This window comes from Dryobates pubescens, chromosome 11 (genome assembly GCF_014839835.1).
Source record: "Dryobates pubescens isolate bDryPub1 chromosome 11, bDryPub1.pri, whole genome shotgun sequence".
Lineage (NCBI taxonomy): Eukaryota > Metazoa > Chordata > Aves > Piciformes > Picidae > Dryobates > Dryobates pubescens.
In genome coordinates this window covers 37,338,893-37,408,680 of record NC_071622.1, presented here as the reverse complement: position 1 = coordinate 37,408,680, position 69,788 = coordinate 37,338,893, and the positions used below count along the sequence as shown (strand labels likewise).

At 49.1% G+C, this 69,788-nt stretch overlaps 2 protein-coding genes across 2 annotated transcripts in view; both read left to right on the top strand.

Annotated features, from left to right (window-relative positions):
• Positions 1–14,123: 14,123 nt before the first annotated feature.
• ARHGAP29 (Rho GTPase activating protein 29) lies at positions 14,124–42,499 on the top strand. The gene is made up of 21 exons (XM_054164989.1): positions 14,124–14,164; positions 14,525–14,597; positions 21,498–21,558; positions 21,991–22,128; positions 22,389–22,453; positions 22,927–23,037; positions 23,167–23,247; positions 23,526–23,714; positions 23,952–24,089; positions 25,358–25,548; positions 28,504–28,670; positions 29,209–29,337; positions 29,505–29,603; positions 31,521–31,684; positions 32,677–32,865; positions 35,092–35,229; positions 38,624–38,856; positions 39,987–40,284; positions 40,507–40,615; positions 40,988–41,107; positions 41,617–42,499. The coding sequence occupies exons 2-21, from the start codon at positions 14,541–14,543 to the stop codon at positions 42,477–42,479; spliced, it is 3,540 nt and encodes a 1,179-aa protein (XP_054020964.1). The 5' UTR covers positions 14,124–14,164; positions 14,525–14,540; the 3' UTR covers positions 42,480–42,499.
• A 25,080-nt stretch (positions 42,500–67,579) lies between these two features.
• LOC104300449 (retinal-specific phospholipid-transporting ATPase ABCA4) overlaps positions 67,580–69,788 on the top strand; it is a 101,826-nt gene continuing 99,617 nt past the window's right edge. The window contains exon 1 of the mRNA XM_054164988.1: positions 67,580–67,673. Coding sequence (XP_054020963.1) covers positions 67,608–67,673 — 66 coding nt within the window. The 5' untranslated portion in view covers positions 67,580–67,607. The remainder of the gene's footprint in view (positions 67,674–69,788) is intronic.

Below are 69,788 nucleotides of genomic sequence, written 5' to 3'. Positions count from 1 at the left end.
TGCATGTGGAACTTGAACTCTGTGCAGCAAGCCGCACCTCTGCTGTGACAGGAGGGAAGGGCTTGTGCTGTAACCTGGGCTTTGTAAGTAAGGTGATGGGATGGGATTTAGAGGTGCCTAGGAGGAGACATATGCCCTAAAAATCATCACTCTACAACTAACTGAAGGGAGGTTGTAGACAGATGGAGGCTGGTCTCTTCTCTCAGGCAACGAGCACCAGAACAAGAGGACACAGCCTCAAGCTGCACCAGGGGAGGTTTAGGCTGGATGTTAGGAAGAAATTCTTCATAGAGTGATTGCCCATTGGAATGGGCTGCCCAGGGAGGTGGTGGAGGTGTTTAGGAGGAGACTGGATGGGGTGCTTGGTGTCATGGTTTAGTTGATTAGATGGTGTCAGATGATGGGTTGGATGTGGTGATCTTGAAGGTCTCTTCCAACCTGGTCTGGTCTATTCTATTCTAGTCTGGTCTGGTCTATTCTAGTCTGGTGTGGTCTGGTCTATTCTCTGAGAATTTTTCTAATTAGGCCTAGTTCCACCAAAAAAAGAGAGGTGTTCAACTTCTTTGTCAGGACTGATGTGCTGACAGACAGACCTTTGCAGGTGTAGGCTTGCATGCTGAAGATGCTCAAGCCTAGAGTGGCACTTGAATTGAAAGCTAGGCAATGTTTGTCAAAATCTTTGTTTAACTCTATGGGTAGACAGAGGTGGGGCTGAATTTGTACTGGCTGAAGTAGTATTTAATGAATGGCCCAAATCTGCTTTTGAGGGGGTTTTGGGTGACGTGCAGCTGTCAAAATGGTAGCTGATGAATTTACAGGACAAAAAGGTGGCTTCAGTCAGAAACCTTGGGGCACTGGTGTAGAGTTGGTGGTTTGTTGTTCAGGTCTTTTAAGTGTACTTGCTTCATTTCATGAGATTGAACACATCCAAGTGCCAGGTTCTGCACATTGGCCACAGCAACCCCATGCAGTGCTACAGGCTGGGGGCAGAGTGGCTGGAGAGCGGCCAGGTAGAGAGGGACCTGGGGGTGCTGGTCGATGGTAGGCTGAACATGAGCCTGCAGTGTGCCCAGGCAGCCAAGAGGGCCAATGGCATCCTGGCCTGCATCAGGAACAGTGTGGCCAGCAGGAGCAGGGAGGTCATTGTGCCCCTGTACACTGCACTGGTTAGGCCACACCTTGAGTCCTGTGTCCAGTTCTGGGCCCCTCAGTTTAGGAAGGAGGTTGACTTGCTGGAACGAGTCCAGAGAAGAGCAACAAAGTTGATGAGGGGTTTGGAACACAGCCCTGTGAGGAGAGGCTGAGGGAGCTGGGGTTGCTTAGCCTGGAGGAGACTCAGGGGTGACCTTATTGCTCTCTACAACTCCCTGAAGGGACGTTGTAGCCAGGTGGGGGTTGGTCTCTTCTCCCAGGCAGCCAGCACCAGAACAAGAGGACACAGTCTCAGGCTGCACCAGGGGAGGTTGAGGTTGGATGTTATGAAGAAGAACTATACAGAGTGAGTGATTGCCCATTGGAATGGGCTGCCTGGGGAGGTGGTGGAGTCACCATCACTGGAGGTGTTCAGGAGGAGACTTGATGGGGTGCTTGGTGCCGTGAGTTAGTTGTTGAGGTGGTGTTGGATTGGTTGATGGGTTGGACACAATGATCTTGAAGGTCTCTTCCAACCTGGTCTATTCTATTCCATTTTGGGGAGACATGAGTTTGGGTGTGAACAGCAAACAGCACTGGGAGTAAACTGCTGGCAAATCAGAGGAATGGTTTTGGGGGTAAGAATTTCTTTGTTCTAAGCAGGCTTAGCTTCTATATGGCCTAGACCTCAGTGGAGCTGAATAATATCTAAGTGGTTTGTCACGTGGTTGGGCATTAATTCAGTGTTTTAATGTAGTTTTTTTGTCTCTTTTTCTTTTTCCCTTTTTTTTTTTTTTCTTTTTTCTTTTTTTTTTCTTTATTTCTTCTTTCTTCTTGGTTTTTTTTTTTTTCCTCTTCTTTCTTCATTATTTTTTTTCCCTTTCCCTCCCCAGAAGACCAGGATGGCCTGCCTCAGGTCGTGCATGAACGTCTGGGGAAGTTGCTCCGTGTTTTGAAAGCAGTGATAAACAAACACCCAGCTTTAAACTCAGTTGATATCCTCAGTGCTGCAGGAACAGTTATTGCCAAAGTAAAAGGTAAGGAATTAATGACTTTCATCATCCTGGGAAATGGGAATTGCTCACCAGGCTGACTCAGGCTTGGAGTTATAGGTAGCACGATGGCAGGCTGAACATGAGCCTGCAGTGTGCCCAGGCAGCCAAGAGGGCCAATGGCATCCTGGCCAGCAGGAGCAGGGAGGTCATTCTGCCCCTGTACACTGCACTGATTAGGCCACAGCTTGAGTCCTGTGTCCAGTTCTGTGCCCCTCAGTTTAGGAAGGAGGTTGACTTGCTGGAGCGTGTCCAGAGAAGGGCAACAAAGTTGGTGAGGGGCTTGGAGCACAGCCCTGTGAGGAGAGGCTGAGGGAGCTGGGGTTGCTTAGCCTGGAGAGGAGGAGGCTCAGGGGAGACCTTCTTGCTCTCTACAACTCCCTGAAGGGAGGTTGTAGACAGGCAGAGGTTGATCTCTTCTCCCAGGCAAACAAACCAGAACAAGAGGACACAGTGTCAGGCTGCACCAGGGGAGGTTTAGGCTGGAGGTTAGGAGGAAGTTTTGCACAGAGAGAGTGATTGCCTATTGGAATGGGCTGCTCAGGGAGGTGGTGGAGTCACCATCACTGGAGGTGTTCAGGAGGAGACTTGATGGGGTGCTTGGTTGCATGGTTTAGTTGGGTGGTGTTGGATGATAGGTTGGCCACGATGATCTTGAAGGTCTCTTCCAACCTGGTCTATTCTATACAGACAAAAAGGGCTTTTAAGAGCAATATCTTAACGCTTGTCTGAAAACACCTTTCCTGAGTGGAAAGTAATATTGAATAGCTTGTTCTCCTGCAGTAAAATTCTGCTTATGTGAAGCTAGCCACAGACTCACACCAAATGAAAAAAACCCAAACCCACCAAGCACAACAAGCCTTTGATCTTGATCTTTTCTTTGTGTGCATCACAGAATAATAAACCTTCCATGTGCCCACTTGGAGCTGTGCCAAAAGCCTTTGCTCAGTTACATGAGTTTCTGGGGGATGTTGTGTTTGTAGCAAGTGGAGCAACAGCTGAATGAGCAGTCCGAATCATCTGAATGGCCTCCCAGCTGTAAGCTCCACAAAGAGCTCGTAAGCAGGGGAAAGGTGTCAAGAGCAACAAAGAAAGTCTTGCAGACATATGTGTTGCTGCATTCTGTTTCTGGTCTTTACTGCTGCAGTTCTCTGCTATGTCAGACAAATGCAAATGGTGAAGCACACACGATTGCTGTAGCCCCACGAACCATAGCTGCTTTGTTCTCTCCATCAGCTGCAGCACTCCCTACTTGGGAATAAATCTAGTGTATTGCTGTGGAACTAGTACAGTTTCTTCCATGTGACATGGAGAATGCTTTGAGCAGGGTTAAATCTCCCCCTCATGCCTGAGTTAGCTTCTGTGGAACATCTTCATTCAGAGATGCATAATGTAATTTTTCTCCTTGTCTCCTAATTGATAGAGTCCTGGAGTTGTTTCCATTAGAAAAGCCCTTTAATATCAAGTCCAAACATTCTCTGACTCTACCAAGTCTGGTGCTTAACCATGCCCCTTAGCACCACATTTACACATCCTTTAAACATCTCCAGGGATGATGATTAAACCACCTCCCTGGGCAGCCTGTTCCAGTGTTTGATAACCCTTTCAGTGAAGTGAAGTATCTTATAATATCCTGTCTAGACCTCCCTCAGTGCCACTTGAGGATATTCCCATGATTACCTTATTGCTGATTCAGTAAGGTAGAAGTGTCAGTTAAAATACTAATGTATTTAGCTGCATGACTCTCTTACCTTGTACTCTTCAGAACTTCCCATGGATTTTTCCTATTGATAGATGGGTTTGCCAGTTTGTTTGATTTTTAGAGGTGTTAGCAGCCCACTTGGAATTTTCTTCCTGCTATGTGTAGGTGTGACAGATATCCCACAGATCTGTCCCTGGTGTTTGAAAAGATCACAGGATCATAACTCCACAACTTCTGAACTTGCTGTAGAGAGCTGTACATAACAGTAGAAGTGCAGAGGGTATCCCTGAGGGGTTGCTGCTTGTCTTGTTGATCTCGGGAAGGGTTAACTATGCCTGCACAGCGGTAATGGCACAGTTGCCCATGAGAACAGGTTACATGTTAGTGAACATAATTTCACATCCACATTAGATAAGCTGTTTCCCTGCTTAAGTGCTGTGGTAAGATTGCTGTGTACCTTCCACCCCCTGTTGCTTTCCTTGGATGTAGGACAACGTGCGACTGCTCTGTCTTGAAATGAAAGAAATGTTGAGGAGAACTGGCTCTGTGATATGCAAGTGAATTGAATTCTATCAAGCTTGGTGAGATCATGTTCCCAAACACTCCTGCAGTAATTGTGGTGGTGAATGGTGCCACATCCAGCTGGCGACCAGTCACCAGTGGTGTCCCCCAGGGATCAGTGCTGGGCCCCATCCTCTTTAACATCTTCATTGATGATCTGGATGAGGGGGTTGAGTCAGTCATCAGCAAGTTTGCAGATGACACCAAGTTGGGAACGGATGTTGGTCAGTTAGAGGGTAGAAGGGCTCTGCAGAGGGACCTCGACCGACTGGACAGATGGGCAGAGTCCAACAGGATGGCATTCAACAAGTCCAAGTGCCAGGTGCTGCACTTTGGCCACGGCAACCCCATGCAGAGCTACAGGATGGGGTCAGAGTGGCTGGAGAGCTCCCAAACAGAGAGGGACCTGGGGGTGCTGATTCACAGCTGCCTAAACATGAGCCAGCAGTGTGCCCAGGTGGCCGTGAAGGCCAATGGCATCCTGGCCTGCATTAGGAATAGTGTGGCCAGCAGGAGCAGGGAGGTCATTGTGCCCCTGGACTCTGCATTGGTTAGGCCACACCTTGAGTCCTGTGTCCAGTTCTGGGCCCCTCAATTTAAGAAGGACATCGAGACACTTGAAGGTGTCCAGAGAAGGGCAACAAGGCTGGGGAGAGGCCTTGAGCACAGCCCTGTGAGGAGAGGCTGAGGGAGCTGGGGTTGCTCAGCCTGGAGAAGAGAAGAATCAGGGATGACCTCATTGCCCTCTACAGCTACCTGAAAGGTGGTTGTAGATAGGAGGGGGTTGGTCTCTTCTCCCAGGCAACCAGCACCAGAACAAGGGGACACAGTCTCAAGCTGTGCCAGGGGAGGTTTAGACTCGAGGTGAGGAAAAAGTTCTTCACTGAGAGAGTCGTTCATCATTGGAATGTGCTGCCCAGGGAGGTGGTGGAGTCGCTGTCCCTGGAGGTGTTCAAGGGGAGATTGGATGTGGCACTTGGTGCCATGGTCTAGTTGTGAGTTCTGTTGGGAGAGGTTGGACTTGATGATCCTTGGGGTCTCTTCCAACCTTGGTGATACTGTGATACTGTGAATATCTGTCCTTCCTGGATTTCACACATTATGAAGTTCTCTTGTGATAGGCAGTGCCCCAAACTGATCGCTGTCCAAGTTACCATTACAGAGTAAAGCAGTGGAATCACTTTCCTTCTCTCCCCACGTTGATCATTCATAGACTTCATCATTCTTGTCCTTTTTGTACATTTTTGTTTGAGCTGAAGTCTGTAATAAACTCCAGGTCACTTTCTGGAGTTCTAGTGCTGAACCATCTCCAGCTCTAGACTTATGTGTTCTCCCTCCTACTCTTCTGCTCCTGAAGCTGAGAATTGGGCACTGTCGAACTGTACAACCCAGTCCTTCAGACTACTTGCAGCCTTCTCGGTCCACACAGTTCCATCACCCGGTGTCAGTTGCACTGAACCCTGGGCAGATGAAGTGGTTCATAGATTTTCATACATGCACCTGTTTCTGCCTGGTTCTTTGAATGGCTGGTTTAGGGTTTGTTCATTTCTCTTGGAAGTGAGAAGAAATTGCTTTACATAGAATATACATAGAATAAACCAGGTTGGAAGAGACCTTCAAGATCATTGTGTCCAACCCATCAACCAATCCAACACCACCTAAACAACTAACCCATGGCACCAAGCACCCCATCAAGTCTTCTCCTGAAAACCTCCAATGATGGTGACTCCACCACCTCCCCAGGCAGCCCATTCCAATGGGCAATCACTCTCTCTGTATAGAACTTTTTCCTAACGTCCAGCCTGAACCTCCCCTGGTGCAGCCTGAGACTGTGTCCTCTTGTTCTGGTACTGGCTGCCTGGGAGAAGAGACCAACCTCTGCCTGTCTACAACCTCCCTTCAGGTAGTTGTAGACAGCAATAAGGTCACCCCTGAGTCTCCTCTTCTCCAGGCTAAGCAACCCCAGCTCCCTCAGCCTCTCCTCACAGGGCTGTGTTCCAAACCCCTCACCAACTTCGTTGCCCTTCTCTGGACTCGTTCCAGCAAGTCAACCTCCTTCCTAAACTGAGGGGCCCAGAACTGGACACAGGACTCAAGGTGTGGCCTAACCAGTGCAGTGTACAGGGGCAGAATGACCTCCCTGCTCCTGCTGGCCACACTGTTCCTCATGCAGGCCAGGATGCCATTGGCCCTCTTGGCTGCCTGGGCACACTGCAGGCTCGTGTTCAATCTACTGTCGACCAGCACCCCCAGGTCCCTCTCTACCTGGCTGCTATCCAGCCACTCTGACCCCAGCCTGTAGCTCTGCATGGGGTTGCTGTGGCCAATGTGCAGAACCTGGCACTTGGATGTGTTAAATCTCATGCCCTTGGCCTCTGCCCATCTGCCCAGCCTGTCGAGGTCCCTCTGCAGAGCCTCTCTACCCTCCAGCAGATCAACTCCTGCCCCCAGCTTGGTGTCATCAGCAAATTTACTGATGATGGACTCAATCCCCTCATCCAGATCATCAATAAAGATGTTAAAGAGCACAGGACCCAGCACTGATCCCTGGGGCACCTCACTTGTGCCTGGCTGCCAGCTGGCTGTGGCACCATTCACCACCACTCTCTGGGCTCAGCCTCCAGCCAGTTCCTAACCCATCGCAGTGTGCTCCCATCCAAGCCAGGGGCTGACAGCTTGGCCAGGAGTTTGCTGTGGGGAACGGTGTCAAAGGCCTTGCTGAGGTCCAGGTAGACTACATCCACAGGCCTCCCCACATCTACCAGGCAGTCACCTGAGCATAGAAGGAGATCAGGTTGGTCAGGCAGGACCTGCCCTTCCTAAACCCATGCTGGCTGGGCCTGATCCCTTGGCCATCCTCTAAGTGCTGTGTGATTGCACTCAGGATGCCCTGTTCCATAATCTTGCCTGGCACTGAGGTCAGGCTGACAGGTCTGTAATTCCCTGGCTCATCCAACCGGCCCTTCTTGTGGATGGGCACCACCTTGGCCAGCTTCCAGTCCTCTGGGATCTCTCCAGTGAGCCAGGACTGATGAAAAATGATGGAGAGTGGCTTGGCCAGCACATCTGCCAGCTCTCTCAGCACCCTAGGATGGATTCCATCTGGTCCCATGGACTTGTGGGGGTCCAAGCTGCTGAGGAGAGCTCCAATCACTTACTTTAGTACTATGCCTTTTTTTTTTGGCCATTCTGTTACTCACAAATTCTTAGCTCCCCTCTCACCCCAGGCTTCAGTTCATACAATTAGTGTTTGCCCTTGAGATTAGCTACTAAAATTTGCTTTGTAGAGTACAGCCCTGGGGGGGGGGGTGGATTGCAGTATTTTCTGTATGGAAAGAAGAAAGGAAAAGGAAGTGATGAGATTTGTTAGGAGAGCCCTGTGCATGTTGTGTGACTGCAGGATTTTGACAGTAGCTCCACTTGTTACTGTAGGGATACCACTTGAAACAAAAGCTGTGCAGTCATGTCTTCCAGTTCTGTGTCACACATGTTCAAGTGGGCCAAGCTGTACCCCTGTACTTTAGGTGTGTCCCAAAAGTCTGTTCAGCCATCGCTGGCTTGACCTGTCTGAGCAATGATCTTGTATGATGAGAAACTTCTCAAAGGAAAAAGGTGATTTTGTTGTAGAGACTCTCTTTATCCTTGAGCTGGAACTAATCCCAAGTCTGACTTTTTTTCCCTCCCTCTTTTCCCCCATTACTCTGTGAATAATTTTCTCCTTGGCTGTAGTTTGACAGTACTGAAAAAAATCTGAACTTTAGGACTCCTGCTCTGGGACCCAGGGTACAGTGATGGTAAGGTGCACAGTGCTGATCTGATGCAGAGCTGTTCTTCCAGCTTGGAGCAATGTGATTTCTGATGGAATAAAATACTTTGGCATACGATTGCTGTTGATAGCATTCTCACTGATTTCTCACTGAGTCACTAATCTGTCTCCTAAAGCAGCGTATGTTCTGTACCTAGAAGGGAGAGGCTGACTGCCTGGTGCTTCCTTGGCTAGTGCAAAGACAAGCTCACTCTGGTGAACTGGCCTTGTAGAGCTCCCAAGTTAACTGCAAGGAGAGGGAGCTCTGGATCTCACTGAAGGAGGTGATCTCAGTCAGGCCTGCCTTATTTGTTCTGAACAAGTGCTTCCCTATGAAAATTTAAGTAGTGCCTATCAGTGTTTGCTCAGCCATGTGGTGTTCCTCATGTGCCTGGAGGTGCAAGTGAGGAGCTACAGCGTTTCAGCTCTTTACAACCAGTACTTGAATCCTGCTTCTCAAAGGTTTCACTGCTATTTCCCCGCAGACAGCCTGCCTCTCCCCAGCATCACCTGTGGTAAAGGTGAAGGCAGTTTGTCTTTAGCACCCATTTGGGTTTTGTGTCACACTGCCTCATGTTTGCATTCAAAATCAAGGGTGCCACTGCTGGAACAGAGGTAGCTGAAGTGAAAACACAGCCTGTTGTGATGAGTTACAGCCCCGTGGGGCACGTCAGGCCTCGGGTTCTGCTCAGGGTGGCCTGTTGGTGATGCATGCACTCCAGGCTTTCAGCTGTGGTCATTTCACTACAAGGAATGAAACCTTTGAATAAGCAGGAAGCTGCAAGAATGTGAGGAGCCGGTCGGACAGAACCGGTGTCCTTTTTCCTCTGCCTTCCCAGGCTGTGTTAATGTGACACCCTGAAAAAAGTTCATCTGACTCATCTGTTTCTTGTCATTGGAGGGCAGAGCTATAAAAAGATGTGGAAGCACTCTGTATCTCTGCCCAGATTTATGGCTAGGAAGAAGATTAACGTGGCAGGGGAAATTTCTGGTGTTTATTTGGGAGGGGATTAAATAGAAAGGGGCTGGGATTTACACAGGATTTTTTTATTTCCTCTTTAAAAGGATTTTTTTTTTTTTCTCCTTCAGAAACAGAAGCATAACTGAGTTAAGTTTGAGGAGGAGCTTTTTGCTGGGGTTTCAAATGTAGTTTTTGTCTGGAACTTCATATGGGGCAAGCTAGTTATTTTGAGAAGTAAGTGCCTTTGCTCCACGGTTATTGTAACTAGTGACTGCCGCTCTGGCTCGTGACTGGCTCCGAGTTGTGCTGGGATTTCAGTGCAGTGCAGACAGTGGAGAAGATTTTGACTATTGGCAAAAATGAGTGATTGTTTGTGCCCTTTCTTCAAGCCCCTCAGCCACTTCTTGGGCCCTTCAGTGGTAACAATTTGAATCTGCTTGTAGTTCTGCTGTGGATGTCTAATCCTTTTGTTTTGGACAGATCGAAGGAAAAGGTAGCTATGGCAAGTTCTCTTAATCTTGCTAGAGGGAATGGTGTTTGGCAGAACACATAATGCCATAGACACCATTTTAGACTGAGGTTGCAGGAAAACTTTGGGGGGAAGAAAGCCCTTCATTTCTGTGGTTGTATCTGGGGCATGACGCGATTCACTGGGTCTCTTCGCGTGGACTCCGCTACTTATAAACGCTTACTGGAGTGTCTCGTGGAGAGTGTCTCAAATGACACTTCAGTTGGTCTGGAAGAGCTGAAACATGCTGAAGCATCTTGCCTCAAACCTGTTTAGACTTCTGTTTCTGGCAGTCATTTCCCAGTCTGGCACGCCATCATACTGAGAGTTACTATTTTCCCACCGAGTGTCTTTGGGATTGCTGATGAAGCTGGAGCACATGGTTCTCCTGATCCCACGCTGTGCTGTTCTTCTGCTGTAAATTGCACCTTTTGACTTACCTGTGTTCATTCTACTGATTCAGTTCCCTGGTAAAGCTGAAAGCTGCACTTGTCTTGTAGATATGGTTGTGGGTTTTTTCCCGAAGAGTTCTGCATCCAAGTTAAATTCCTCTGCCAAGGTGAAATACCTTCAGCCTCGTTGCTGCATCCGTGATACAAATTCAGAGTACAACTGAGGGAGGGAGTAGGGAACAGCTCTTCAGAGTTGTCTTGCTTGCATACAGCTGAAGTTGGAGAGGTTGCCAAACTTGACAGTAAATACAGGCTGGTGAAATTATATAGCAGAGAGAACTAAAAGTAGAACAGTGGGACCTGGACTGCCTGCTGATCCTGTTTATCTATGAAAGCCTGCAAATACTCTGCTGCCTCTTTCCAATCTGCTCTGTACTCAGGTTCCTCCTCCTCCTCCCCCCCCCCCCCCCCCCCCCCCCCCCCCCCCCCCCCCCCTATGATTTGAAAAATGGAAGGTAATGAATATTGGAAGCCTTCATTTTGGGGAAAGGGAGTTGGGTTTTTGGTCCTGGTTGGGTTGTATGTTTGCTTGGATGGTGGTTTTTGGGTTTGAAATTTTTCTGACAGGTTCTTGAAAGCAATGTTGGGAGTTCAGGGACTGAACATTGGTTGTGAAGGTGTTTCAGTATCAGTAAGTCAGCCATTTGCTTACTGCTTAATAGCATGAACTGAAGGCATGTCTAATGAGACAGATGGTAGCATTACTGTATCTGTCTATTAGGTATAAGAAAATTGGCCTGCACAGAGTACATTCTGCAGGCTGGTGTAAGTTAGCCTTGTCCAGGCTCTACAGACAACTGGCAAGGTAGCTTTGCTGTGGCCAGTCCTGCATGTGTCTGTGGGGGAGGGCAAAGGAAGAAGCAAACAAACTCTTGCAGACTCCAGCATGGCTGTTTCCTCTGGGTTTCCTGTGCTGTCTTGATTTGCTTGGAAGGGGACAAGAGCACTGCTTGTGTGCCATGGTTGAGCTAAGCATCATCTCTTAAAGGCCCAGGCTGCATTTTGGTCTTGACAGCTGGCAGCTGCCTCTTCCTAGTTTCAGAAGTGCTGAAGTGTCCTCAGGTGCCGCTTCAGCTTATGGTCTTCTGCCTTTCAAACCCTCCGTGGCTGTTGTTGGTTCCCCAGCTTATTCTGTACCAGATTTGGAAAGCTTTTGATGGCATGACACGAGAGTTGAAACTCCGCGGTGTTTTGTGGCGTTTTTGAGGCTGCCAAACCCACCTCAGTTCGAAGACAAGTTTGTTAGCTTTGGAAGTCTAGATGCACGTTCTGGCAAACCAGGCTTGTGTCCCAGGCATGAGGTTCTGGGGGTTTAAAGCTCATGTGTTGTTCGAAGTCTTCCTTAAAAGTGTTGCGAAGTTGTATACTCGCTTTGAAATCTGTGGAACTATAGATAGCTAGCTGTCATTTCCAGACATGGAAAGATTACTGTAGTTCATTGTTGTCAGTAGCTATTGTGTGCAGTCAGGATGTCCTGGGGAAAGAGCGTGCATGCTTCAAAGTTGATGTTAAGTACATCAGCATTCCAGCGGTGGTAAGCTAGAAGAAAGCCGCTTGTATGCCGCTGGAGTGCCGAGGCTGTGGACAGCCCTTTTTTTTGGGGGGGGAGAAGTGGTCGTTCTGCAAAAAGTGAGACTGGATATTGCCTTGGTGATGGATCCTGAGAGTAAAGGATTTCTGCTAGGTGAAGTGTAAAGCTTAATGAAACTCCTCCCGGAAGAGGAAGGCAAAGTGAAGCGGCGACTCTGTAGGGAGAGCTTATCCGTATTAATACCTTGTTAGCAAAGTGAAAGAAGGGCTCTTTCTCTGAAGACACTGCAGCTAATGAAGCTGTGAAAGTTTCAGTGGTAAGTGCTTTGGATGTACAGTGTTTATTGGTTCCTTTCTGGAACACTTTGTGGTTCATTCCAGCATTCAAATGATTTTTCCAGTCGCTGGGGGCTGGCGATCAGTCGATCCCGCAGTACCTGTTGGTGCCTAACGATGTGGAATGCAGTGCTTAGGCTTAGCAGCAGCATGCTGTCTGGAGAGCTGAGCCTTTCATCTAACAGCAATTTAAACCAGTTAAAAAAATTCCACTGCTGTTTGCAAAGCTGTTAACAAATGAATGCCGTCTGTGGAGCTTTACCAAGTCTCCATTCAGGTATCAGAAGCATTTTTTTGAGGGGGGCTGTAATTAGGAAGTGTAGAAGAATGAAGAAGCCTTAGTTTAGCAGTGAGCTGTGGCAACAGAAACTGCTGGCAGTTGCATCACGTGCAACTTTTTGTTGTTCTCTACAGGTTTACGACCACACATTTCTCTAGGTCTGCAGGCTGTTGGGGAGGCAGCCCTGTGGTATATAGACACAGATGTGAGAGAAGTGTTGCTCAGGCCTGTTGGCATGCTCAGTAAAAAGCAACGGGTTCATCTGTGTTAATTTACTGGGTAAAAACTTTTCCTTTCACAAAGGAAGTCTGAGGGAGCAGATGACCGACTGTACTTTCTTTGTTACCCAGCAGTGTTTAGGCACCTGGCAGGAAGTTTTGGAATACTTTTAAAGCCTATTTCTTTAATTTGCTAAGCAAAGGGGTGTAAAATGGGCAACATTTGAGTGTGATTTTGCTTTGGCTACTTCTGAAGCAGTCCATTATATCTATGTTTGTACTTGAGGTGTAAGGAGAATCCTGAACGTGACACTGTCGCAGGTCTTGCCAAAGCGAAGCAGGGGGTGGTTAGCTCTGTGTGTGTGTCCTTCTAGTGTCTGAAACAGATGCCTGTCAGTCTAACCTAGAATGTGCTGCATTGCTTAAAAACCCCTAAACTGTTAGAAAACAAATTCTGATGTGAAAGTCCACTCTCATGGTGTGGAAAGCTTCCATCCAGAGAGCTCAGCTGTAGCTCCGAGGAGTGCCTGTGACTTCTTTCACGAAAGGTTTCCTGGTCGCACATGCTTCAAGAGTTCAGTTGGTAACAACAAAATGGTTGTGCTTTTTATCTTCTTCCTCCTCCCTTTCTCTTGTCCAGTAGTTGTTACTAGAAGCTCTGGATGGATCCTCCTTGTTGTCTCATTATTTCAGTTGGTCATGGAAATGTGTTTAAGGCTCTGTCTTGACACACTAAGTATTCATCTTGACCATCAGTTTTAACCATCTAGCTTCTCAAGGAATGGTCCTCTTCCTATTTTGAAACAGCAGCAGTTATGCCAAGTTTATTCCCCAGGTTTACAAGCAAAGCCAAGGGGCTTTTGCTAGACTGTGGAGCTAATAATTAAAGGGTTTTGCAATGGCTGCTACCTTTGATAGCTTTGTTTGTCTAACCTCACGACAGCGATCCCGTGTTCTGGACAGAGACATGGGATTGCACACCATGGTGCAGTTTGATGGCAGGGGGAAGCACTTCCATAAACTACTGCTTCTGCTCTGGCAGGGGGTTTGGACTCCAAGATCTCCAGAGGTCCCTTCCTCACATCCTGTGATCTGTTCTGAATTCTAAAGCTTCTGCCCAGAGGAGAAACAGTTGTGAGCTGCTTTGCGCTGTTGCTGCTGTGTAATTTTGATTCTCACTGATTCAATGACTGTTTTCCTCTTGCCATACCATCATGTTCCCACATACAGCTGCTTCTTCAGTAGGCAGACAGGGGAAGTGAAAAAGTTTCTTTGTGGGAAGCATTCCTGGTGCTCTTTTCTTTGCTTTAGTGTCTGCCACCTTAGCAATGTTCTTTAAAACCGTTCTGTGGGGTATTTTTCTCAATGGTTTGGAGAAGTGCAATGTTTCTGTAGGAAATGATCTCAAAGGTCTCTTCCAACCTGGTCAATTCAATTCAATTCAAATGTGGTGTATTCAAATTTGTCTTTAGGCCTAGTAAGCTTGCTGGATCTCACCTTCCACCCTTTCTGTTTGTTTTTTCCTCTGGAGCGCTGAACTTCAAAGAAGTTAACGAAGAGAACAAGAGAGAACTCTTCAGCGAAGTCTTTTCTTCTATTGAGACTTTGGCATTCACCTTCGGAAACATGTAAGTGGGAATCCAGGAGGAGCGTTCAGAGAGCTGGTTGGAAGGAACATTAGGGCTAAACAATAACAAGAAGAGCTTTGGTTTTCTTTTGGACTGATGTTAGCTGATAAACTAATCTAAACGAACCGCATCCAGGACGAGTCGCGCTGCTTGGTTGGGGCGCTCGCCTCGTTTGTTTATCTTGACAAAGGAAATGCTGGGGGTGGAGGGACGGCAGGGCATCCAGGACTACCTCTAAAAATGGTTTGCAGAGTTTCTAAAGCCTCTTAGAAGCACTCCCTGAATTTCTGTTCTCAAAGTTCTGAAGCTGCTTGGTGAGGTAAAGGAATGAAATAACACACTTCTTTGTTTTTCTGGCAGTGTTTCAGACTTCCTTATGGGAGATGTAGACAATGGCTCGTCACTGGGGCTTCCTGTATCTCGGAGGAGTCGGGTAGGCTAAACATGTTCTCTTGCAGCCTGGAATGTTATCTTTTAAAGGTCTTCATTTCCACTGAAACTGTGCATCACAGAGCTGGGCCACTTGCAGTCTTCTGAGCGTTAAAAAGACTTAACCCCACGCCAAAAAGGCTTGCCAAGTTTCAGATACTTGAGAGTATCCTCAGTTCTAAATGGCAGTGATGATTCAGCAGGACTAGCACTCAGATATGTACTTCCTAACCTGCTGCAGTTGTACTTGAGAGGCTTTTTTAATTGGTTAGATGAAAAAGAATAAATACTTATCTGTGTCCAGTTCTGGGCCCCTCAGTTTAAGAAGGACATGGAGACACTTGAAGGTGTCCAGAGAAGGGCAACAAGGCTGGGGAGAGGCCTTGAGCACAGCCCTGTGAGGAGAGGCTGAGGGAGCTGGGATTGTTTAGCCTGGAGAAGAGAAGGATCAGGGGTGACCTCATTGCTCTCCTCAAGTACCTGAAAGGTGGTTGTAGCCAGGAAGGGGTTGGTCTCTTCCCCCAGGCACCCAGCACCAGAACAAGAGGCCACAGTCTCAAGCTGTGCCAGGGGAAGTTTAGGTTTGAGGTAAGGAGAAAGTTCTTCCCAGAAAGAGTAATTGGCCATGGGAATGTGCTGCCCAGGGAGGTGGTGGAGTCCCTGTCCCTGGAGGCGTTCAGGAAAGGATTGGACGTGGCATTTGGTGCAATGGTTTAGTAGTCATGAGGTGTTGGGTGACAGGTTGGACTCAATGATCTTTGAGGTCTCTTCCAACCTTAGTGATACTGTGATACTTAAAATACTTGAATGATTTGTGAGCTGGAGTACTTTGATCAGACCTGTTAGACCTAGTAGCTAAAGGTTTAATGACTTCTTTTTGGCCTTTAAAGACTAATGTTCATCACAAAACTAACTTTTTCTTCTTCCAGGGCCCAGGTTGTGCTGTAGCATAGAAAGAGTGATTGGCCATTGGAATGGGCTGCCTAGGGTGGTGGTGGAGTCACCATCACTGGACGTGTTTAGGAAGAGACTGGATGGGGTGCTTGGTTGCATGGTTTAGTTGATTAGATGGTGTTGGATGATAGGTTGGACTTGATGATCTCAAAGGTCTCTTCCAACCTGGTCTGCTCTACTCTACTCCTACTCTACTCCTACTCTACTCCTACTCTACTCCTACTCTACTCCTACTCTACTCCTACTCTACTCCTACTCTACTCCTACTCTACTCCTACTCTACTGTCAACATGTAGGCAAAGAAAAATATTAGTGTTTTAAACTCCTCTTAAAACTCTGTGAAGGTGAGATGGAGAATGCTCACTACCAAATTCCCAGTAAAATCAAATAAGAAGCTGCTCCTTGGAAGGAAAGTGCAGCTGGTAACTGGTGTGCATGATATGCTGAGCTGCAACAAGGCTAAAGCTTTTCCCTTGTGGGGGTTTAAAATCTTTAACAGTGTGCCCAGAAGGCCAATGGCATCCTGGCCTGCATCAGAATAGTGTGGCCAGCAGGAGCAGGGAGGTCATTCTGCCCCTGTACACCACACTAGTTAGGCCACACCTGGAGTTCTGTGCCCAGTTCTGGGCCCCTCAGTTTAGGAAGGACATTGAGACACTTGAATGTGTCCAGAGAAGGGCAACAAGGCTGGGGAGAGGCCTTGAGCACAGCCCTGTGATGAGAGACTGAGGGAGCTGGGGTTGCTTAGCCTGGAGAAGAGGAGGCTCAGGGGAGACCTTCTTGCTATCTACAACTCCCTGAAGGGAGGTTGCATCCAGGAAGGGGTTGGTCACTTCTACCAGGCAAGCAGCACCAGAACAAGAGGACACAGGCTCAAGCTGTGCCAGGGGAAGTTAGTATCACAGTATAACCAAGGTTGGAAGAGACCCCAAGGATCATCAAGTCCAACCTGTCCCAACAGACCCCACAACTAGACCATGGCACCAAGTGCCACGTCCAATCTCCCCTTGAACACCTCCAGGGACGGTGACTCCACCACCTCCCTGGGCAGCACATCCCAATGACGAACGACTCGCTCAGTGAAGAACTTTTTCCTCACCTCGAGTCTAAACCTCCCCTGGCACAGCTTGAGACTGTGTCCCCTTGTTCTGGTGCTGGTTGCCTGGGAGAAGAGACCAACCCCTTCCTGTCTACAACCACCTTTCAGGTAGTTGTAGAGGGCAATGAGGTCACCCCTGATCCTTCTCCTCTCCAGGCTAAGCAACCCCAGCTCCCTCAGCCTCTCCTCACAGGGCTGTGCTCAAGGCCTCTCCCCAGCCTTGTTGCCCTTCTCTGGACATGTTCAAGTGTCTCGATGTCCTTCTTAGGCTGGAGGTGAGGAGAAATTCTTTACAGAGAGAGTTGTTAGCCATTGGAATGTGCTGCCCAGGGAAGTGGTGGAGTCACTGTCCCTGGAGGTGTTCAAAAGGGGATTGGATGTGGCACTTGGTGCCATGGTCTTGTAGTCATGAGGTGTTGGATGACAGGTTGGACTTGGTGATCTCTGAGGTCTTTTCCAACTTTATTGATTCTGTGTGCTTAAAGCTTAGCATTGCTTCACACAGGCCTGACCACAGCAGTGCTGTGCAGCTACAGCTGAGAAGTAGCCTTTTTAACCTTCCAGTGTTTGACAGACAGTTACAGAGGCTCCACTTAGGTAGCTGCTATAACCCTCATCTCTGCAAACAATGTGGAGAGGAGGGAAAACCGGTACCAGCAGACTTAGAATTAGGTGGCCGATAAAAAGTGTGAAATAAAACAGAAGGCAGCATCTTGTGTAACTCAAAACGTGATGATTTGAACAAGCACCCTCTCGCTGAGTTAGCTCAGCAGCAGAAGTAACGTGCTGAATTTACCAGCCTTTGGATTTTATAATGGCTTTGCAATGCAAAAACGTGTTCCTGTGGAGCAAGGTGGTCCCATATGTTGTATCATGAAGTGTATGGGCACTCAGCTAAAACAATCCTTTCTCTGAACATGGGGGTAGGGGAAGACCAAGGGGAAAGTACAATTCAGCACCAGTCTGTCCTATATGCTTCAGCTTATATTCAAAAGATCATTTTTGGACTTCATTCCTCATGGGCAGGGGGGAACTATAAATTTTGGAGTATTAAGGATAAACTGATTCAAGTTCTCTCTTGAACAGCAAACTGCTGTCTAAGCTGTCAGCTTGTGGCTTGGACTGCAACACTGTGCTGGGTTAGGAACTGGCTGGAGGGCTGAGCCCAGAGAGTGGTGGTGAATGGTGCCACAGCCAGCTGGCGGCCGGTCACCAGTGGTGTGCCCCAGGGATCAGTGCTGGGCCCCATCCTCTTTAATACCTTCTTTGATGATCTGGATGAGGGGGTTGAGTCAGTCATCAGCAAATTTGCAGATGACACCAAGTTAGGAACAGATGTTAGTCAGTTAGAGGGTGGAAGGGCTCTGCAGAGGGACCTTGACTGACTTGACAGATGGGCAGAGTCCAATGGGATGGCATTTAACAAGTCCAAGTGCCAGAGGCTGCACTTTGGCCACAACACCACCATGCAGAGCTACAGGCTGGGGTCAGAGTGGCTGAGAGCTGCCAAACAGAGAGGGACCTGGGGGTGCTGATTGACAGCCACCTAAACATGAGCCAGCAGTGTGCCCAGGTGGCCAAGAAGGCCAATGGCATCCTGGCCTGCATTAGGAATAGTGTGGCCAGCAGGAGCAGGGAGGTCATTGTGCCCTTGTACTGTGCATTGGTTAGGCCACACCTTGAGTACTGTGTCCAGTTCTGGGCCCCTCAGTTTAAGAAGGACATTGAGACACTTGAAGGTGTCCAGAGAAGGGCAACAAGGCTGGGGAGAGGCCTTGAGCACAGCCCTGTGAGGAGAGGCTGAGGGAGCTGGGGTTGCTTAGCCTGGAGAAGAGGAGGCTCAGGGGAGACCTCATTGCCCTCTACAACTACCTGAAAGGTGGCTGTAGCCAGGAAGGGGTTGGTCTCTTCTCCCAGGCACCCAGCACCAGAACAAGAGGACACAGTCTCAATCTGTGCCAGGGGAAGTTTAGGCTGGAGGTGAGGAGAAAGTTCTTCACCGAGCGAGTCGTTCGTCATTGGAATGTGCTGCCCAGGGAGGTGGTGGAGTCACCGTCCCTGGAGGTGTTCAAGAGGGGACTGGATGTGGCACTTGGTGCCATGGTCTAGTCATGAGGTCTGTGGTGACAGGTTGGACTCGATGATCTTTGAGGTCTCTTCCAACCTTAGTGATACTGTGAAATATCACTGCATTTTCTTTCAGGCAAGTAAATACACATCTAACATGAAGCATTTCACTTCAATTTGCAGAGAGCAGTTTGGAGGCCAACCAGGCCAGCAGGTGCTAGGTGGAGTCTAAGTAATACAAAATATTTAAGTAGCTGTATTGGCTTTTCATTTCCATTAGATGTGTAGGTTCAGTGGTTGAACATAGCAGCTAGCTGGATCTGAAAAAGATTAGAGCATAACATTGTGGTAGAGTTTAACATGTAAATGCTTTGAGAGTTAATCAAGGAAATACATTTTAATTGGTTGTTAAATTAGGGACCTGCCTAACTAAGATGTTAAGGATTGCTTTAAGGTGATAGGGTGGAGAGCTGATCATGCTTCTCTTGGCTGCAGGGGAGTCTACGTTCTTCAGTTCAGACATGCCACTTGGAAGCTTAAGTTAAATGATGTCTACTGATGTGTCTACTCCCTCTTAGCAAATGTAATGGCTCTTATTTCAGTCTTTGCAGCAAAACCAGAAGCACAAGGTGGAAGCAAAGCTATTTCTTAATTAAAACCAGAACAGCTTCAGAATACCTTGGAAAAGCCGAGACAGATGTGGCTTGCCTTTCATTACTCAAACCCTTTGAATACTATTCAGTGCTGTGGGCATCTGAGAGCATAATGAATGAGAAAGATGAAATACTCAAAATGTGCTCAGGGATTTGCCTCTGTCAGGATGAGAGTTCTTGGGTAATTGGGGTAAGAAGGCAGAAGAGACTGGTGGAAGCTGAGAAATGAAACCTGTCTCAAATTCAGGCTCACTAAGGTTTCCAGGCTCACTATGGTGAGTAACTGGATGCTGGAGGGGGCAATCTCTAGAGGTGAAGTTCTGAAAATCAGTTGTAGGACATAAGTGAAAGTAGTTGTAGGACATAAGTGAAAGTGATTGTCCCTGTGTTTGCCTGCAAAATACACTATTACATGTTTGCAGTGGGGCAGGGGTGGATGAATGAGCATTGATCAGCTGCCCTAGCTAGACACTATGCCTGAATTAGTGGAAAGGAGCAATCAGTTCTCAGGACTCCAATTATTTGGTTCTTAGACAATGGGAAATAATTTTTAGGACCAGAACTTATAAGTGCCTTCTGAATTAATAGAAGTATGGAGGGCTTTTTTTCTCCTCATGTTTGCTCTTCCTAAAAACCTCTGTATGCCACTTGAAAATCATCTTGAAGTCAGTGATAGTTTACACCCAAATCAGAACTAAATGTAAGGATGTTATCTGAATGCAGCTGAATATTGATCTAGCTCTAAATCAGATTATTATGTTTACTGTTTGGTTGGTGGGTAGCTTTGGAACTAAGATGTTCTTCAGATTGCAGCTTGGGTCTGTTCAATTTAATTGATCATTAATACCTTGCTCGTTTCTGTGTATGGGCAAGCTGGGTTTGCTGTGAAGCAAACGATGACTGAGAGGTTTGGAGGATGTATAATCAGTGTCCATTTACATCTGTAAGACAGGGGCAAAACCCAAGCAAAACAAAAAATAACTTCACAAGCAAACAACGAGAGAAAAACCTCAGCACGACCACCCCTCCTGCACACACACACACGTCCCACCAACCAGACAAAACAAGAACTATTTGCATCATTGTTACTGTGCTCCATTTTAGCATTAAGTCTGCAAACAAACCAGCCCCCGAGTCTGAAATGGAAACACGCTGCCCTTGTAAAGCTGCAGGCTGCTCTGCAAGTATTTCTCAGTCTGTCTTTTCCCTGCTTGCTGCCTCAGAGTTTTCAAGAGTAGTTAGTTCATGTGCAATTAGGTGGGGTTGTGTTGCCTTTTTGTTTTACAAGGCAAAATTCTTAGTCCTTTAAATTCATTCAGCAGCCTGGCTTGCAGCAGGGTCCTGCAAATAGTTTGGTTTGTACAATTAGAAGGGTGGCAAAATGCAGCATGGGGTAGAAGTAGGGATCAAATCTAGTGGTAGATTCTTTTTGTCATTGGATTAAATGTATTCAGGTGATACTGATGGGCATGGCTTCTTTAGCAAGTGTTACATAGAATGCATAGAATAGAATACAGAGAATAAACCAGGTTGGAAGAGACCTTCAAGATCATCGCGTCCAACCCATCAACCAATCCGACACCACCTAATCAACTAAGCCATGGCACCAAGCACCCCATCAAGTCTCCTCCTGAACACCTCCACTGATGGTGACTCCACCACCTCCCCAGGCAGCCCATTCCAATGGGCAATCACTCTCTCTGTGTAGAACTTCTTCCTAACATCCAGCCCAAACCTCCCCTGGTGCAGCCTGAGACTGTGTCCTCTTGTTCTGGTGCTGGCTGCCTGGGAGAAGAGACCAACCTCTGCCTGTCTGCAACCTCCCTTCAGGTAGTTGTAGAGAGCAATAAGGTCACCCCTGAATCTCCTCTTCTCTTCTTACTAGACAGCTCTTGTGCCTACAGCTCTCACCTGTGAGTAATTTAGGAGAAATCATAACTTTATTCCCTGGAGGGAGCAATACAGGGTTCTAATGGCTTGCAGAAGGGTGTTTTACGTGGCACAAGGTCTGTGTGAATGCTTTTTAAAAGACAGGTAGGGCTCTAAGAAAAACTGTTCAGCAAATCTGGTCCCTGTTTAACTCTTTCGTCACAGCATTTGCTAACTTAATGCTTTGTTTTTCTCATGCCAGTCTTTTGAAAATCTCTCTGTGGAGTCTGGGGGTTCACTGCATGAAAGGGATTACATTCAAGGTAGGCAATTGGTTTGCTGTTAATGAACACTGTTCTGTATCTTTGTTTGTGGTTATAAGTAAGTTCTTGGTCACTTTGACACCTCTACTGCCATTTAAAGCGTCGCTGTGGAAAAGGAAAAAGCATTGGTATTACCAGGTTGGAGGATAGGGGAAGAACCAAGGCCTGAAGCACATCATCATATGATTGGTGCTTTGTTGGGTCACTTTCTTTCAGAAAGTTACACTGACCATGTGACTGCACCAGATAAAATACAGTGACCCTTTAATTTGTTCTGAGCACGCTGTCGGCCCTCTTTAGATTCAACTGGCATTAAAGACCAGCTCAAGATCAGAGCTGCTTAAGCGTAGGCGGTTGGCTAATCCTGGCTTTGCTCTCGGTGTGTGGTCACTTCTGCAGCTCACTTTGTTGTCTTCCATGCTTTATTTCCAGGACATCTTCGAGCAGAGGAGGTCGATAGCATGCTCCTAAGAAATGACAGTGGAATCGAAACGGCTCTGTCCTATGCTAAAGCATGGTCAAAGTATACCAAGGATGTGGTCGCATGGGTAGATAAAAAGCTTAGCTTGGGTGAGTGGCTCTTTCTGGCATTTAATCAGCTTTGTCATAAGGAAATCAAATCTGTTGTCAAGCCTCTGTGCTGCAGACTGTCAATAATGTGACTTCTAAATTAGTAGCTGTTAGTTGCGGTGAGCAGAACTACGGTTAAAGGGCTGTAACAAAGTGGAGGTGGTGCTCTGGAGCCTGTCTGTCAGAGGCAGAATGTGAAGAGCATAGAGCACGTGGTACAATTATCAGTGTGAACAGTAACTGAGTTTTATTTTTTACAGAAGTGGAGTGTGCTAAAAACTTAGCAAAAATGGCTGAAACTGCTAAAGCTGTTGTTGGACACCAGGTTAGTACACCCTAGGGACTTTATACTCAAGTCTTAAATGCTTCTGGGCAAGGCTTCCAGCGCACGACGCCGTGGCCATGCTTGAGGAATGGATTTTCAAGCTGAGACAGAATTGATTTGTGCTGTAAATCCCTGCTGAAATGACCTGCTGCACTTTGTCTTCCCATCTCCTAGGGAAATGTAGATAAATGGTTTTTGTTTATTTGTTGAATAGCTTTCTAGTTCACACAGTGCACTTTTCTGTAGTGCTTTCTGGTTTGAACTTGCAGGCTCCTCTGTCAGAGTGGGTTCCCCTGGTGAAGAGAAACACAGCTGAGAAATCAGGAATTTTCCACCTTCGGACCGAACTCTGACTTCCACACACCTTTAAACACCTTACTGAGTTTAATCTCTTTCAATTCTGCAGGCATGTAGAGTGTCAGTATCCCTCTACCTTGCCTAGAATCTGAATGTTTTGTTCTGTGTGACTTCAGGATTACATGCCATTCCAATCCATATTCGTGACTGCTTTTCAAAACGATATTGAGAACAGCCATCTCTGGCAGCAAACAGCCTCTGCTCTCCAGTCTAACAAGTTTGTGCAGGTAAGCTGAAAGAAAAAGAGCAAGGTAGTTTAGGATTATTATTTTTTTTTCTTAAGAGTTTTGTAGCACCACAGATTATTGAGAAGAATTTGCAGTCTCTAAAGCCTCCGTTATTGTTTCCCATCCTAGCCCCTTCTCGGAAGGAAAAACGAGTTGGATAGACAGAGGAAAGATATCAAGGAGCTCTGGCAGCGAGAACAGAAGAAGATGGTTGGTATTTTTTCACACCTACAGGGGTTCAATCTAAAATCTTTCAAACTAGACTGTTAGTCCCTGAAATCCCCATGTAGAATCTGTAGAGCTATTGGATGCGGTGTGTCACTGTGTATTGCGTGATGTAATTGTAGCTGCAAGACGTTTTCTGTGACTGCGTACTTTGGACTGAAGTCTACAGACCTGTGCATAACAGGTCTTTAAACACCACACTAAATGCCTGGAAGCTTAAAACAGTCAGTTCTTCTGCTTCTTTCTTTCATGGCATTCTGCAGCAAGAGCTGGAAGCTGCTCTGAGGAAAGCCAAGTTGCTATATACACAGCGTCAAGATGAGTATGAAAAGGCAAAATCCTGCACTGCTCGTGCTGAGGAGGAGCATCTTAGCTCAAGTGGGAGCTTTGTGAAAGATTTCAGCAAGCAGCTGGAAAAAAAAAGAAGGCTAGAAGAGGAAGCTCTTCAGAAAGTAAGAGTTTTTCACCTGTGCTTTTAAAGTTAAACCTGCCCTGGTTTTACTCAGGCTTTCCCAACAGGGGCATTTGAGCAAGCGTTCTGCTCGTAATTCTTGAGTTTGAGCGTGCTGTCCTCTCTCAGGCTTGTCTTCTAAACTAGACTCTTCAGTTACAAGCATCTTGTGTGGTTTCTTTCCTGTACCTTATAAGGCTTGTAGTCTGTCAATGGTTTATACTTGTGTTTTCTCTAGGCTGAAGAGGCCAATGAACACTATAAAGCAAGCATGGCAGAGGTTGAAGAAAAAAGGAATTACTTGGAAAGCTTTAAAAGCGATGTCTTAACACAGCTTCGGAAGCTTATTTACCAGTGTGATGATACTCTCAAAGCTGTAAGCATGCTTTTGTGAAGACATTTGGCACAGATCTGTAAATGTTGTTAAGGCTAAGAGCAAGTCCCATCTGTAGTGGTAACTGCTTAAAACAGAGAGTTTTCAAAGGGCAGAAGTAGAAAACAGAAGGAAAACTTGTCATGTTTGTGGCGGTGTTCTCCTGTTTGGAGTTTTCTTATGAAGGGGGGAGGATGTTGTCCATCTTGAGGGGGGTTTGGTATTTTCAATGGGCTGTTGCCTTGCAGAACACCCTGACTACACCATTCTTGTAAAGCCTCTCTAAGAATATTGGTGCAAGTCCTATCACTGAGGAGCACAGCTCTCGTTCTTGTCACTTTCTGTAGCGCATTAGCACAAAGGTTTGGCTCCGGCACGGAGCGGACGTTAACGTGCTGCGGCACGGAGCCTGCTGATCTGGGTGGCAGTCTCTGTTCCTGCAGGGTCCGTTGCAGCTGATGCATTAATGCACCTGAATGAGCTGAAGGTTGTCAGAACTCTCTTTACACAAGCTTCTGGAAAAAGCTTTGAGTGCATCGTGCCCGTGGATGTGTGTTTTCCTTTGAGGCAGACAATTTCATGCTGGGGTGGGAGGTGGGGAAGGAAAACTAAACAATCCTCCAAACACATAGCCCCTCCTCATGCAACCCAAAAGCCAACCCGTAAGACCAAGAGTGGTAGAGAGCTTAGACAAACTAGTCCAGTTCAAGTATCATCTGAACTGCAAACTGCTTTGCAGCCCCAAAGCTGAAGCAGCAGCCAGGCTGCATCCCCTTCCCCTGTGCATGTCTTGTGATAAAAATATTTCAGGATTTTTTGGGTAACTTAACAAAGAAAACATTCCACTGGGACAAGGAGTTTTGTCTCAAGATCATGTGGAGCTCATGTGAGTTTTAACTCCAATTACTTCATTGCTGTAGTGGCCACTAAAATTTCCTCCCAGGCATGATAAATGCCTTTGTGGTGGCGTGATTGCTAATTAGCTTGGTCAACCCAACTGCCTTTGCTACCTGGAGGATTCAATAATACAGAGAGGAGAAGACTGTCAGTATCTTCCTTACAGGTGGAGTTCTGCCAGTTGACTTTCAGGAATCTTGCCCAGAGTCTATCCCTGCAAATGTCACTCCTGTTTTCTAGGACTGTTGATTGTTTGGTTGATGTGTTGTTCTCCAAGTAGTTTTCTGTTGGGGATACTGATTTGGGTTGAGCAAAGTACAAGTGAAACAGCTAGTAAATTATCTACAAGTAATTGTTGTTTTTCCTTCCACCAGGCAACAGTTAACCTGTTTCAGCTGCAGCACGCTCAGGTTGTCTCTCTTCCTGTCAACTGCCAGTCCCTCTGTGAGAGTGCCAAACTCTATGACCCTGGCCAGCAGTATTCAGAATTTGTGAAAAGTTTGCCCAAGGAAGGTGTTGCTATTGAATCAGGCTCTTTTGACACCCACACTTCCCGTGCTGATGGGTGAGTCCCAACCTGTGCTTTTGTTTGCTTGTTTTAGAATGTAATCACAGTATCACTAAGGTTGGAAGAGACCTCGAGGATCATCGAGTCCAACCTGTGTCCCCAGACCTCATGCCTAGACCATGGCACCAAGTGCCACGTCCAGTCCCCTCTTTGACACCTCCAGGGATGGTGACTCCACCACCTCCCTGGGCAGCACATTCCAATGACGAATGACTCTCTCGGTGAAGAACTTTCTCCTCACCTTGAGTCTAAACCTCCCCTGGCACAGCTTGAGACTGTGTCCCCTTTTTCTGGTGCTGGGTGCCTGGGAGAAAAGACCAACCCCTTCCTGGCTACAGCCACCTTTCAGGTAGTTGTAGAGAGCAATGAGGTCTCCCCTGGGCCTTCTCTTTTCCAGGCTAAACAACCCCAGCTCCCTCAGCCTCTCCTCACAGGGCTGTGCTCAAGGCCTCTCCCCAGCCTTGTTGCCCTTCTCTGGGCACCCTCAAGTGTCTTGATATCCTTCTTAAACTGAGGGGCCCAGAGCTGGACACAGTAAGTAATAGAATAGAATAGAATAAACCAGGTTGGAAGAGACCTTCAAGATCATCGCATCCAACCCATCAACCAATCCAACACCACCTAAACAACTAACCCATGGCACCAAGCACCCCATCAAGTCTCCTCCTGAACACCTCCAATGATGGTGACTCCACCACCTCCCCAGGCAGCCCATTCCAATGGCCAATCACTCTCTCTGTATAGAACTTCTTCCTAACATCCAACCTAAACCTCCCCTGACACAGCCTGAGACTGTGTCCTCTTGTTCTGGTACTGGCTGCCTGGGAGAAGAGACCAACCTCTGTCTGTCTACAGCCTCCCTTCAGGTAGTTGTAGAGAGCAAGGAGGTCACCCCTGAGTCTCCTCTTCTCCAGGCTAAGCAACCCCAGCTCCCTCAGCCTCTCCTCATAGGGCTTATGTTCCAAACCCCTCACCAACTTTGTTGCCCTTCTCTGGACTCGTTCCAGCAAGTCAACCTCCTTCCTAAACTGAGGGGCCCAGAACTGGACACAGGACTCGAGATGACTCGCAGAAGGTCCTGTGGTGGGTTGACGTTTCCCCCCAGCATTAACTTTTGCCAGACCAACTCAGTTAGAAGCAAATGAAGCTGTATTTACAAGCAAAATCTACACTCTACCATGGAGTGCAATGGATATGTACAAAACATACAGTATGTACAATATTTACAGATATTCACAAGTAATAAACAGCACAAGGATGCCCCTGGCCAGGGACCAGGGGAAGCTACCAGCTTCTCCCTCCACTGCCTTCCCCTTCCCCGTCCTGTACAAAAGGGGCAAGAGAAAGGAGCAGAGAAGTTAGACTTAGCCAAGGCCAGCTCTGTTATAATGGCTTCTTGCTTTGTTTTTCCCAGCCTGTGTTGAAATGACAGGTTTCACTGTTTCCCTCTGAAAGATCCAGCTACTGTGGAAGTAAAGTCAAAGGCAGGTCCTTGAGTCAGTGTGCTGAATGCTTTTCCACCTTGAACTTGTTGTGAAATGTTCATCTTGGCACTCGAGCCCCAGAGTATCCATTCCAGTCCCTGTGTTTCGTGGTTCTACAGGAAAGCGTTGTCGTCATTCCTTGTCATCTTTCAAAAGGAAACTCAATACAAAAACCCAGGGCTTGAGTCAGACTCCCACCAACAAAAGCCAGGAAATCCAAAGCTAAAGCTGAGATTCTGAGTTCTTGTCTGTGAATTTCCTGCCTTTTAAGACTGACTTTTAGGCCTTACTCACACGTTCTCATTTAGAGGGGTTTAACTGTGCGGCTCCCTGAGGAACTGAGGAGTGAAGCGTCAGACGTTGTGCTCTCTCCCAGCTGTACTGCTCCAGATTTACAGGAGTCTGCTTTTGAACTCCTCACCACCCTTCGTTTTCTTTGACATGGCCCTGTGGTGGTTCAGGTGCTTGAAGCAATCACATCTGTTGTTTCTGTCTGCATTTATTTAAGGCACAGTAGCCTGGACAAAGGCAAGCTTGAACATTTTGAAGTCCTTGTGTCCTTAGCTGGAAAGGATACCTTCAGGAAAAGCCTTCTGACCGCTGAACTTGGCTAGCAGGCCACTTTGTCCATAGGGTGCTTCAGCACTCCACATCAATTACTATGAACAGTTTTGGGTCTTTGAGAGCATGTTTTCACAATAGAGAGGCTGTAAGCTCTTTGGCAGCTCTGACATCTTCTGTGCTTTTCAAAAAGCACAGCACTTTATTGCCTTTATGTGAATGGCCTTGATGGCTGGGCAGGGAATTGTTTTAGGGAAAGCATGGGAGTAGAATACGGTGTCACTTGAATTATCCTGATCTTTAGATAACAACAGCTTTGGGGAGGCTGGAGTGAAGAGGGGACAGCTGCTTCTCCTTGGTGGCAAGAGCCAGGAGCAGAGGCAATGGTTCCAAGCTGCAGCAGGGGAGGTTCAGGCTGGATGCTAGGAAATGTTTCTTCCCACAGCAGGTTCTCAGACATTGGAATGGGCTGCCCAGGGCAGTGCTGGAGGCGTTTAAGCAGCCTGTGGAGCTGGCACTTAGGGACATGTTTTAGTGTTGACCCTGCAGTGTTGGGTTGAGGGTTGGACTGGATGAGTTTGGAGGACTCTTCCAAACAGATGTTTTTTTGTGATACCTTGCAGGGATGTCAAAAAGCTGATTTACAGGGAGGGTGGGGGCAGGGAAACACTGGGAAATTGCACATATTTAATTGCAAGTAAAGGGCTATCTTTGTTTTCATTATTAGTATTGGTTTATAATTTAGCTTTAATAATGACATGTCAACTGGGTATGTTCATGAACAGCAACTACGTGAAGTATCTTTAGTGCCCAGGGATTAATAAGGGGAAGGGGGGTGGGGGGAAGAACATGGCTCTTCATTTAATTCTATCTTGTTCATTCTCAATTTACTTTATTCATTCTGAAGGGTTTTTAATAAGCAATCAGCCAACAGTGTCCATGCATCCCATGGGAACTTATCTCAGTATTCAGGAGATTTTCCTGCTCAGATGTTAGATGATGTGGGAAGCCCAATTTACCATCGTTCACAAAACATTGGAGAGAAGAGTTCCTCCAGCAGCACAGATATCCAAGGTAATGCTTCTGTATTTCACCTGGAGTTTGGTTGCTGAATAAAACTAGTGGGGGGAAAAGAAAGAAAGAGGCTTGATGTCTCTGTCAGAAGTGTAGCACTGGAGGTATTAAAACACATCTTTTACAGTCAAAGCCTGTAAAAGCAGTTAAGCGCTCGATGGCAAGGAGGAATGGAAAGCTGCCTCTTTGCATTCCCCGATTCTGTGACACAGAGGAGCAGATGCAGTTCCAACAGCAAGCCCTGTCAAGTTCAGTGTACCAAACCATTTCACTGTAGCAGCTGAAAATCTGTTTCTTTAAATGCTGCTCTGGTTTCAGGTGTTTCAGAGGCATGACTGTCCAGCTTCTGAAAGCCATTTTCTTACACCTTGAAGCTTTTACATGTGTGATGTGATGATTGACTGCTTTTCTTTTCCTACTATGCTGTATGTTGGTGTAACTTTTGCAGTGTTCTCCTGTTATGAATACAGTCTTAGTCTTTAAGTAGAATGTAATTTTGTCCTTGACCCTTGGAACTTGTGGCTTTTCCTTTCAAAAGTAACACGAGGGCCACCACCCTTCAGATCGTGGTCGGTTGGCAACCAGAGCGGAGGGATGTGCAGCGACTCTGAAAGCGCAGGAGGAAGCAGTGAGTCAAGGTCCATGGATTCTCCATCTGCTAGCCCAGGTACAGCTGCTCCCACTGATACACTAATTTGAAGTCTTCTTTCAACTGTGACTTTAAGAAGACACCATTGTTAGTTCAGCAAGTGCTGGGCAGAGCCTGTGATGAGAGCACCCAGTTGGGTGGAACTGATGCTTACAGCTTCCTGAAAATCCTTTCTCATCCGCTAGGGGATTTTAAAAGGCGACTTCCCCGAACACCTTCCACTGGTACAATGTCATCTGCAGATGATCTTGATGAAAGAGAGCCACCATCTCCTTCAGACTGTGGTAATGTTTCCATACCTGATGTCCCCAAAAGACTCTTTGCTGTGGAGTGAGGCTTTTCTTTCCAATGTGCTATAGAAAAGTGCGCCAAGGAGCCTGTGCTTGTCAGCAGTATTGTTTGTTGCTGTGGTGTGCATCCACTTGAGGCTGAGAGATGTTCAGGTTGTTTTGATGAAGCTGGGCAGAATTGTTCTTGCACAGCCTTTGAACATTTTCTGTCATCTTCACCCTCCTGAGTTAAGCAAAGGATCCCATTACCCTTTCCCTTCAGGCATTTACGTTTAAAATTAGCCCCATGGCACTGAGGAGCAAGATCACTTCTAAACTTTGAAGTGAAATGCATAGTTACAGAGACTTGGTAACTGGCAAATGGGAAGAAAAACAGTGGATCCCAATGTTTAGGGTTATGACTGAGATTTTACTGTTCTCAGCTTGGATAAGCAAGTTTGGTCATGTCTGTCTCAGATGTGAGCACCCCATTTCTCATTCTCAAATCTGGGCTGTGTGAAGCCAGTGTTGCCACAGGTACTGAAACCCGAGTAGCTGGGTTGTCAGGCATAGCTCCATAGAGTGTCTGCAGAGCTTAACAAACTAGTTCTGAAATACCTGTAGCATTTGCTCACTAAGGCATCTAGGAAATTCTGCAGGTAGTCCTTACTGCCTAAATGTGTGCTTTGCCTTCTAGAAACCAGCTTGTACTTAACCCTGCTGCAGACCCATATTTAAATCACAGCAACGTCTTAATGCAAACTTTCACTCGGAGTGCTGTTGTTCAATCAATACTTGAGCTCTTAAGAAGCTTTCTGGGCAGTTAACTATATGTGCTAACTTCAGGTTTACCTGTAAAACAAAGGATAGCATTTTAATATATAGAACAGAATAGAATAGAATAGACCAGACCAGGTTTGAAGAGACCTTCAAGATCATCGCGTCCAACCCATCAACCAATCCAACACCACCTACACAACTAACCCATGGCACCAAGCACCCCATCAAGTCTCCTCCTGAACACCTCCACTGATGGTGACTTCACCACCTCCCCAGGCAGCCCATTCCAATGGGCAATCACTCCCTCTGTGTAGAACTCCTCCTCTCCAGGCTAAACAACCCCAGCTCCCTCAGCCTCTCCTCACAGGGCTGTGTTCCAAACCCCTCCCCAACTTTGTTGCCCTTCTCTGGACACGTTTCAGCAAGTCAACCTCCTTCCTAAACTGAGGGGCCCAGAACTGGACACAGGACTCAAGGTGTGGCCTAACCAGTGCAGTGTCCAGGGGCAGAATGACCTCCCTGCTCCTGCTGGCCACACTGTTCCTGATGCAGGCCAGGATGCCATTGGCCCTCTTAGCTGCCTGGGCAGTAAGTTGCTTGGGGGAAAAAGTGGCCACAACAAGCAGCAGCTGCTATTCTGTCTTGGAATACTCTGGAAAATACTTTAGTGTTTTCTTAGGAGACAGAATCAGTGATTCTTTATTCTCCTATGGGTTCTGCTGTGAGTGCATGTGAATTCTTCCCTGCTGCCAAGTGTTTCAGAAACACTGCAGGCTGAACCATAATGTCATCTTCCGTCCTCCAGCGCAGGATTTTGACAGGCGTAGAAAGAAGCTTTTGTGCGTAGCTGCCTGCCTGCAGGGCGGCTGGAATCAGATGCCCTCATATTTTCATGTGCTTATTAATGCAGGACAGGACAGAAATGCTGAAAAATGCCAAAGTGGTGGGTTTGTCCCACTTGTATGTGAGATTACTTGACGGCTTGTCGGGTCTGTTAATGTAAAGCGTTGCGTTGTTTTGCCCCGGTGTGACCGGAATGCTTTTGATTGCTTTGATAGTTGCTGCTGCCTACAGAATTCTGGGTTCTGCAGCATGCTGCTAAACAAATCAGAATGTAGATACAAGAATGACTGTAACAGAAATTCTCTTCAGGTTTAAATGATCTGACATCTGAAACTGCAAATTCTCCAGGACCTTTTAGAAATGCTAATATGTCCAAAGCAGCACAAACACACAAGCTACGGAAGCTGAGGGCTCCATCCAAATGCAGAGAATGTGACAGCTTAGTGGTGTTCCATGGAGCTGAGTGTGAGGAGGTAAGTGGAAAAAACAGTTTAAATGACTGCCTGGGATTCTGTAAAGCCAGGAGTTTGGAAACCTGGGCAGTTCTTCTGTATGAAAATACAGACTTTGTGGCTTGTGGAGTTGTAAACTCAGAGCAAAAGTGCGATGGACAAATCTTTGCGCTTACTCGGGGGGGGGGGGGGGGGACAAACAGCATAGAATCATAGAGTCAATAAGGTTGGAAAAGACCCCAAAGGTCATCAAGTCCAACCTGTCAACCAGCACCTCATGACTACCATGGCACCAAGTGCCACATCCAATCCCCTCTTGAACACCTTCAGGGATGGGGACTCCACCACCTCCCTGGGCAGCACATTCCAATGGCTAACAACTCTCTCAGTGAAGAACTTTCTCCTCACCTCCAGCCTAACCTTCCCCTGGCACAGCTTGAGACTGTGTCCTCTTGTTCTGGTGCTGCTTGCCTGGGAGAAGAGACCATCCCCCCTCCTGGCTACAACCACCCTTCAGGTAGTTGTAGACAGCAGTAAGATCTCCTCTGAGCCTTCTCCTCTTCAGGCTAAACACCCGCAGCTCCCTCAGCCTCTCCTCACAGGGCTGTGCTCAAGGCCTCTCCCCAGCCTTGTTGCCCTTCTCTGGACACCTGCAAGAGTCTCAATGTCCTTCTTAAATTGAGGGGCCCAGAACTGGACACAGGGCTCGAGGTGTGGCCTAACCAGTGCTGAGTCCAGGGGCACAATGACTTCCCTCCTCCTGCTGGCCACACTATTCCTAATGCAGGCCAGGATGCCATTGTCCTTCCTGGCCACATGGGCACACTGCTGGCTCATGTTCAGCCAGCTGTCTATCAGTACCCCCAGGTCCCTTTCTGTCTGGCTGCTCTCCAGCCACTCTGACCCCAGCCTGTAGTGCTGCATGGGGTTGTTGTGACCAAGCAGTACTTGCACTGTCAGGTTGTATCAAAACATGCTGTTGTGTGTTTTTGGTTTTTTCCCTTCCCCTGTAGTGTTCACTTGCCTGCCATAAAAAATGTCTGGAGACTTTAGCTATTCAATGTGGGCACAAAAAACTTCATGGAAGGCTTCACTTGTTTGGAGTGGAATTTGCCCAAGCTGCTAAAAATATTCCCGATGGCATTCCTTTCATCATCAAAAAGTGTACATCAGAGATCGAAAGCAGAGCGCTGAATGTCAAGGTACAGTCAAGTTTGTTTGTCAGTCCTGAGTATGAACTGCCTCTGTCAAAACAAAGCCTCTGCAGATGTCAGTGCTGCACAGTTGGTAGCAGCTCTTCAAGGTATGGTCAAGTTTGTCAGTCCTGAGTATGAACTGTCTCTGTCAAAACAAAGCCTCTGCAGCTGTCAGTGCTGCACAGTTGGTAGCAGCTCTTCAAGGTACAGTCAAGTTTGTTTGTCAGTCCTGAGTATGAACTGTCTCTGTCAAAACCTCTGCAGCTGTCAGTGCTGCACAGTTGGTTGCAGCTCTTCAAGGTATGGTCAAGTTTGTTTGTCAGTCCTGAGTATGAACTGTCTCTGTCAAAGCCTCTGGAGATGTCAGTGCTGCACAGATGGTAGCAGCTCTTCAAGGTACAGTCAAGTTTGTTTGTCAGTCCTGAGTATGAACTGTCTCTGTCAAAACAAAGCCTCTGCAGATGTCAGTGCTGTGCAGTTGGTAGCAGCTCTTCAAGGTATGGTCAAGTTTGTTTGTCAGTCCTGAGTATGAACTGTCTCTGTCAAAGCCTCTGGAGATGTCAGTGCTGCACAGATGGTAGCAGCTCTTCAAGGTATGGTCAAGTTTGTTTGTCAGTCCTGAGTATGAACTGTCTCTGTCAAAGCCTCTGGAGATGTCAGTGCTGCACAGATGGTAGCAGCTCTTCAAGGTACAGTCAAGTTTGTTTGTCAGTCCTAAGTATGAACTGTCTCTGTCAAAACAAAGCCTCTGCAGCTGTCAGTGCTGCACAGTTGATAGCAGCTCTTCAAGGTACAGTCAAGTTTGTTTGTCAGTCCTGAGTATGAACTGTCTCTGTCAAAACAAAGCCTCTGCAGCTGTCAGTGCTGCACAGTTGGTAGCAGCTCTTCAAGGTATGGTCAAGTTTGTTTGTCAGTCCTGAGTATGAACTGCCTCTGTCAAAACAAAGCCTCTGCAGCTGTCAGTGCTGCACAGTTGGTAGCAGCTCTTCAAGGTATGGTCAAGTTTGTTTGTCAGTCCTGAGTATGAACTGCCTCTGTCATAACAAAGCCTCTGCAGATGTCAGTGCTGTGCAGTTGGTAGCAGCTCTTCAAGGTATGGTCAAGTTTGTTTGTCAGTCCTGAGTATGAACTGTCTCTGTCAAAACAAAGCCTCTGCAGCTGTCAGTGCTGCACAGTTGGTAGCAGCTCTTCAAGGTATGGTCAAGTTTGTTTGTCAGTCCTGAGTATGAACTGCCTCTGTCAAAACAAAGCCTCTGCAGATGTCAGTGCTGTGCAGTTGGTAGCAGCTCTTCAAGGTACAGTCAAGTTTGTTTGTCAGTCCTGAGTATGAACTGCCTCTGTCAAAACCTCTGCAGCTGTCAGTGCTGCACAGTTGGTAGCAGCTCTTCAAGGTATGGTCAAGTTTGTTTGTCAGTCCTGAGTATGAACTGTCTCTGTCAAAACAAAGCCTCTGCAGATGTCAGTGCTGCACAGTTGGTCGCAGCTCTTCAAGGTATGGTCAAGTTTGTTTGTCAGTCCTGAGTATGAACTGCCTCTGTCAAAACCTCTGCAGCTGTCAGTGCTGCACAGTTGGTAGCAGCTCTTCAAGGTATGGTCAAGTTTGTTTGTCAGTCCTGAGTATGAACTGTCTCTGTCAAAACAAAGCCTCTGCAGATGTCAGTGCTGTGCAGTTGGTAGCAGCTCTTCAAGGTATGGTCAAGTTTGTTTGTCAGTCCTGAGTATGAACTGTCTCTGTCAAAACCTCTGCAGCTGTCAGTGCTGCACAGTTGGTAGCAGCTCTTCAAGGTATGGTCAAGTTTGTTTGTCAGTCCTAAGTATGAACTGTCTCTGTCATAACAAAACCTCTGCAGCTGTCAGTGTTGCACAGTTGGTAGCAGCTCTTCAAGGTATGGTCAAGTTTGTTTGTCAGTCCTAAGTATGAACTGTCTCTGTCATAACAAAGCCTCTGCAGCTGTCAGTGCTGCACAGTTGGTAGCAGCTCTTCAAGGTATGGTCAAGTTTGTTTGTCAGTCCTGAGTATGAACTGTCTCTGTCAAAACAAAGCCTCTGCAGCTGTCAGTGCTGCACAGTTGGTAGCAGCTCTTCAAGGTATGGTCAAGTTTGTTTGTCAGTCCTGAGTATGAACTGTCTCTGTCATAACAAAGCCTCTGCAGATGTCAGTGCTGTGCAGCTGGTAGCAGCTCTTCTACGCTCATCTTCCAAATCAGGGTTGTGCTGGTCTCTTCATTTCAGGGCATCTATCGTGTGAATGGAGCCAAATCAAGAGTTGAAAAGCTGTGCCAAGCTTTTGAAAATGGGAAGGATTTGGTTGAGCTCTCTGAACTCTATGCACATGACATCAGCAATGTTCTCAAGCTGTATCTCCGTCAGGTATGTACTCAACGGGTCAAATGGAAAGCCAGAGTCATGCAGTATGTTTCTTCAGTGCATAAGGAGGGGGAGGAAAAGTCCTTTTCTACAGCAGGAGATAAAAGGAATGCCTTGTGTCCTAGCAATTAGGCTTCTTTTCCATTGTATGATGAGCTGTGTTTCCCAGGGGCCCGATGCCTCTTTAAATGTTAGTGCTAGACACTAGAACAAGCTTAAGTTGTAGTGGAGATTTCATTTGTAAAACCTTTTTGGCTGCTGACTGCTTGTTGAAAATATTTCCCCATCCCTGCCATCCCCCACAGCTGCCAACATGTGGCTGTTCATACCTGCTGATGAGTATTCCATGAAACACTTGCAGTGGTCCTGGTATTATGTTTGTTGTCGTAGAATGGTTTAGGTTGGAAGGGACCTTAAAGATCACCTAGTTTCCACCTCTCTGCCATGGACAGAGACACCACCTGCTAGGTGGAGTTGCTCAAGGCCCCATCCAACCTGGTCTTGAGCAGTTCCTATGGATGGAGTATCCACAGCCTGTCTGGGCAACTTGTTCCAGTGCCTCACTCAACCTCATGGGGAAGAATTTGCTCGTGTCCAATCAAATTGTAGCTTCTTCCAGTTTGAAGAACTCCTTACCCCTCTCATCTTGTCAATACATGCCTTTGTAAAAAGTCCCTCTCCAGCTGTCCTGTAGGCCCCTTTCAAACACCAGCAGGCTGCTATATGGTCTCTTCAGAGCCTTCTCTTCTCTAGGCTGAACAACCCCAGCTCTCTCAGCCTGTCATCTGAGATGTGCTCCATCCCTCTGATCATCTTAGTGACCCTCCTCTGGACCCACTGAAAGAGTTCAATGTCTTGCACTTAGATCTTCAGAGCTGAACACATTATTCCAGATGTGGTCTCATGAGAGTGAAGTGGAGGGAGAGAATCACCTTCCTCAGCCTGCAGACCATGTTTCTTTTGATGCAGCCCAGTTGGTTTTCTGGGCTGAAAGCCTGCATGGCTGCCTCATACTAGGCTTCTTATCAACCCACACTCCCAACTCCTCCTCCTCAGGTCTGCTCTCTATCCATTCCATCCCCAGGCTGTATTTGTGCTTGGGATTGCCCTGACCCAGGTACAGGACCTTGTGTTTGGCTTTGTTGACCTGTGCATGGGGTTGAGAGGTTGGGGTTCATGGGGAAGGAGATATTACTGTGGGGGTCTCCTACAGGCCACCTGAGCAGCAGAACCAAGCAGATGAGGCCCTCCACAGGCAAATAGAAGCAGCTTCCAGGTCACAGGCCCTGGTCCTCATGGGTGATTTCAACCACCCTGACATCTGCTGGAGGGACAACAGGGCAAGGCACCAGCAATCCAGGATGCTCCTGGATTGCATAGAAGACAACTTCCTCCTCCAAATGGTAGAGGAACCAACAAGAAAAGGTGCTATGTTGGACCTTGTTCCCACCAACAGGGAAGGGCTGGTAACCAATGTGAGGCTCAGAGACAGCCTTGGCTGCAGTGACCATGAAGCAGTTGAATTTAATCTCCTCAGGGCAATCAGGCTGAAGTATTCTAAGCTTACGGCCCCAGACTTTAGGCGTGCAGACTCTGATCGCTGCAGGGATCTGATAGCCAAAGTGTCCTGGGACAAAGCCCTGGAGGCAAGAGGGACCCAGGACAGATGGGTAGTGTTCAGGGACCACCTCCTCTGTGTCCAGGAGCTATGTATACCAACAAAGAGGAAAGCAGGAAAGAATGCTAGGAGGCCTGCCTGGATGAGCAAGGAGCTGCTGGACACTATCACTTAAAAGGAAACTCTACAGGCAGTGGAGGGAAAGACAGCTAGAACTGGGGGGATATAAGGAAGCTGCCCAGGCAGCAAGAGACCTGGGTAGGAAAGCCAAAGCAGAGTTTGAACTGAATCTAGCCAGGGAGGTTAAAGGGAACACTAAGAACTTCTGCAGGTGTATGAATGGCAAGAAGATGACGAGGGAAGGTGTGAGCCCCCTCAGAAAGGAAACTGGTGACATGGTCACCTCTCCCCAGCCTTGTTGCCCTTCTATGGACACCTGCAAGAGTCTCAATGTCCTTCTTAAACTGAGGGGCCCAGAACTGGACACAGGACTCAAGGTGTGGCCTAACCAGTGCTGAGTACAGGGGCAGAATGACCTCCCTGCTCCCGCTGGCCACGCTATTCTTGATGCAGGCCAGGATGCCATTGGCCTTCTTGGCCACGTGGGCACACTGCTGGCTCATGTTCAGTGGCTGTCTATAGAAGCTGTTCTGAAGGGACTGGGGAGGCATGGGCCATCTTTTTCTTTCGACGTGGAGCTTTAAAGCTTCACAGCTGAGCTTTCCAAAAGGATTTCAGTATGTGCCTGAAAACGTTAGGCTGGGATGTTGTGCAGTGAAGTTACTGAGTCACTCTGCAAACCTGCTAACCATGAAAGGAATTCAGAGTTCATGCACCTTCAGTGCGTGGTCCTGTCCTGTTCCTGACGCTGGCTGTCAGAGGTGAACATTCCGATCCTGGCATCGTCACCATTAAGAGCTTGGGAAAAATTGCAAAGATGTCCTCTGCCTACTGACTGCAGTTAAAAGGTAGCAGATGACCTCCATCACGGGGGGGGGGAGCTGTTGGAGGCACTGGGCTGCCTTTTTGCATAGGCTTCACAATTTAAAAGGGTCGACATCAAATAGCGTGTTTGCTTCTGGCCTTGCTGCTTCCTTTGTAGCTGCTCTGGTGGCTTTTGCGGCAAACCTGCTGGCTTGAGCTGTAGGAGCAGCACTAGGAACATGCAGTTAAGACACTGAGAATCCAGAGTTACCCTGTATTTGGGAATAATTACTAAAATTAATCATTTTCAGTTTTAGTCTCCCTGTTCTTTGCTTCTACCTAGCAAACAAGCAGGTCAGGGTTCAGGGTTTTGTCTTCTTGGGCAATTTGTTTGTTATCATTGGCTTTCATTTTCATGCCGAGAGGTTATTCCAATCACACTTAAAAATAAATGTTACATGGCCTAAAATCCCTTCTTAAGGAATGGAATAGGGCTGGGAAAAGAAAAAATGGATGCCACATGTGATAGACTCTCAGAGACTGGAAAAGTAAACAAACTGCTCCGTTATTGTGGTATCAATCCCTTCCCTGCAGTCTGTGCTTGCACTGATAAATGCTCAGTCTTGAAGCAAGAGAGGGCTAGCAAAAGGTCTCAGGAGACAGGTGGGGGAAGCTGGTTTTGTTACCCGGGATTAGGTTTGGCAAATTGTGCTTTGGAACTAATGAACAAGGAGTCGACAAGGTCATCATCTAAGAAAAGATGCTAGCCTAGACAGAGTTGAAGGGAAAAGGAGGAAAACAAAGAAGTGGCAATTGAGGCTTGAGCATGCTTCTGAAATGTTCTTATCTCCCCAGCTTCCGGAGCCTTTGATTTTGTTTCGGCTTTACAATGAGTTCATTGGACTTGCAAAGGAGAGCCAGAACGTTAATGAGGAGTTGGATGCTAACGAAGCTAGCCCCAGATCAAAGACCAGACAGTCACTCTGCATCGAGCTGAACAGGATCATCATTAAGATTAAGGATCTTCTGAAACAGCTGCCCCTACCAAACTACAACACTCTTCAGTACCTTATTGGGCACCTTCACAGGTGAGGAAAGACTTTAAATGCAAACTGATCTGAAATAGACCAGCTGCATGCTGGGAAACTCCTGTACTCTTCTGATGACCAGAGGAAGAAGTTGCATGTGCCTTAGAAGCCATTCCTTCTGTTGCCATTTATTTTTCCAGTGTAAGGAATTCTTAGGTTACAGAAGAATACGACAAGGGAAGAAAGGAGGGAAGGAGCTGACCTCCATTATTCTTGATTCTTTGCTAGCATTTGGGTCAGCAAGTAGAATAGAATAGACCAGGTTGGAAGAGACCTTCAAGATCATCGTGTCCAACCTATCACCCAACACCACCCAACCAACTAAACCATGCAACTAAGCACCCTGTCAAGTCCCCTCCTGAACACCTCCAGTGATGGTGACTCCACCACCTCCTCGGGCAGCCCATTCCAATGGGCAATCACTCTCTCTGTGTAAAACTTCCTCCTAACCTCCAGCCTAAACCTCCCCTGGTGCAGCTTGAGACTGTGTCCTCTTGTTCTGGTACTGGTTGCCTGGGAGAAGAGACCAACCTCTGCCTGTCTACAACCCCCCTTTAGGCAGTTGTAGACAAGCAATAAGGTCACCCCTAAGTAGTAACTAGTGGCAGCTTTAGGCCCCTAAGTGTGGTGTCAATCAGGATATGACCCAGACAGGGCAGTGATTTGGTGCTGTTAACAGAAAATCAAGACTTGTATCGTGTCTATTAAAACAATTTGATGGTTACATTTCACTTGCTTGTCCTCCAAGTGCTGGGTTGTATGATGCTTGCGTGCCAAGCTGATGACTACCAGGAAAAATGGGTAAGGTACCCACAATAATAATAATAATGCTTTATCACTCCTGGGAATGAGGGAGGTATTCTTCTCTGCAACTCCAGAAACCCCAAACAGCCACAAATAACATTAACCAAGCAAGACACAAACATCCTTGTGTGGCAAGCACCTAGCCTAAGCTGCTGTTAAATGCAGTCTGCACTGCAGACGCTGCCTGCCTACCACCTTCGTGGTTTCCATCGTCTTTCAGCATCTTTAGCTACGAGCTGGTATTTTCATAGCTGAAAGTGTTTCTGAAGTAGTAAACCCCTCTGACTCGTGGGATTTTGGTTTGGTTCTTGTTCCCCTCTTTGCAGGGTCGCAGAGCAGTGTGATGAAAACAAAATGTCAGCCAGCAACCTTGGCATCATATTTGGCCCAACTCTCATCAGGCCACGTCAGACAGATGCTACGGTTTCTTTGTCATCGCTTGTGGATTACCCCTACCAGGCTCGAGTCGTGGAGCTGCTCATCACCCACTACGAAAAGATATTTGATGTTTCAATGAAACCACTTCTGAGCACAATTCAGTCTGAGGAAACGGTCAGAGCTGCTGTAACAGCAGAAGAGAGGGAGCCACGTCAGCAGAGGAAGTCCTTAGTTGCAGTCAAAGAAGTGAGTGGCTTCTCCTTGCACCGCTGCGGCGCGCCAGCTAAGCTCCTGTGTCTAAGGGTGCAGCACTCCAGAGCACAGGCTCATTAAGCTTCTGTGGTTTGTTGTTGGGGTTCTGTTGGTTGGGGTTTTTGAGTTGGTTGGGGTTTTTTTTGGGGGGGAGGGGGTGGCTGAGTGCCTTCCCTCTTGTTCTCATTTACTTTTTGCACTGACTTCTGTTAGCAGGATGTTCTTATATCTCCAAGTGAAAGCAGAGCTTCAGAAACAGCTGCCCTGTTTTTGGATTCAAACACCAGCAGGAATACAAAAGAACAAGCAGATACATCTGTGACTGGTTAGTGCACTTTTATTAGGTCTGGGGATAGCTGTATAAGCACTGGTGCATGCATTAGATGATAGGGCACGCAGCTCTTTGCTTTAGACAGAAGCAAGTGATAAAACCTGCTTATCAGTGCTGGGTAATACTGTTCAGCTGTAAGAGGAACAGCATTAAATCCTTGTGAAGGCTTGCAAGAAGCATGTGCTTACAGAATTAGAGCTCAAAGTGCTTGATAAGAGAACAGCACAGTGTTTTGGTTTCTTCCTTTTGACAGAAGAAGGTAATTATGCTGTGCCCCTATGCTGTGACTGTAGACTCTGAAATCTGCTGCGGTGCCGCAAACCAATATCCACTCATCCAACATGTTCTGACCATTGCTTTCCCCAGAATGTGTATCATTGCTGCTCATTGGGACTAAACCAGAAGGCCCTGGGAAAAGCAGTCCTCTGACAGAACCATCAGCTGCCAGCATTCTGGATGTCAATGTGTCTTCTTCAAAAAAGCCAGGTTTGTTCACCTAACTTTAAATATGCTCCACGGTTTGCTTTGTTCTGCTCATCTGCCTGTGCTCCTACAGTGGTGTGTTTTAATGTAGGTATGATTTCAGCTGCTTCACTTAGGAGTTGAGACATTGACACCATCCCTTCTGCTGATTTTCAGGTGGTGTCACCGGTTCAGTCACGCCCTGCACGGTAGCGGTGCAACCTTCTGAAACACATGAAAACTGAAACCATTCAGGGATGAGAGAGCACCAGCCAAAATGTAGTGCAGTGTCTCCCTGCAGTTTTTCCCCTTAGCCTCTTCCTTGGTGGCACCTGTACAGTGTGTGTTTTACTGCTGTCGAAATGCCAACAGCTCTGTAGCGTAGCGCACACAAGGGCTACCTAAAACGCCCTCCCGTTCAAATCCCATCCAGGCATCAGCAAATGGAGGTCATCTTCTGCTGACAGCGGTCTTGCTGGTGTGTCTTTGTGTCTGGTGCAAAGATCTGCTCACTGCTACTTGTGTGTTTCTAGGGGATGCTCTGAGGCCAGCTGCAGAGAAAGACAACGAGTCATCTGTTCGTTTGGGTGAAGAGAGCTGCAAAGCCAACCTGCTGCCTGCGAAGCCTAACCGCCAGCTTACCAAGGTGCCGTTGCGGGTCCTGAGGACGAAGCCCAGCCCTCGCCCTGTGAGCCTGCCTGCGCAGCCAGTAGCTCCTGCCTCCGTGTTGAACGAGAGAAACTCGCGCAACGCAGCAGCGGTAAGCCCAGAGAAGCTCGGCAGGAGCCCCACTATTGAAGAAGTTTCAGAGGTGAGGGCACTCCCTGCCGTCAATGCCTGCTACAGGCTTCCTTGCTACGACGCCCAGACGCTGCGGAAAACCTGGGACAAGCAACACAAGCAGGGTGACGCCGCGGCAAGGGCAGCCGCGAGCGTGACTCACGCGCCCCAGGAGCACCGGGCGCTGGAGACCGCGACTGCGGCTGCTTTGTCTTCCGCCTGCAGCGCTGCCGTTCTTCCTAGTAAGCCATATTCTCTGTCTGCCAGGTCAGGAGGGGCAGCAGCGGAGGGGAATGGTACTGATGCCAATCCTCCTACTGCCTTCAGGGCACCAAGAACATTGCAGCCACCCCCAGAGACGTTTTACAAACCGCCCTCTTCCAAAACGAAACCAAACGAAGAGGGCTCCTGTGCTAAAACTTGTACCCCAAGCAGCCCCGGCTCTGGGCTTCACCAGGATAACACTGTGAAATCGGCGAGGAGCCCTGAGCAAAGCACACACGAACCAAAACCTAGCTCAGAGGAGAGTCACCCCGCAGACCTGAAGCCTACTTACCAGAGACTGAGACCAAAAAGGATCCAAGAACTGGAGCACAGGGAAGCTCACTTTGTATAGGGTGCAAGTTGCTCTTGGACTCTGTGCCATCTGTTGCGCCGCCAGAGGAGGTTTCCCTTTGGCCCTTTTATCCTCTGCCTCCTCTTGAGGAATGCCACCTTTGTGCCATACTTGAGTTATTTTTATATTTGCAGCATTTTAAAACTGGGGGAGGGGAGGGCTGGGGAGTTGTGAAGGAAATAGTCACGTGTTTTGTAATTCAGTAGCTTTCCATGAAGACTTCCTGCATTCCCAGTCTAGATGCAGCTCACGGGGTCGATGAATGAGACTCTGCGTTTCACTGTGTGGAATGGAGTGCTCATCCGCGGAGAAACAGCCATTGCACGTGGCAGTGGAAGGAGCCATCTTTCACAGCAGGTGTTTAATTAAACCTTCCAGTTTTGTTATGTTCACTGTCTCAGCATAAACCAAAGCTTGTGCTTTGCTCTGTAAAAGCCTTTGCTTCCTTTTCTGACTTGTATAATTAAAGCTTTGCTCCCGAACAGACAACGTCCTGGCCAGAGAGGCCTGTAATTCTGTACCATATGTGTATATTGTAGGCAGCCACGCTTCTCTATTTGCCACTTTTCCTGTGTTGTCACTTTGTGTTGTGTTGTACAGGAGGGATGCACTTACTGAACTTTAGAAGCAGCAATCAATCCACATCTAGTTTCTTGTGCAGCTTAGCGAGCGGGGCAAATGCGCACAGCCTGTTTTGTTTGGATCCCCCTCTGGAGAGGCGGTGGGTTGAGGTGGTGCTGTCTTTCCGGGTGAATGAACAGGCAGTGCCTGGCTTGCTGTAGATCAGTTTCACCCTGTGTGACTGAAATGAAGAGCATTGTGTCCAGGTTTCAGTGAAAGAGCTGAAAATAACCCAGAATGTGCGTTCGTAGGTGCATCGAATGGTTTTCACTTGGTATTAAACGGTTTCTATGTGTACACTGTGTTTATATTTGCTTTAAAATATATCAACTTCTTAACACTGGAGTGGCTCCATGGCTTCTCTGTCTGGATTTCCTGTAACTTAGAACACAGGTGTTTGACCTTTGCAGGAGCACAGTGTTCTGCTGCCTCCTTCTCCCAGGGCCGGGGAGGGTGGCACACTGTTTTCTTGGAGACTGCAACTTGCTCGACCTGCCCTTCCTTGCATACTGTAGAGCATAGTTCTTACAGCTGCTAAGAGAACCAAAAGGCTTCTCAGAGGACAGGGAAAAGCAAAGAATCACTTTTTTTTTGTTACAACATAAGTACACTTGACTTGCCTACCCCCATTCCCTTTGCCCTTGTTCCTGAAATGCCCCAAGCAAAATCCCACGCTGCGTTCGGTGGATGTTGTCTGACTTTTAGTTTCCAGAACCGAAGATGCTAAACTCCCAGTGCTGAGCTTCCACTCCCATGGCACATTTCCATGGAAGCATGACTTGCAGCCTTTGCAGAGGTGATGCTAGCAGCTGTTGCTTTAAGGAGCTGCCTCCTACTGTGGAAAAGCTGAAGATGCCAGATGCTGCTGTCTGCCCAAACTGGTATTGTGAGCTGCATAATACAGAGGAGGGATAAAGGCTCCTTCCACCTAGATGGGAGTTTGTTCCACTTTGAGAATGGGGGGAGGATTCCACTTTGAGAATGGGGGGAGGATTCCACAAGACTGGTTCATGAGCAGATACAGCATCGATGACACCTTATGGGCATTACAGCAGAACCTTAGAGCACAGCTGTGAAAGGATGATGCTTACATAGATTAGGGTCACAAGGCAGCAAAAGAATTTGTGAGCTCCTATGGAATCCATTGTCTTGCTATGTTTCAGTTTTGGCATACACCTGGAACTGACCTGACCTCTCAGCTCCTTGGCTCCCAGCATGAGGAAGACAGGGACCTGTTGACGTGAGTACAGAGGAGGGTCACAAAGATGATCAGAGGAATGGAGCACCTCTGCTATGAAGTCAGCCTGAGAGGAGTTAGAGTTGTTCAAGCGGACACAAAGAGGTCTGGGGAGACTCAGTAGCAGCCTCCTAGTATTTAAAAGGGACCTACAAGAAAGCTGGAGAGAGACTTTTTAAGGGCCTAAAAGAAAGCTGGAGCAGGACTTCTTATTCAGTTTCTTATTCAGTATCACTAAGGTTGGAAGAGACCTCAAAGATCATCGAGTCCAACCTGTCACCACAGACCTCATGACTAGAGTAGGGAGGACACTAGTGCCCACTGCAGGCCCACTGCAGGCTTGAACTCACGACCTTCCCCATTAAAGGTCTTATGACTTCTGAAAGGGGCCAGCAGTGGTAGGGCAAGAGGTAATGGCTTCAGGTGGAAAGAAGGTAGAATTAAATTAGATGCTAGGAAGAAGCTCTTCACTGTGAAAACCGTGAAAGAACATATTTCCCAGAGAGGCTGTGGATGTCCTGTCTGTGGGAAGTATGGCCAGGTTGGATGGGGCTTTGAGCAGTGGAAGGTGTCCCTGCCCATGGTCAAGGCAGTTGGTACAAGATGATCTTTTAGGTCCCTTCCAACCCAAACCCTTCTATGGTTCTGTGAATATGCTAATAGCTTAAGGAATTTTATTGAACTCTCTGTAGATGGCTGGAGGCTCTCCAGCACTCTTCAGAGCAGGCTGCTGAGATGGAGAATGACAACAGCATGTCCTAAATGGTGAGAAACAGGTGAGTGCTTCTTAACCAGATCTGATACTGGTTACTGCTGGTTGTTGCCCTATTATTTATGTAGCATCTGCTTCCATGAAAGGCTTCCACTGCTTCAAATGTGGCTCAGGTTTTGTTCGATGCTGCTTACAGCCAGGCAGCTACAGGTAGGCTCTGTGATGAGCAGGAGAGCACAGCAGCCTGCTGCAGGCCAGTGTGTATGGGTGAGGAGGTGTCTCATGCATGTTATTGCATGAAAAAAAGACCAACTGGTCACCAGCTGGTGAATTAATGCACTCCCTGCTTTAGAATGCCTCTGACTTCTGCTGTCCAGTACAAGTGAAGAAGCAAATGCACTGCTTTTGAAAAGGGAAGAGTTGACCTTGCTACCCCCTTTGGTGACAGCCGCAAGAGCGGTGGAGGGGCATGTGGGGGAGGGCAGAGGTTTCCTCCAGAACTTTCCAGGCTGACCTGTGGAGGATGCAGCCTGCTTGGGGCCGGGAAGCAGAGACTGAAGGGCCTGTGTGTGATTTCTTCATTTGTAAATGGTCGTAAACCTTTGCATCTTGGTGTGCGCCAGCAGGACGGCCCCGAGGAGCTTGGCGGCAGAGGCTGGACCGCCCTGTGCCGCAGCAGAGCTTTTAGGCCGATGGTTTTCTTTTTGACTGAAGCGTTACTGATGGTCCCTATTGTTTGTCGGTCCTGAGGGCTTGTCTGAAATTGCTTCACCTCGAGGCATTTGCAGCAACCCCTCCCGCCTGCCTCGGGTGCCACGGCTCTGGGTCGTACAAAGTGCCAGCACCTGCGGCTTGTGCTCTGGGGTGGAGACCTTCCTGTGTCAGACTCCCCGGATAATTCTGTTTTCTGAAGTTGCAATGCGCTGCCTCATCCCTCTTAAAGCTTTGGCCGCGCACCGACTTCCCTAAGTGGCTGACCTAATTAGTCATGACAGGTGTTTGTTTAGCGGGGCCCCTAATGCCGCCAGAACTCCTTTTCTGAGGCCATCTTTTCCACTCCAGCGTGTGCTGAGCTCTGAAGAACTCAGCCATCATACCCCCCAGCCTCCTAGCACAGGCTTTGCTGTGCCTGCCCTGCTCAGCTTGGCCGTTTGGGAGCGTTTTTATTCAGGACTCCTTAAACTCGCAGATTGAGCTGTCCTGTGCCGAGCAGGGGATTAAAACAATCTCCTTATGACTGAGCAGTGTTATTCTGCAGGCGCTGCACCTAAGAGACGTGTTTCTTCGCAGCCAAGCTGAGGGTTGCCTCGGAAGCCTCTCTCTTTCCCCTCGCCCAGCGGTGCTCACATGAGGTAAGCTTCTGGGGTAAGTTTTCCCGTTTATTTGTTCTTATTGTCTCTAAGAAGTCCACGTTTTGCTTGCAAATCTGGGAATTCTTTAGCTTCTGCAGCACAGCAGACTGGCCAAAGGGCTCTGCTGATACTGGTGACTTAGTTTAGTTCAGGGCACCTCTCGACTTTACTGGAAGCGATTCCTCTCTCGACTGCTGTGCTTTGAATTGAATTGAATTGAATGGAATTGAATTGAATTGAGTTGAATTGAATTGAGTTGAATTGACCAGGTTGGAAGAGACCTTTGAGATCATCAAGTCCAACCTATCACCCAACACTATCTAATCAACTAAACCATGGCACCAAGCACCCCATCCAGTCTCTTCTTAAACACCTCCGGTGATGGTGACTCCACCACCTCCCTGGGCAGCACATTCCCATGGCCAATCACCCTTTTTATGAAGAACTTCCTCCTAACGTCCAGCCTAAACCTCCCCTGGCACAGCTGGAGACTGTGTCCTCTTGTTCTGGTGCTGGTTAAATAATGAATGTACAAACAGCCCTGTTGCCCAGTGAATAGCCATGCTCCAGTCGTGCTATAGCTTTGAAGAAACCAGTCTTACTGGAGATTCAAAGCAAAGCAACCTTACAAACCAACCTTAGTCACCCTAAGCAGCACCCAGCAACTTCTACACAGAGAGAGCACTGTCTGTGCCGATTTGGAGGCATGTGCTTCATGGCACAGTGAGCTCAGCACAGGTGAACTTTGGTGTTTGTAGCTGAGACTAAATCGAAACGTCTGTTTCAGCCAGGTACCTGATGTGCTTCAGCTGCTAATGGACATGCGGCGCAGACCGGAGCTCCTCTGACGCCGCCTTAGCCGTGCGGTGTGTGCTGTCCTCCGCGCTCACTCTGTCCCCGATCGCTGTGGGCCAGCCCGCCCAACAGACGGGGGGGAAGGGGACAAACCCTTTCAGCTTTCCACTGACAAAGGTTTATAGGTTTTCTGGGTTTTTTCTAGGGGGAGGAGGGAGAAGTCAGATGTTTACAAACAATGGCGGTTCATAGAACTCTATTGATGTGGAAATAAGTTTCACCAGGGGAGTGCTTTGCAGGATACTTCTAGTGAAAATGTGCTATCTGCAGGCCCCTTTATCTTTGGAGAGAGAGGGGAGTTCTGTTTCTGATTCAGAGATACATGAGATCCTTGAAGAGTGTTTTCATTCACAGGTGGAAGAAAAAGCCATCCCAAGTCTGGCTGGAGGGCCGAGCCCAGAGAGTGGTGGCGAATGGTGCCACAGCCAGCTGGCAGCCAGGCACCAGTGGTGTGCCCCAGGGATCAATACTGGGCCCCATCCTCATGAACATCTTCATTGATGATCTGGATGAGGGGATTGAGTCAGTCATCAGCAAATTTGCAGATGACACCAAGTTAGGAGCAGATGTTGGTCAGTTAGAGGGCTGAAGGGCTCTGCAGAGGGACCTTGACTGACTGGACAGATGGGCAGAGTCCAACGGGATGGCATTTAACAAGTCCAAGTGCCAGGGGCTGCACTTTGGTCACAACAACCCCATGCAGAGCTACAGGCTGGGGTCAGAGTGGCTGGAGAGCTCCCAAACAGAGAGGGACCTGGGGGTGCTGATTGACACCCGCCTAAACATGAGCCAGCAGTGTGCCCAGGTGGCCAAGAAGGCCAATGGCATCCTGGCCTGCATTAGGAATAGTGTGGCCAGCAGGAGCAGGGAGGTCATTGTGCCCCTGGACTCTGCATTGGTTAGGCCACACCTTGAGTACTGTGTCCAGTTCTGGGCCCCTCAGTTTAAGAAGGACATCGAGACACTTGAAGGGCAACAAGGCTGGGGAGAGGCCTTGAGCACAGCCCTGAGAGGAGAGGCTGAGGGAGCTGGGGTTGTTTAGCCTGGAGAAGAGGAGGCTCAGGGGTGACCTCATTGCCCTCTACAACTACCTGAAAGGTGGTTGTAGCCAGGAAGGGGTTGGTCTCTTCTCCCAGGCAAGCAGCACCAGAACAAGAGGACACAGTCTCAAGCTGTGCCAGGGGAGGTTTAGACTCAAAGTGAGGAGGAAAGTTCTTCACTGAGCGAGTCGTTCGTCATTGGGATGTGCTGCCCAGGGAGGTGGTGGAGTCCCCATCCCTGGAGGTGTTCAAGAGGAGATTGGACGTGGCACTTGGTGCCATGGTCTAGTCCTGAGGTCTGTGGTGACAGGTTGGACTCGATGATCCTTGGGGTCTCTTCCAACCTTAGTGATACTGTGAGACTGTGAAGTCTTCTAAAATGTATAATGTTAGAGGAAGATGAAAGTCCTCACTCCTCAGCCTCCTCCTGCTGCTGGGTGAGGGAAGAGTTTCTACGTGAAGTGGATTAGGCTAGGAGCAGAAACCATGCCTTGTGAGTTTGCACTTGGTGTGCTATGTGCTTGTTTAAGCACAGAGTGGGGTGGTAAGAGGTGGCTGTGCCACCTAAGAGGGTGGCACCTAAAGCCCAGCTGAAGTGCCTCTGTGCAAATGCAGCAGCTTGGGCAACAAACACCATGAATTAAGGGCACTGTGCTGCTGGAATGCTATGACATAGTGGCTGTTACTGACACTTGGTGGGATGATTTCCACAACTGGAATGTAGGGATAGATGGGTACAAGCTCTTCAAGAAGGACAGGCACGGGAAGGAGGTGTTGCTCTCTGTATCAGGGACCAGCTGGAATCAGTGGAGCTCTAACTGGGCAAGGATGATGAGCTGGTTGAGAGGATATGGGTGAGGTGCTGCCTAGAGAGGTGGTGGAGTCACCATCCCTGGAGGTGTTCAAGAGGGGCTTGGATGTGGCACTTGGTGCTATGGTTTAGTAGTCATGAGGTGTTGGGTGACAGGTTGGACTTGATGATCTTTGAGGTCTCTTCCAACCTTATTGATTCTATGATTCTAAGATTAAGGGGAAGTTGATGTTACTGTAGGGGTCTGCTGCAGGCTGCCTGAGCAGCAGAACCAAGCAGATGAGGCACTCCACAGGCAAATAGAAGTGGCTTCATGTTCACAGGCCCTGCTCCTCGTGGGGGATTCCAACCACCCTGACATCTGCTGGAGGGACAACACAGCTGGGTACCAGCATTCCAGGATGCTCCTGGGATGTACAGATGATGACTTCCTTCTCCAAATGGTTAAGGAACCAAGTAGAAAAGGTGCTATGCTGGACCTTGTGCTCACCAATAGGGAAGGGCTGGTCACCATTGTGATGCTCAGGGATAACCTTGGCTGCAGTGACCACGAAGCAATAGAATTTAAGACCCTCAGGGCAACTAGGAGGATGTATCCCAAGCTTGCAGCCCTGGATTTTAGGCATGCAGACTTTGATCACTGCAGGGATCTGCTGGCCAAAGTGTCATGGGACAAAGCCCTAGAGAGAAGAGGGGCCCAGGACAGCTGGTCAGTATTCAAGGATCACCTTCTCCATGCCCAGGAGCAAAGTATAGCCACAAAGAGGAAAGCAGGAAAGAATGCTGGGAGACCTGGATGAGCAAGGAGCTCCTGGACACGCTGGCACACAAAAAGAAACTCTACAAGGAGTGGAAGAGAGGACAGCTGGAATGGGGGCATGTAAGGGAGCTGCCTGAGCAGCAATAGACCTGGTTAGAGAAGCTAAAGCTCAGCTAGAATTAAATCTAGCCAGGGAAAGCAAGGGGAACAGTAAACATTTCTATGGGACCTGGGGGTGCTGGTGGATGAGAAGCTCAACATGAGCCACCAGTGTGCACTTGCAGCCCAGAAAGCCAATCACATCCTGAGCTGCAGCAAGAGAAGTGTGGCCAGCAGGGCAAGGGAGGTGATTCTCCCCCTCTGCTCTGGTGAGACCCCACCTGGAGCACTGTGCCCAGTTCTGGAGCCCCTATTACAGGAAGGATCTGGAGGTGCTGGGACATGTTCGGAGAAGGGCCATGAGGATGAGCAGAGAGGGCTGGAGCTGCTCTGCTATGAGGACAGATTGAGAGAGTTGGGGCTGTTCAGTCTGGAGACGAGAAGGCTCTGAGGAGACCTAATTGTGGCCTTCCAGTATCTGAAGGGGGCTCCAAGAAAGCTTTTGAGGGTGTCAGGGAGTGATAGGACCAGGGGGAATGCAGCAAAACTAGAAATGGGTAGATTCAGATTGGATGTTAGGAAGAAGTTGTTCCCCATGAAGGTGGTGAGACACTGGCACAGGGAGCTGGTGGAAGCCTCATCCCTGGAGGTTTTTCAGGCCAGGCTGGATGTGGCTGTGAGCAACCTGCTGTAGTGTGAGGTGTCCCTGCCCATGGCAGGGGGGTTGGAACTGGCTGAGCCTTGAGGTCCCTTCCAACCATAACAATTCTATGATAGGCCACTGCTGTGTTTGCAGACAGACAGGAGCTGTTTAAATGCCACAGTTCCCTGTGTTTGGTATGTGGAGGAGTCTGATTCTTAGAATCAAAACCAACCAGAGTGATCTGGTATAGGTGATCCTGCTCTGGCAGGGGGACTTGATGATCTTTGAGGTCTCTTCCAACCTTAGTGACACTGTGATTGGACTCAATGATGTCTTGAGGTCCCTTCCAGCCCCCCCCTCCCAGTTTCACTGGGCTTTTCTTACTCTTTTCAGCACTCCCCTCAAAGAATTCTCTTGGCAACCTTGTTCCACTTGTTTCTGGGCACCCTTGGAGCTTGTTCTTTGCCATCTGATTAGTGCAATTGATTTCCTCCCTTCTCTTTAAAGGTTTACTTTCGCTAGCAGCTGTGTCCAAGAAACATCATCTGACCCCAGCTCGCCAGAGCTTCCCGTTCTTGTCCTCCAGGTCACCACTTATCTCATGCAGGGAGACCTCTGAAATACATCAGGAAAACTTCCAAAGCTTTCAGTGTTTTTTCCTCCCAGCAGTTCAGGATAAATGGGTGAAAAACTTGGGTCAGCGAACGGGACCCTGTGTATGTGCCGTGTTTTCCAGGCATACAAAGAGGTGGCTGTTCAGTGAAGTGAATTCATGCATGCCCCTGCCTTTGGCCTGGGCAAAACTGTGTCCTCCTCCTAGTGTGGCTGTGTCTAGGGACCCTTCCCTCTTTTCCCCCCCCCTTCCCTCTTTTCCCCCCCCTTCCCTCTTTTCCCCCCCCTTCCCTCTTTTCCCCCCCCTTCCCTCTTTTCCCCCCCCTTCCCTCTTTTCCCCCCCCTTCCCTCTTTTCCCCCCCTTCCCTCTTTTCCCCCCCCTTCCCTCTTTTCCCCCCCCTCCCTCTTTTCCCCCCCTTCCCTCTTTTCCCCCCCTTCCCTCTTTTCCCCCCCTTCCCTCTTTTCCCCCCCCTTCCCTCTTTTCCCCCCCTTCCCTCTTTTCCCCCCCCTTCCCTCTTTTCCCCCCCCTTCCCTCTTTTCCCCCCCCTTCCCTCTTTCCCCCCCCTTCCCTCTTTTCCCCCCCTTCCCTCTTTTCCCCCCCTTCCCTCTTTTCCCCCCCTTCCCTCTTTTCCCCCCCTTCCCTCTTTTCCCCCCTTCCCTCTTTTCCCCCCCTTCCCTCTTTTCCCCCCCTTCCCTCTTTTCCCCCCCTTCCCTCTTTTCCCCCCCTTCCCTCTTTTCCCCCCCTTCCTCTTTTCCCCCCCTTCCCTCTTTTCCCCCCCTTCCCTCTTTTCCCCCCCTTCCCTCTTTTCCCCCCCGTCCCTCTTTTACCCCCCTTCCCTCTTTTCCCCCCCTTCCCTCTTTTCCCCCCCTTCCCTCTTTTCCCCCCCTTCCCTCTTTTCCCCCCCTTCCCTCTTTTCCCCCCCTTCCCTCTTTCCCCCCCCTTCCCTCTTTTCCCCCCCTTCCCTCTTTTCCCCCCCTTCCCTCTTTTCCCCCCCTTCCCTCTTTTCCCCCCCTTCCCTCTTTTCCCCCCCTTCCCTCTTTTCCCCCCTTCCCTCTTTTCCCCCCCTTCCCTCTTTTCCCCCCCTTCCCTCTTTCCCCCCCCTTCCCTCTTTCCCCCCCCTTCCCTCTTCCCCCCCCTTCCCTTTCCCCCCCCGTCCCTCTTCCCCCCCCCCCTTCCCTCTTTCCCCCCCCCTTCCCTCTTCCCCCCCCTTCCCTCTTTCCCCCCCCTTCCCTCTTTCCCCCCCCCTTCCCTCTTTCCCCCCCCTTCCCTCTTTCCCCCCCCTTCCCTCTTTCCCCCCCCTTCCCTCTTTGCCCCACCTTCCCTCTTACCCCCCCCCTTCCCTCTTTCCCCCCCCCTTCCCTCTTTCCCCCCCCCTTCCCTCTTTCCCCCCCCCTTCCCTCTTTCCCCCCCCTTCCCTCTTTTCCCCCCCCTTCCCTCTTTTCCCCCCCCTTCCCTCTTTCCCCCCCCCTTCCCTCTTCCCCCCGGCAATCAGCGTTGACCCAGATCAGCAGTCAAAAGTCAAGGGCAAGCCTGCAAGTAAAACTAACAAAATGCTGGCATTTAGAACCTGTTCAAATGGTGTCGCTGAGGGGATAGCACCCCCCACACACACACACACAGAGGATCCTGTGTGTTGCAGAGAGGTGGCTGGGAACTGCTTCACAGGGCACTTCTCTTGGCAGGTCTGGTACCTATCGTAGGCGTAATGCAAGAGCAACCTAGCACCGAATCGCTCTTTCCCCTCGTTTGCCTTCATGACGTTCTGACCGATGAACGCCGTGCCTCAGTTTGCTGAGGGCAACAAACTGCAGGTCGTTAGGAAATACCCAGGTGAGGGTGGGTAGAGCTACCGGCGGAGCCGTGCAGCGTGCTCCGTAAGCTGAACCGTGTTTTCCCTTCCCTTGCGAAATGAAGGGCCTCGGATCCACATGCCCTGCTTGCTTGCAAAGATCGCATGCTTTACAAAGCCGGAATGAGCCACAGGCGCGGCTAATGCGGTTGAGCACAGAAAACAGACCCTGCCATCATCCAATTGTGATGCAAAAACATCCAATTAGGAGAGATTAGTTTAATCTGTTGGAGTCGTTTCTGTGTACATGCAGGCAGCAAGGGGGGGGGGGGGGGGGGAAAGGGTCTTAAAATAACTTTGCTTAGAATCTCAGGGTTCAAACCTCTGTTTGCTGAATAAAGCTATTAAATCGCCGCAAACACCGCTGCAGCGCTTAGACAGAGCCTCCAGCCCAGCAGCAGCACTGATTTGGCCGCTCTGATCGACGGCAGCGCAAAGCGGAGCTGCCTCGGCTGCGTTGTCAAAGCCTTCGTTTCTCCATCACGATTGCAGCGGCCTGGGTCTCGGCCGCGCCGTGAAGGTTCTGTCCAACAGAAACCAGATCCGAGCCACTTGTGGGAGAGGAGGTCGCCGTCTCGTCCTTTGTGAGGCCAAGTTAAAGCCAGGCAGCAGCTGGGCGGCAAACCTGCGCAGGCTGGAAGGTGGCAGCGCGAAAGCAGCCTGCGGGCGGCGGGGCCGGAGTCCGGCCGCGCTGCAGTGTGGCCTCCCGTGAACCTATTGCTGGTCAAAGTCAGCGGAATGAACCTTGGAGGAGGATTCTCAAGGGCCAGTTAAGCAGAGAGGAACAGGCGAATGCTGCCACACCTTTTTGTTTTAAATATGCCTTTAAAGAGTGAAAGCCAAAGTGGTGCTCAGCTCCCCCTTGGAGGAGCAGGAAGGGCAAGGCAGCGAGGAGAGCACTGATAATGGTTGGAGGGGTTGCTGCGTTGCTGCCTCTGCCAACCCTGACAGATTAAATCTACACAGAATTCAGGGTTCACTCAGTGCTTTTTTTTTGGCTTCTGGGCCTGACCACACTACTTGAAGGTTGGACCACTAGGTGGATACAGAACTGGCTTGATGGCTGCACCCAAAGAGTGGCTGTCCGTGGGTCCATGTCCCAGTGGAGGCCAGGGACAAGCAGAGTCCCTCAGGGATCAGTCCTGGGACCAGGCTTGTTCAGCATCTTTGTGGGTGCCAGGGACAGTGGCACTGAGTGCACCCTCAGCAGGTTTGCTGATGACACCAAGCTGTGTGGTGCAGCAGGCACGATGGAGGGAAGGGATCCATCCAGAGAGACCTGGACAGGCTGGAGAGGTGGGCACAAGCCAACCTCAGGAGCTTCAACAAGACCAAGGGCAGGGTCTTGCCATCTGGGTTGAGGCAACCCCAGGCACAAATCCAGGCTGGGCAGGGACTGGCTGGAAAGCAGCCCAGAGGAGAGAGACTTGGGGGTGCTGGGGGAGGAGAAGCTCAGCAGGAGCTCTCAGTGTGCACTTGCAGCCCAGAAAGCCAATCAGATCCTGGGCTGCAGCAAGAGAAGTGTGGCCAGCAGGGCAAGGGAGGTGATTCTCCCCCTCTGCTCAGCTCTGGTGAGACCCCACCTGCAGTACTGTCTCCAGTTCTGGAGCCCCTATCACAAGAAGGATCTGGAGGTGCTGGAAGGTGTCCAGAGTAGGGCCACGAGGATGAGCAGAGGGCTGGAGCACCTCTCCTGTGAGGACAGACTGAAGGAGTTGGGGCTGTTCAGTCTGGAGAAGAGAAGGCTCCGAGGTGACCTCATTGTGGCCTTCCAGTGTCTGAAGGGGGCTACAAGAAGGCTGGGGAGGGACTGCTCAGGATGCCAGGGAGTGATAGGACTGGGGGGAATGGAATGAAGCTGGAGGTGGGGAGATTGAGGCTGGAGGTGAGGAGGAAGTTCTTCCCCATGAGAGTGGTGAAGCCCTGGAATGGGTTGTCCAGGGAGGTGGTTGGGGCGCTGCCCTGGAGGTGTTTCAGCCCAGGCTGGACGAGGCTCTGGCCAGGCTGAGCAGTGACGCTGATATGTAACTTGCTTTAGTAAATATTAGTGGGAGTAGGGCAGAGCTTGTTGAAGTTCTGTGCTTGCATCGCTGCAGGTCCGAGTCAGACACAAAAGGCCACCTTGTATTCGGTGACCTTGCAGCTTGCTGACATTTTACAAGTTCTAGAAGACAGAACATCTAAGATCCCGTGAGAAGAGTTGGATTTTTTCCTCTCCTGTAGTGGTGAATATACTCTTGTCTCTTGCTGTCATAGAATCAACAAGGTTGGAAAAGATCTCAAAGATCATCAAGTCCAACCTGTCACCCAACACCTCATGACTACTAAACCATGGCACCAAGTGCCACATCCAATCCCCTCTTGAACACCTCCAGGGATGGTGATTGTGACTTTGCCACCTCCCTGGGCAGCACATTCCAGTGCCTAACAACTCTCTCTGTGAAGAACTTTCTCCTCACCTCCAGCCTAAAGTTCCCCTGGTGCAGCTTGAGACTGTGTCCTCTTGTTCTGGTGCTGGGTGCCTGGGAGAAGAGACCAACCCCCACCTAGCTACAGCCTCCCTTCAGGGAGTTGTAGACAGCAAGAAGGTCCTTCTTGAACATTACAGGATCAACTCCTAGGGGAAAGTAAAAAAACCTGGAAGCAGTGAGGGTTTGTTTGTCTGTTTGTTTTCTTGAGTTGGGGCTTTGTAAAAGTCTTCCACGTTTCACAGAATCACAGCAGACTGCCAGCTGGAAGAGACCTCCAAGCTCATAGAATCAGTAAGGTTGGAAGAGACCTCAAAGATCATCAGGTCCAACCTGTCACCCAACACCTCATGACTACTAGACCATGGCACCAAGTGCCACATCCAGTCCCCTCTTCACAGTCTCACAGTATAACCAAGGTTGGAAGAGACCCCAGGGATCATCGAGTCCCACCTGTCTCCACAGACCCCACAACTAGACCATGGCACCAAGTGCCACATCCAGTCCCCTCTTCACAGTATCACAGTATAACCAAGGTTGGAAGAGACCCCAGGGATCATCGAGTCCCACCTGTCTCCACAGACCCCACAACTAGACCATGGCACCAAGTGCCACATCCAGTCCCCTCTTCACAGTATCACAGTATAACCAAGGTTGGAAGAGACCCCAGGGATCATCGAGTCCCACCTGTCTCCACAGACCCCACCACTAGACCACGGCACCAAGTGCCACGTCCAATCTCCTCTTGAACACCTCCAGGGATGGTGACTCTGCCACCTCCATGGGCAGCCCCTTCCAACAGCTAACAACTCTCTCTGTGAACAACTTTTTCCTCACCTCCAGCCTAAACTTCTCCTCGACCCAGCCCTGAAGGGTCCCACACTAAACCATGTCCCTAAGCACCGGGTCCAGAGGCTACTTCAGCAGTATGCTGGTGACAAGACAGAGTTGGTTTGGTTGGCTTTTCCAATCAGCCCCCTGGAAAGAGAACTCATTTCCTGCAAAATCCCAGTGAGCAAAGCACAGGCTTTGATATGCTCTGAGCAGGTCACATGCCTTGAGTGTGCTCCCTGCAGGCAGCAAGCATTGCCCTTACATAGAATACATGCATAGAATAAACCAGGTTGGAAGAGACCTTCAAGATCATCATGTCCAACCCATCAACCAATCCAACAACACCCAAACAACTAACCCATGGCACCAAGCACCCCATCAAGTCTTCTCCTGAAAACCTCCAATGACAGCAACTCCACCACCTCCCCAGGCAGCCCATTCCCATGGGCAATCACTCGCTCTGTGTAGAACTTCTTCCTAACCTCCAGCCTCAACCTCCCCTGGTGCAGCCTGAGACTGTGTCCTCTTGTTCTGGTGCTGGCTGCCTGGGAGAAGAGACCAACCCCCACCTGGCTACAACCTCCCTTCAGGGAGCTGTAGAGAGCAATAAGGTCACCCCTGAGTCTCCTCTTCTCCAGGCTAAGCAACCCCAGCTCCCTCAGCCTCTCCTCACAGGGCTGTGTTCCAAACCCCTCACCAACTTTGTTGCCCTTCTCTGGACTCGTTCCAGCAAGTCAACCTCCTTCCTAAACTGAGGGGCCCAGAACTGGACACAGGACTCAAGGTGTGGCCTAACCAGTGCAGTGTACAGGGGCAGAATGACCTCCCTGTTCCTGCTGGCCACACTCTTCCTGATGCAGGCCAGGATGCCATTGGCCCTCCTGGCTGCCTGGGCACACTGCAGGCTCATATTCAGTCTACTGTCGACCAGCACCCCCAGGTCCCTTTCCACCTGACTGCTCTCAGCCACTCTGACCCCAGCCTGTAGCTCTGCATGGGGTTATTGTGGCCAATGTGCAGAACCTGGCACTTGGATGTGTTCAATCTCCTGCCCTTGGCCTCTGCCCATCTGCCCAGCCTGTCGAGGTCCCTCTGCAGAGCCTCTCTACCCTCAGAACCTGCATTGGTGTCGTACTGAAAACCTGACCAAACAGGCCCTAAGAGCGTCTGGGGCTGTGTCTGGTTTGAGGAGGGGCTTAATATCTGTGTTAACAAGCTTTGCTTTTCTGCAAACTGCATTTCTTCCCCTGCCTGTCCTGCTTCTCACTGCAGCTGTCTCAGGTCACTGCTGAGTTGGTGAGCAGGGTGCAAGAGAGCTGTCCACCACGACTAAGCACTCCAGAACTTGGTGTACCTCCTGAGCCCGTCTGGGGCTCTTAGCACCTCACTTCCAGGCACTGTTTTTATCGTGGTCCTACTCCATCATTCTGTTACAGTGTTTTGCTCTACTTCAATCCAACATGGATTTAGTGAAGGGCAGGTCCTGCCTCTCCAACCTGATCTCCTTCTATGCCCAGGTGACTGCCTGGTGGATGTGGGGCAGGCTGTGGATGTGGTCTGCCTGGACTTCAGCAAGGCCTTTGACACTGTCCCCCACAGCAAACTCCTGGCCAAGCAGTCAGCCCCTGGCTTGGACAGCAGCTCTGAGCTGGGCTAGGAACTGGCTGGAGGCTGAGCCCAGAGAGTGGTGGTGAATGGTGCCACAGCCAGCTGGCAGCCAGGCACCAGTGGTGTCCCCCAGGGATCAGTGCTGGGCCCCATGCTCTTTAACATCTTTATTGATGATCTGGATGAGGGCATTGACTCCCTCATCAGTAAATTTGCAGATGACCAAGTTGGGAGTGGATGTTGATCTATCAGAGGGTAGCAGAGGCTCTCCAGAGTGACCTTGGACAGATGGACAGATGGGCAGAGTCCAACAGGATGGCATTCAACAAGTCCAAGTGCCAGGTGCTTCACTTTGGTCACAACAAACCCATGCAGAGCCTTAGGCTGGGGTCAGAGTGGCTGAGAGCTGCCAAACAGAAAGGGACCTGGGGGTAGTGATAGACAACTGGCTGAACATGAGCCAGTAGTGTGCCCAGGCAGCCAAGAGGGCCAATAGCATCCTGGCCTGCATCAGGAAGAGTGTGGCCAGCAGGAGCAGGGAGGTCATTCTGCCCCTGTACACTGCACTGGTTAGGCCACACCTTGAGTCCTGTGTCCAGTTCTGGGCCCCTCAGTTTAGGAAAGATGTTGAGTTGCTGGAAGGTGTCCAGAGAAGGGCAACAAAGCTGGGGAGGGGTTTGGAGCACAGCCCTGTGAGGAGAGGCTGAGGGAGCTGGGGTTGCTTAGCCTGGAGAAGAGGAGGCTCAGGGGAGACCTTCTTGCTCTCTACAACTACCTGGAGGGAGGTTGTAGCCAGGTGGGGGTTGGTCTCTTCTCCCAGGCAAGCAGCAGCAGAACAAGAGGACACAGTCTCAAGCTGCACCAGGGGAGGTTTAGGCTTGAGGTGATGAGAAAGTTCTTCACAGAGAGAATTGTTAGCCCTTGGGATGTGCTGCCCCGGGAGGTGGAGGAGTCACCATCCCTGGAGGCGTTCAAGGGGGGACTGGATGTGGCACTTGGTGCCATGGTTTAGTTAGTCATGAGGTGTTAGGTGACAGGTTGGACTTGATGATCTTTGAGGTCTCTTCCAACCTTGTTGATTCTATGATTAAAATTGGTAGAGCCAAGTAATGTCCACATAGGAGAGGACATCTGGGGGCTGGAAGTGTATTACTCCTGACTTATTTTGCACCGTTCCAGAATCCAAGGCTCCTCTGCCCAATGTCTTCTAAAGTCTTCCATGAGCTCAAGGGTATCTTTATTGAAGCTTCATATGTTGATTACACTTTGTGTGCCAATGACATAGCTTAAAGAGTTTGACTTAGGCCAGGGATAAAACAGTGCTGTGAATTCTGACTCATGTAGCAGAATCCTAACCTGGATAACCAATCCAGTAGCCACTTCCTCTGAGTGGTTTCCTTGATGCTTCATGAATTAGGCTGTGTGCCATTGAGTTATTCCACTTGCAAGGAGTCTCTCTCCTCATCACTATCAACTGCTAAGGTTTACTGGAAACAACCAACCAACCTTAACAGTTAGATGCCAAGCACAACGTGGATGATCTTACTTGCTGCCCATTTTCTCCCCCCTCAGAGTTATTGGTTTTGGTATCATTACTGCTTACATTTTTTTTGTTTCAAGAAAATAGGTAAACTTTCCAGAGCAAGCCCTGACAGCCATTGTATCTGTCAATCCTAGCCCCACTTAGAGCCTTGCACTGCTGCTTTTCTTGCTGATAAGAGTGAAAGCCACAGGGAGGCTGCAGCTATGTCAGAGTGAGCCAGAAGTTTAGGAAGGTGAGCTAAGACTCAGTGCTGCTAAGGAATCTCTCGTTGAGAAAGAAACTCCTAACGGTGGCTGACTCAGTAAGGAGCCAGGAGGAAGAGGAGGGGCCAGGCCACTGGCAAACTGCAGGTTTTATGGCCTTACCATCTTTCTGCTGCAGAAAGATAACAGCACTCATCTGGGATTTGGAGGAAGGTGAGAGGAGGCTGAACAAAACCAGCTCTTCCTCACACGCTCAGCTGCAGGATCCATTTGTCAGAATGAATTCTTCAGGCTGTTGAGCCTGGAGAAAAGAAGGCTTTGGGGAGACCAAAGAGCAGCTTCCCCAGTAAGTGAGAGGAACCTGCCAGAATGCCAGGAACCTGCCAGAATGCCCTCTAAAAAATGGCCTTTAAATGCCCCTCTCTTAAAAGTGGGCTTTAAATGCCCTTTTTAAAAGGGCCTGTAGTGGTAGGGTAAGAGGTCATGGCTTTAAGCTGTAAGAGGAGAAGTTCTTCACTGTGGGAGTGGTGAGGCACTGGAACAGATTTCCCAGAGAGGCTGTGGATGCCCTGTCTGTGGGAAGTATGGCCAGGTTGGATGGGGCTTTGAGCAGTGGAAGGTCAAAGGCAGTTGGTACAAGATGATCTTTTAGGTCCCTTCCAACCCAGACCATTCTGTGGTTCTGTGAATATGCTAATGGCTTAAGAAACCATCAAGTGTTAACCCATTTACCCTTTACAACAGCAGCAGCAGCGTTTCACAGCTGGTCTCACTTCTTGTGGTGCTCTGTAGCTTGAGCCAATTCAACTTGCTAGAGGAACGCTGAAAACCGCGTCAAACTGTTGCCTTGCCAAGTATGTGAAGTGTTCCAGGTTTTGCCAGAGTCAGATTTGTGTGGATGTGCTTTCTGCTGAAGTGTGGGTTTGTTTGATCCCTGATACACAGCAGAGTCAATTCTAGCAAGGCTTGGCCTTAAATCTCCTGCTCCAATGCCTGGTACGTCACGAGAGATCTGCACGTTCTTTAAGACCCCTTCCTCAGTGCTGCCTACCTCCCCTCTTGTTGAGGTCCAAGTTAATTTTTGGTTCATGAAATGTGGACCTGAGATGATTTTCTGAAATGGTCAAATAATTAAGAGTTTAATCTAATGTTTTCCAGCAATGCCTTGTTGGCACATCAGGCCAAACCATTCTGACCTGCTTTCCAAGCCTTGCCTTGTCAAAGTCGGATGAAATCTCCACCACCTGATACGTTTGCCAGAAACAAAACTCGAGGGGAGCAGAGGCAAGAAAGGCTCAACAGTTGCACATCACACTGGTTAGGCCACACCTTGAGTCCTGTGTCCAGTTCTGGGCCCCTCAGTTTAGGAAAGATGTTAAGTTGCTGGAAGGTGTCCAGAGAAGGGCAACGAAGCTGGGGAGGGGTTTGGAGCACAGCCCTGTGAGGAGAGGCTGAGGGAGCTGGGGTTGCTTAGCCTGGAGAAGAGGAGGCTCAAGGGAGACCTTCTTGCTCTCTACAACTCCCTGAAGGGAGGTTGTATCCAGGTAGGGGTTGGTCTCTTCTCCCAGGCACCCAGCACCAGAACAAGAGGACACAGTCTCAAGCTGCACCAGGGGGGCTTAGACTGGATGTTAGGACAAAATTCTTCATAGAGAGAGTAATTTGCCATTGGGATGGGCTGCCCAGGGAGGTGGTGGAGTCACCATCCCTGGAGGTGTTTAGGAGGAGACTGGATGGGGTGCTTGGTGCCATGGTTTAGTTGATTAGATGGTGTTGGATGATAGGCTGGACAGATTGATCTCAAAGGTCTCTTCCAACCTGGTCTGGTCTATCCTATCCTATCCTATCCTATCCTATCCTATCCTATCCTATCCTATCCTATCCTATCCTATCCTACTCTTCTGATCCATAAGCAGTTTTACCTCTGTAAGTGTCGGTGGAGTTTTGAGTGGGTTCCAGCAGTGGAGACCCTGCGGCCCTGCCATGCCATCAGTTCTGCTACCTCACCATTCTTATCACTTGGGAGTTCTTTCCTGTATCCAACTTCCATTTCACAGTATCACAGTATCACTAAGGTTGGAAGAGACCTTGAGGATCATCGAGTCCAACCTGCCACCACAGACCTCAGGACTGGACCATGGCACCAAGTGCCACGTCCAATCCCCTCTTGAGCACCTCCAGGGATGGTGACTCCACCACCTCCCTGGGCAGCACATCCCAATGACGAACGACTCGCTCAGTGAAGAACTTTCTCCTCACCTCGAGTCTAAACCTCCCCTGGCACAGCTTGAGACTGTGTCCCCTTGTTCTGGTGCTGCTTGCCTCGGAGAAGAGACCAACCCCTTCCTGGCCACAACCACCTTTCAGGTAGTTGTAGAGGGCAATGAGGTCACCCCTGAGCCTCCTCTTCTCCAGGCTAAGCAACCCCAGCTCCCTCAGCCTCTCCTCACAGGGCTGTGCTCAAGGCCTCTCCCCAGCCTTGTTGCCCTTCTCTGGACACCTTCAAGTCCCTCAATATCCTTCTTAAACTGAGGGGCCCAGAACTGGACACAGGACTCAAGGTTTTGATCAGATCCCCTCTCAGTCTTGTCCAGGTTAAACAGCCCCAGGTCTCTCAGCCTTTCCTCATAAAACAGACATTCCAATCCCTTAATCCTTCCCATAACCACTGTTAGACGCTCCCCAGTCGTTTCTTGTCCCTCCTGAGCTGGTGTTTGGTGCTTCTGCCAGGTGTAAGATTTGTGATTTTTATCACCTTTTATCAACCCTGTCTACAGTCCCTTCATCCTCCTGGTGTTTTCTGCTGGTATCCAGGGAGAAAACTCACTCTTGGAGAATTCTGTTGTTGTTAAAACCTGTTATTTTCATCTGAAAAGCACAGATTTTCCTGCCAAGCCAAATGATACTGATGGAAAGGTTTCACTGTAGCAGCCACCATTGTGCTTTATTTTATGAAGCACTGATGGGTTTGTCCTTTTTGTTTTGCATGGAGACAAAGCAAACCATGAACTGCAGTTGTGCATTATGGAAGAGTTCTGGAAAATAAAGTTATCTTAAAATCCCTTTATTTCACCACCATAATTCCTTTCCCCCCATAATTGCCCCTTTTCCACTCCACCTGCCCCATTTTCCCCCTTTTTCCTCCCAAACCCAGAGCACCTGGGCTCTGTTGGAGTCTCCTCCCACCCCAGGTGTGGCCACTTGGCCCTCCCCACCCACTCCCCTTTTTAATCCCCACCAGGAAAGGCAGCAGCCCCTAGCTGAGCCCATTTGGGCTGAGGAGCCTCCTCTCATCTCTGGTGAGTGCCCCTGGTGCACAGTGGATGGTGGTGGTGGTGGTGGTGACAACAAAGGCTGGGGGGCCTGGTGGCCCCCCGGTTGTTAGGACTAACATTGATTGCTACTCCAATATCATCCACGGGTGCTGGCTGGGGCTGAGCTCCTCTGTGTGGTATCTTGGCTGGTTGAGGGTCTTGCCCCTGGCTCTGGGATGAGTGCAAAAATGGTGGTGGAGCAGGAGCTGTTTAGGCAGGGTGTAGGATGGTGTAGAGGGAGCAGGAGCTGCTTTGAGAAGACGAAGGAGGGTGGTGGATCAGGTTGCTCAGAGCCTTGTCAAGCCTCACCTCGAATATCTCCAGGTATGGGGTCCCAACTACCTCCCTGGGTGACTTGTGGCAGTGTTCCAGCCCCCTCATGGTGAAGCATTAAGCTAGGAAGTAGGAAAACTTTGCAACTTTCCTTCTGGAGCAGCTGTCTTAAAGAGGCTCCCAAAAGCTTCCCTCAACACCACTTCCACCCACTCACGTTTGTGTGGAGCTGAAGTGCAGGTCCCAAAGGTTTCCCCTCTCTGGCTGTCCATAACTGCTCTTACCTTGGAGGAGTAGGTTATATTTTGCCAGAGCTCACTGCTCTGAAAAGTTCAGAAATGTAAGGGTTTATAGATTGATTTGTTTGCAAGACAATGGTGCAAAAAAACCCAAACAAAAACCCCCCACTAAGACAGCAGCTTTTGGCTTTTATGTTTATAAATGACTGAAAAAAGGGCAGGTTAAGGCTGGATGTTAGGAAGAAGCTCTTCCCAGCAAAAGAGGTTGGCCATTGGGATGGGCTGCCCAGTCCAGAGAAGGGCAGCAAAGCTGGGGAGGGGTCTGGAGCACAGCCCTGTGAGGAGAGGCTGAGGGAGCTGGGGTTGCTTAGCCTGGAGAAGAGGAGGCTCAGGGGAGGTTTAGGCTGGATGTTAGGAAGAAGTTCTTCCCAGAAAGAGAGATTGGCCATTGGGATGTGCTGCCCAGGGGGGTGGTGGAGTCACCATCACTGGAGGTGTTTAGGAAGAGCCTGGATGAAGCACTTCCTGCTGTGGTTTAGTTGATTAGATGGTGTTGGGTGAAGGTTGGACTCGATGTTCTCGAAGGTCTTTTCCAACCTGGCTTGTTCTGTTCTCATGGGATGTAGTCACGAGCATGTGGACAGCCTCACTCTTCAAAGGCTGCATAGTCTCCCTTGTGCTGGTACAAACATAATAGCAGCTGGGCCAGAAATGGGAATGCATACAGGAGATGATGCAGGTTCCTGGAAGTTCAAGGCTTGTAGATTCATGTGGCTACTACCCTAAGCTGGCTTAGCTTTCCACTCTTAGAGCAATGCAATCAAACATCACCCCCCCAGCTTGCACATAAGGTATAGGTATTCAAACCTGTATGCACAACTGGGTGCTTGGAGTGCCCTAACCTGACACCTTTGAGGGCCTTACTGCTGGTGCAGCTCATCTCTCACAATCTTCACTGTCTGCTTCTTACTGTTGTTCAGCTACTTACCCTGAAAAAGCATCAACAACTGGCAGGGTTTGGGACATGCCTGCCTCTGTCTGGTGGCCTTCTCACCTTCTAAACCAAACAACACATGACCCCACGGGACTCAGCTGTTCTCTGTCAGTTTAATCTCCTTCATAGACCTTCAGTGTAACAGAGCTGATGCAGATCAATAGCTTTTCTCTGCATATCAGACCTGGGAAAACTGATCCACACCAAAATGTGGGAACTAACTATTCCCTTCCTTCTTTTACAAAGGTAATTGTATGAAGCCTGTTTCCTGCCACTTCTCTAGTACAGATGTGTTGTTCCCTCAGAGCCCTGAAATTTCTGCCTCATCAGTTCAGAACAAACATGGCTGAAAAAGCCAGCAGAAAAATCAATGGACAATAGAGCATTTGGACATTAGACTACAAAAGTTATGCTCAGATGAACTCAAGCATCTGATATGATCTGGACTGTCTGTAGGTCAACCCCCATATCTGTCTCATTTGACCTCAAGAGGCTGGGTCTTTGCTCTTTGAGAGTCCTGCCTGGAATCTGCTGCCAGAGGTGAAGCCTGAGGTTTTTGAGGTTGGGAAAGGTCTCGGTTCCTTTCAGTGGAACTGAGGACCTGGCACACTTAGCCTTGGAAAGGCTCATTTGTGTGCCAAAACTTAGACAGCCAAACCCAGGAATAAACCCAAATTTAGCTGCTGCCTCTGGAAAGCAAACTCCTGGCAGTGTGATTCTCCTGCACATGGAAGTAAAGATAAAGGAGTCTGGGCAAGATCCTTCACTCTGCACCATTGTTTACAGAGCCCTCTGTGGCAGAAAGGATCTGCCTTGGTTGCTGTGCTATAATATTTAACACTCAAAACAAAGACCTCTTGGTTTTCAGGCCAGGCTTTCCTCCTTCCATGAAACACAGCTTCCTGCTTCTACTAGCATCCACTTCTAATTACTAACCATTCATGAAGAAACCACTCTGCAATCATTTCGAGCTCATAAAGCTGCTAAATGTAGGAAGCTGCCATAGGTAGCTTGGTTCTTTCTTTACAGGTAGCTTCTTTATCTGTTTTCATGGGCCCCTGGATTTAGTGTTTGGATTGGTATGTCAGTGTCTCTCTTTCCCTTCCCCCTCTTTTTGAAGGTAAAAGCTCATCATTCTCAAAATGAGTCAGGAACTTACAGCATGCAGTGGTTTAAATTCCTTTGTGTCCCTGCTAAAAATAGAGTGGGAATGGCTGGGTTTAAGGGCATCAAAACATGAGAATCCTGTATTTGGTTGGTTTGGGTTTTGGTGGTTGGTTGGTTGGTTGATTGTTAATAAAATGGAAACAAAATGACTTCACAAATCAGCTCTGGGCTGTGCTGATAAATGTACATTCATAGTGCTAGGATAGTACATTCATAGTGCTAGGATAGTACATTCATAGTGCTAGGATGGAGATCCTCACTCTGCCATGACAGGAACAAAATAAATAGCTTTGGATGAACTTAAAAAACCCCAATAGCTTGAAAGGGCAGATTTAACCTGGTAGTGATGCAACAGTTAACTGCTTTTGTTACTTGCTAGTCCAAGAGGGGTATGGAGGTGCTGGAAGGTGTCCAGAGGATGAGCAGAGGGCTGGAGCACCTCTCCTATGAGGACAGACTGAAGGAGTTGGGGCTGTTCAGTCTGGAGAAGAGAAGGCTCCAAGGTGGCCTCATTGTGGCCTTCCAGGATCTGAAGGGGGCTACAAGAAGGCTGGGGAGGGACTGCTCAGGATGTTAGGGAGTGATAGGACTAGGGGGAATGGAATGAAGCTGGAGGTGGGGAGATTGAGGCTGGAGGTGAGGAGGAAGTTCTTCCCCATGAGAGTGGTGAAGCCCTGGAATGGGTTGTCCAGGGAGGTGGTCGAGGCCCCGTCCCTGGAGGTGTTTAAGCCCAGGCTGGACAAGGCTCTGGCCAGCCTGATCTAGTGTGGGGTGTCCCTGCCCATGGCAGTGGGGTTGGAACTGGATGATCCTTGTGGTCCCTTCCAACCCTGACTGATACTATGATACTAAGTTTAGGAGCTGGATCCAGTGTCAGTTACAGTTTTCATCTGAAAGAGATGCTTTGCCTTTTTTATTAGTTGGGTCTTTTTTTTCCCTTTCTTTCTGGAACTGCTTGAATGTGTCACAGGAAACAGCCTCCAAACAAAGGAAACCCCTTGATTTTTTTGTCATGTATGGTTTGCAAAATGAAATGGTGCAGACAATGAAAGGAACCAATCTCTACAATGACCTCAGAATAAGAACAGCAAGCTGTTGCTCTGCTCTGGAGTCTCTTTCGGCTGAGAAATAGCAATGGTTCAGCAATGTCCTATGGGCTGGGGTCAGAGAGCCTGGGGAGCAGCCAGGCTGAGAGGGACTGGGGGTACTGGTTGACAGCAGATGAACATGAGCCAGCAGTGTGCCCAGGTGGCCAAGAAGGCCAATGGCATCCTGGCCTGGATCAGGAACAGTGTGGCCAGCAGGAAAGTCATTGTGCCCTGTGCTCAGCACTGGTTAGGCCACACCTTGAGTCCTGTGTCCAGTTCTGGGCTCCTCAGTTTAAGAAGGACATTGAAAGACTTGAAAGTGTCCAGAGAAGGGCAACAAGGCTGGGGAAGGGTTTGGAACACAGCCCTGTGAGGAGAGGCTGAGGGAGCTGGGGTGGCTTAGCCTGGAGGAGAGGAGGCTCAGGAGAGAGCTTCTTGCTGTCTCCAGCTACCTGAAGGGAGGCTGTAGCCAGGTGGGGGTTGGTCTCTTCTCCCAGGCAAACCAGCACCAGAACAAGAGGACACAGTCTCAATCTGTACCAGGGGAGGTTTAGGCTGGAGGTGAGGAAGAAGTTCTTCCCAGAAAGAGTAATTGGCCATTGGAATGTGCTGCCCAGGGAGGTGGTGGAGTCACCATCCCTGGAGGTGTTCAAGAGGGGATTGGACGTGGCACTTGGAGCCATGGTTTAGTTAGTCCTGAGGTGTTGGGTGATAGGTTGGACTTGATGATCTCTGAGGTCTTTTCCAACCTTTTTGATTCTATGATTCCTCTACCACAGGTTAGCCAGAAGTGTGATGCAGAAGAATGAGCTTCTTCAGGCAAGTCAGACTTCTGCTTTGGAAGAACTGGATCCTCCGGAAGAGACAAAAGGTAAGGCTCTGGCCTTTGGGTTTCACCTTTAGACCATGCCCTTCCCTGCATGATGTGCCTGTCACAGGCATCAGCACATACAAATCCTGAATTCCTTGAAAAATCCAATGTGGTCCTGGTGCAGGCCTAGCTGTCTGGGACCTTGGCTGGTGTGCTTTGCAAACCCCCTCTTGACAGCCTGAACACAGCGTGCTTGCCTTGGGGCTGTCTTTGACAAGCAGCATTGAGTACCAAGAGCTGGGTGGTAGGAAGTCAGTTTTGCCTTTCCCTGTGAAAGGCTCTGGGGTTAGAAAACATCAGGAGCACTTTTCAGCTCAGGGAGGTTTGCTTGCTGAAATTCAGAGTGTAGGTTTGCTCCTCACATCCAGCTGCTCGAACGCAGTTAGGGCCCTGAAGTCCACACATGTTGGATATGTTTTAGTATGGCTGAATGGGACAGGTGGAGTCAACATCAGAGAAGTATTCTAAATCCTTTCAAACCCACCTAGAGCTTACAATGCTTTGTCTTAGAACAAATGTATCTGTTACCTGCATTATGATTGTGGTATCTCGTGTTGCATTAAATTCTTACCTCCTTGTGCTGGGGGAGCAGGCAGCTGAACCCCTGCACTGAACCATTACAAGTGGTTTGCTTCTCAAGTTCAGGGGGCAGGGGGGCAGGAAGGGAAGCAAACCAACAAGCAGCAAATCCACATCTTTCTGATCTCTAAATGTGTGTGCCTGGGAGAATTGGAAGCCACTGTGGTTGCAGTATCACTAAGGTTGGAAGAGACCTCAAAGGTCATCGAGTCCAACCTGTCTCCACAGACCTCATGACTAGACCATGGCACCAAGTGCCACATCCAATCTCCTCTTGAACACCTCCAGGGATGGGGACTCCACCACCTCTCTGGGCAGCACATTCCAGTGCCTAACAACTCTCTCTGTGAAGAACTTTCTCCTCACCTCCAGCCTAAAGTTCCCCTGGTGTAGCTTGAGACTGTGTCCTCTTGTTCTGGTGCTGGGTGCCTGGGAGAAGAGACCAACCTCTTCCTGGCTACAACTTCCCTTCAGGTAGTTGTAGAGGGCAATGAGGTCACCCCTGAGCCTCCTCTTCTCCAGGCTAAACAATCCCAGCTCCCTCAGCCTCTCCTCACAGGGCTGTGCTCAAGGCCTCTCCCCAGCCTTGTTGCCCTTCTCTGGACACCTTCAAGTGTCTCCATGTCCTTCTTAAACTGAGGGGCCCAGAACTGGACAAAGGACTCAAGGTGTGGCCTAACCAATGCAGAGTCCAGGGGCACAATGACTTCCCTGCTCCTGCTGGCCACACTATTCCTAATGCAGGCCAGGATGCCATTGGCCCTCTTGGCCACCTGGGCACACTGCTGGCTCATGTTTAGGCGGGTGTCAATCAGCACCCCCAGGTCCCTCTCTGTTTGGCAGCTCTCAGCCACTCTGCCCCCAGCCTGTAGCTCTGCATGGGGTTGCCGTGGCCAAAGTGCAGCCCCTGGCACTTGAACTTGTTGAATGCCATCCTGTTGGACTCTGCCCATCTGTCCAGTCGGTCGAGGTCCCTCTGCAGAGCCCTTCAGCCCTCTAACTGACCAACATCTGCTCCCAGCTTGGTGTCATCTGCAAATTTGCTGATGACTGACTCAATCCCCTCATCCAGATCATCAATGAAGATGTTAAAGAGCATAGGGCCCAGCACTGATCCCTGGGGGGACACCCCTGGTGCCTGGCTGCCAGCTGGCTGTGGCACCATTCACCACCACTCTCTGGGCTCAGCCTCCAGCCAGTTCCTAACCCAGCTCAGAGCTGCTGTCCAAGCCAGGGGCTGACAGCTTGGCCAGCAGTTTGCTGCGGGGGACGGTGTCAAAGGCCTTGCTGAAGTCCAGGTAGATCACATCCACAGCCTGCCCCACATCCACCAGACAGGTCACCTGATCTAATTTTAGCACTTGGATCTCTGTGTTCTGTTTTTTCAGTGCATGAAATGCTGTTTTATTTGGGCAAATCTTGCAAGCCCAGTGGTTTAATCCACAACAGGGAAATGTTTTCTCCACTCATTTTAGAACAAAGATGTTAAAGAGAATTCCCACCTCCCATGTATAAACCTTCCTGCTTCTTGGAAAC

What these genes read in the sequence shown, in the direction of transcription:
- ARHGAP29 (XM_054164989.1), top strand. Translation starts at nt 14,541, where the DNA reads ATGGGAGATGTAGACAATGGCTCGTCACTGGGGCTTCCTGTATCTCGG. An exon ending in CTGTATCTCGGAGGAGTCGG is followed by an intron (nt 14,598 to 21,497) that starts GTAGGCTAAACA and finishes TTCTCATGCCAG; the next exon opens with TCTTTTGAAAATCTCTCTGT. An exon ending in TCAAGCTGTATCTCCGTCAG is followed by an intron (nt 35,230 to 38,623) that starts GTATGTACTCAA and finishes TTATCTCCCCAG; the next exon opens with CTTCCGGAGCCTTTGATTTT.